This window comes from Nicotiana tomentosiformis, chromosome 7 (assembly GCF_000390325.3).
Source record: "Nicotiana tomentosiformis chromosome 7, ASM39032v3, whole genome shotgun sequence".
Classification (NCBI taxonomy): domain Eukaryota; kingdom Viridiplantae; phylum Streptophyta; class Magnoliopsida; order Solanales; family Solanaceae; genus Nicotiana; species Nicotiana tomentosiformis.
Window position 1 is genome coordinate 1,229,151 of NC_090818.1, and position 72,089 is coordinate 1,301,239.

A 72,089-nucleotide genomic window follows, 5' to 3' on the forward strand; every position below is an offset into this window, starting at 1 on the left:
TTTGCGTTTGCGAAGAAGGATTCTCAGCCTCACCGGATTACTCTTCACGTTCGCGAGAGTACCTTCGCGAACGCGAAGAGGGACATGCCAGAACATAGATTCTGCAGAAAAACCAGATTTCCAAAGTCCAAAACATCCCGTGGCCTATCCGAAACTCACCCGAGCCTTCGGAGCTCTAAACCAAACATGCACACAAGTCTAAAAACATCATACAAATTTGCTCGCGCGATCAAATCGCCAAAATAACACCTAGAACTCTAAATTTAGCACCAATTCAAATGAAATTCTCAAGAACACTTTAAAATCCATAACTTCTCAACTGGACGTCCGAATAACGTCAAATCAACTCCGTTTCTCACCAAATTTCACAGAAATATCTTAAATATCGTACTGAACCTGTACCGGGCTCCGGGACTAAAATACGGACCCGATACTAACAATGCCAAATATCAACCAATTCTTAAAAACAAATAATTTCCAAACTTTTAATTTTCATAAAAAATTCATAACTCAAGCTAGGGACCTCCAAATTCGATTTCGGGCATACGCCCAGGTCCCATAATTCGATACGGACCCACTGGGACTATCAAAGTATGGATCCGGGCCCGTTTACCAAAAATATTGACCGAAGTCAACTAAAATTAACTTTTAAGGCAAAAATTCTTAGTTTCATTAGTTTTCAACATAAAAGCTTTTCGGAAACCTGCCTGGACTGCGCACACAAATCGAGGAGGGTAAAAATGAGATTTTTAAGGCTTAAGAGCACCGATTCGAGTTCTAAAACATAAGATGATTTTTTGGATCATCACATTATTTGGTCACTTAGCCTAATCCACATAATTTAAGTTCGGCTGGGACCCACAGTTGTGGACCTCGAAGAGTGCCTAACACCTTCTCTTTGAGGTAATTTGAGCCCTTACCTGATCTTTGGTGGCGTTGACTAGTCAAACAGAGTTATCTGCACAATAGGTGCCCTAACGCACCTTAAAAATAGTTAGGTAGCGACTCTTCTTTTAGCACTCTATCTCCCACTCTAAAAAAGAGTTGTCACGACGTCGAAATCCGCTTTCGCGAGAAAACGGGGCGCGACAAGGGTGGTGGAACATTGAGTGCTAAGATCATCAACAACCCTAGTGTTCAAAGTAAGAAAAAAAAAGGTACATCTTAAGTTGCCCGCTAGATTTGAGGAAATACTCAATATCTATAAGGAAGATGAATCCACCGGGATATACCAATATTAATGGTGTTGAATACAACAATGTTACCAACTTCTGGATGAAACAGGAAGGAATGTCGAGCAGCGGGAACTCTCTTCTCAATCAGAAGAGGAGTTCAAACAACAGAAACACTAGTATGAGCTTCATATCTTGGAACTGTCATGCGGGCAGGAAATACTGATTTTAGAAGAACTTTTAGATCAATGCTTGACTACCATAAACCCAACGTGGTCGCACTATTGGAAACCAGGTTAGCAGATCATCACAACATAATGGAAGACTTTGAATTTTCAGGAATAACTCAAGTGCCAACACAAGGCAACTCGGGAGGAATGACACTCGTGTGGAACATCGATGAGGTTAATGTGGATCAAATAGGAGGGGCAAACCAAGAGATCCACGCAATGGTTAAGGTAAACAATTTTCCAAAAGTTTGGCTTTGTTCAGTTATCTATGCAAGCAGCTTACTAGAAGAAAGATTAATTATATGGAATAACTTAAAAACTGTTGCTAACAATTTGAAAAGGCCTTGGCTAGTACTAGGAGACTTTAATGAAGTTACTAGGGCTAGCGAGAAGTTTGAGGGCTTACATGTTAGTATTAATAGAATATCTAGGTTTATCGATTACCTCGACCATTGCAAGCTAGTAGACTTAGGTTTTAAAGGTCCCAAGTATACCTAGACTAATAAAAGGAAAAAAAGCAACACCTTGATCATGGAAAGATTGGATAGATTTATAGCCAACGGAGATTGGATCAATATTTTTCAAGAAGCTTGTGTAAAATACCTAACAAGAACCCACTCGGATCATTGTACTCATTGCCCCAACCAATTAGAATTCTTGAAAAGACCCAGTAGAAACAACAACATTTTCATATTAGAAACTATGTGGCTATCACACCCAACCTTTAAGGGACTAGTGCATGAATCCTGGATCAACAAACTAGATATAACAACTGCTATTGACAACTTCACTAATAAGCCCATCACATGGAATAAGGATACATTTAGAAATATCTTTAAAAAAATAACAAAATCCTTGCTAGGTTAGATGGTATTCAAAAATCCTCTAATTACACTACAAATACATTCCTCTCTAACCTTGAATGTGAGCTTATTGATGAATACCAAAAAATCCTCAAACTTGAGGAAGAATTTTGAATATATATATATATATATATATATATATATATATATATATATATATATATATATATATATATATATATATATGCGCCTGCGCATGCTACTCTTAGCCTTCATGATCATGAACTCCTCATCAGAGAGCCCTCAGAAAGTGAAACTAAGGAAGCCCTTTCTTTTAAGCCTCTAAAAGCACTAGGCCAGGATGAGCTTCACCCATTTTTCTACCGAAAGTTTTGGGGGAGAAACAAATAACCTCTTAATTAGCTTCTTCAAGGATTCCTTTAAGAACAAAAAAATGACTGAAAATATGAATAATATCTTCATATGTTTAATTCCTAAAAATCAAAATGCAGAATCCTTGAAGCAATTTAGGCCCATTAGCCTTTGTAACACTGCCTATAAAGTTGTTACAAAAATTATTGTTAATAGAATCAAGCCCCTTATTAATAAAATATCCATCAGACCCAAACCAGTTTCATAAAAGGAAGAAGGGCTTCAGATAATGCCACAATAGTTCATGAAGTTCTGAATTTGTTTAACAATACTAAGGGGAAAAAGGGAAAAATCATGGTAAAAGTTGATTTAGAAAAAGCTTTTGACAAGCTAGAATGGTCCTTTGTTAGATTCTTCCTAATATTTCTAAACTTTCCTAAGGACTTGATTGAACTCATAATATCCTATATATCTTCCACCTCTACCTCTATTCTCATTAACGAATCAAAAACTAATTTTTTCAATCCAACTAGGGGTATTAGGTAAGGAAACCCCTTGTCTCCCTATATATTTATAATTTGTATGGAAATGTTATCTAGACTTATTAACCATGAGGTAGACTGCTGCAGATGGGACCCAATAGTCTTATAAATAATGGCCCCCAACTGTCTCATTTATTCTTTGCTGACGACCTCATTCCTTTGATGGAGGCCAATCGGAAAAGCTGTGATTCCCTCATGGATACTCTCAACAAGTTCTGCACCTTTTCTGGCCAATCCATCAACTTCAACAAATCCAGGGTAATTTTCTCAAAAAGTACACCGCCTGATAAACGAGCTTTGTTTATCAATTGTCTTAACATCAAAATTTCGACTACCTTAGGAAAATACCTAGGGTTCCCTATGACAAATTCAAGATTCTACAAAAAAGATTTTTAATATATTATAGACAGGCTAAACAACACGCTTAAGGGTTGAAAAACTCATTTCCTAAACCTAGCGGGAAGAACCACTCTTATTAAATCCTCCCTTGTAGCCATCCCCAACCACACTATGCAAATCTTTAGCCTTCCTAAAGCCTCCCTAAATAAGATCGACTCTATCCAACGGAACATCTTATGGGGTAGTACGGAGGAGAAAAGGAATGCCATCTCCTAAAATGGAATAAAGTCACCAAGCCAAAAAGCAAGGGGCACTTAGGCCTATATAAAGCCCACTGGAAGAATGATGCCCTCAGCGTTAGCATGACATGGAGATACTATAGCAATAAGGAGGACGTATGGGTCCAAGTGTTGCGCAATAAGTATGGTAGCAGAGTCACTACGAACAACAGGATTAATCCTAGTTCATCTACATCTCATATAGGGAAAAATATTTGTAAAGGGCTTAAGGTATGCGAGAAAGGTACCAAATGGCTCATAGGAAATGGCGCAAATATTAACCTTTGGGATAGACAATGGATTAGTCACGGGGACACCCTCAGACAATTTATCCGGGGACCCCTCAATAAAGAAGAATTAGACATGAACGTAATTTCCATTATAGAGAATGGCCACTTCAACCTATCAAAATTATATTTCGAACTGAAAATATCAGTCTAAAAATTCATAGTACTTATATCAAGCAATTTCAACCAAGTACATCCAAAATCACCTAAAATTCTCCTGGCCATAACTCCTTCTCCATCAAGGCTGCCTATGCTGTTACCTCAAAACAAGACAACACTGATATGGATAATAATCTAGACTACACTTGCATTTGAAAATGTAATGCCCTTAACAAATTGAAATATTTTATATGGCTTCTTGTCCTAAACAGACTCCCAATTGCCGCACTTTTGTCAAAACTCAAAACGCAATATCTGCCCTATTGACACGTGCAGTATTTGTGGATTGAAAAAATAGGACACCAAGCATATCATATTTGGATGTACTTATTCAAAGGTAATATGGGAGCAATTCCACATATAGCATAACTATCCACAATGCTTGGACAATGAGCTCACCATCTTCAACTGGCTGAAATATCAACTGAAATAAAAAAAAGTTCTTCAACCAATACATCAGTTGGCCAGTTTTTCTACCTTTCCTTCTTTGGTATATCTGGACCACTAGAAATGGAAGGATTTTTCAAAGGAAACAACTCATATCCTAACATTAGCCATGTAATAAATAGTGCCTATGAATTCTTTTTTATAGGCAAATTAATTACTCATTTCAGGATTTTTAAAATCATAATTTCCTTCAATTAAATAGTAAGAGATAGACTTTATAAAGTAAATGATAGTATTTTGACAACTATAATACTGAACAACCCATAATCACCCCCAAAACCCGGTGTCACAAGTACATGAACATCGACTAGGAAATATTTTAAAAATACAACATCTGTTTGGAGATACAATTAGACATGAGAGGGTAGATAATTTCGATGGAGACTCTGTGCGTGCTGTAGACTTATAACGTGGAATGCAGCTCATCTAAATCCCCGCAATAACCGCGCCTCTACGCCCACAAGGCTACTAGACATATATGCACCTGCACAAAAATATGCAGCAAGTGTAGTATAAGTACGTAAATCAACGCATACCCAGTAAGTATCCAGCCTAACCTAGAAGAAGTAGTGATAAGGGGTCGACTCCGACACTTACTATGGGCTAACAAATAAAAAAAAGTGCCGATATTATATTTAAGCATGGGGTACATAACATAGCTGAAAATTCAATAAATTGAAATAATCAACAATTCTTTTTTTTACTAATAGAAATTCCCAAATTCCTTTTTCATCATTTAACAATTCATACCTCAAGCCAATAGAGTAAATGTAAATTATTTATTAGTTCTAAAGAGTTATCATGCGCAAGTCACGTTGAGGTCGTACGGACCGATCCAACATATAAATATAAAAGGTGCACTGCCGAGGATCGAACGACATGAACCATAGATGCATCTATCTGCTACCGAGGCATTCGACCCGCTCCACAAAAGAGAAAATACATTTAAAATAATCAATTCAAGATCTATAAAGGGGCAATTATTCAAGGAAATACCAATTCTTATTAACGATAAAAAAAATGAAGTTTAACCTTTTACAATTCCTTTATCAAGTTTCAATATATTTTAAGCAGTTAAATTAACAAGTAGGGTACAAACATCGCAAGTATAACATGATTTGGGTCCTAGACTACCCGGACATAAGCATAATAGTAGTTACGCACGGACTTTCATCACCTCGTGCGTACATAGCCCCCACAAATAGAAGCACATAATAATGTGATTCACCTATGGGGTTAATTCCCTCTTACAAGTTTAGAAAGGATACTTACCTCGCTCCGAAATTTCATAACCGGCTCACAAGCTTTTCAAATAACTCAACCGATGCCCAACACTCCAAAACTAGTCAATAAATATGCAAATCCATAAATATATACTCTAATACTCATTATAATCATATTTACAACAATTTCCAACTCCGTTCGAAAAGTCGATAAAATCACCCTCGGGCCCACGTGCCCGGATTCCGAAATTTTTCAAAGATAAACATTACCCATGGCATCACGAACTCAAATATATAATTTACTCTCAATTCCATGCCCAAATTCGTGGTCAAAATCCAAAAATATAAATTTCTAGGGTTTTCTTCAAAATCTCAAATTTCTATAAATTTTCATGTCTAAATCCATGTATAAACCTTGTATGTAACTCACAACTAGTAGAAATCATACTTACATCGTGCTTGATGATGAAATTCCCTCTTCAAAAGCTCCAAAAATCTCCCAGGCCGTGGGAAAAATGGGTGAAATGAACCCAAACCCCACTTTAAAAACATTTTGCCCAACCCAGGTTCGCCCTTCTTCGCGTTCGCGGCATGACCATCGCCCTCCTCTTGACAAGGATCATTACCCCATTATGAACCAAATAACGATATTTACTTTTTTTTTAATTATGCCTCATATAATCCGATCGCACTTATCCCAGGTCCAATAATCTCGTCTCACCCAGTATAAGTTGTTCAGGCAATAATCTATCTTAGACACTGCCAAAAGTCTCATATGATGCCACAATGTGCCAACAAGTTACAAACTCGCATGTGATACATAAGGAAAAATAACTCTGGAAAGAACTGCTCAACCCACGTGACTAATTAAACAACCGAAAAGATGTTATGAACCTTCCTTAGAAATGAGACACAAAACACACAAGAATAGCTATGGGAAACTGTACTCAACGTCACACTATTGCGGCGTATAACCCGATCCATACATGATACCGTTGCGGCGTGCAACCTGATCCAACCATGATAACCATGGCGGCATGCCACCCGATCCAAACAACATACCCGTGGCGGCGTACCACCCGATCCACACATAATAATCTAAAGAAAACACACATCGAGCCGTAACGCTTATACTCACGAAATGCCCGAATATCAACCATAAGCACGCCTAGTGCATAATACAAACCCTAGGGAGACGGGTAGCATCATACGCTATAAAACTCAAGCACAACTAAGGTGCGATATATGATCTGTATCTCAAGAGCCATCCTGCTCACATAACACCACCTCTATGCGGGACCTCAACACATTGTACAAATAATCAATCTGTCTCACAACCCACACGGCACAATAGAGTATTACATGAAATAGCTGACGACAGAAATAACATCCAAGGCCCGAAGATTCCTTCGTAAAAAATGCTAAGCTAAAATGAACACATCCGGCCTGATATAGAGTGCACATTCACATCTAGACCCATCCACGGACCTCAAGCCGATTCTGATCGTACTGCAATGGGCTAATAACCTTCCAAGGATCCACACCAACCCTATTCATGACACATAAGAACAGTTGTCCAATCCGGAACAAACTTCAACAGTTCACAACCAGATGAATAGAGCACCTCCCAGGCCTAAGCTCTCACATTAGCGATAAGACCATAATCTCCATACTTGGTTTCAATCTTTAATCAATCAAGTGACTATATGTCACTCATATAATCTTCCTGTGGGATATTCTCCAATGACCTTCCGCACCATATAACAAGTCTGTACATCCATTCCACCGACCACACTAATGTTATAAAGCAAATCAAGAATCCACAATCAGTACACAAAGCCTCTTACATAGGACACTGATCTCAGGTGACGCTAAAGACAATACCATCTTACTCTAACCATCTGAATCATTTCTTGCTCATCCGATCTCGTGAAATTCTTGTCAACACCAAACTGCAAACTTGATTCTCAACTTCCAATTCCCACGTCGCTCACTACACCTAACATACCAATACACGAGAGTATAAAAAAGAATTCATCATAACTCCTGAACCACTAGTAGAATAAACCTTTTATCATAAAGAAACCTCTTACTTAGCTCATTTCAGAAGAACCAATACAATGCAACTAAATTCTCAAACCGCGGGAACACAAACCTCATGTTGCGATCTAAATCGCCATGACTCTTCCGGAATCCATTTACTCAACCTAGTCCTTAGAACCAAATACCTCCCAAATCAATCGAATTACGATGACTGTCAAGCCTCGCACGTACCTCCACAAACCACATATATAACTTAACATGCTGAGGGAACTGATCACGACCATAATCATGTCGATTCAACCATTATTAGCCGACCCATCTTCTTCCAATTTATTCTCAACTTGTCCTAGAAATAATAATAGCTCAATTCATTAATGTAATGAAACCCAACAACACTTATTTCGAGTGACCCAATCCACGAGACCACATCATCTCAACACCCATGAACCATCTCATATTCTCCTTACGCGCACCATAGCATCACCAACTGGTACACCCGTTCTGCAAGACCTTCCGTGAATCCGAAGCTATTTATTCCCTTCCTCCAATACTGCACCGCATACCCAATGATAACATAGAACATTCCAAGACCCTTTTCATAGTCCACAACAAAAGCTCGATACTTAACCCTACTACGGACTCGAAATCCTTAGACACCGCACTTTGAATTTTTGAACCTACTAGAACCGTTGTTGAGGGTCACCCACTCTGACTTGTCCCCAAATATGATCAAACTCCAAGGCCCTGCTATCACATGAACACCTTCTCAAAGAAGCACCCGGCTGACTCACTTTCCTTGTATATCAAATCTACAAGAAGCATAAATTCTGAGTCTTCCCAAAGCCTAAACATGAATCGATAAGGCCAAATATAGCACATATTCCTCAAATCCTTTGCTCAAATTACCACTGATGTTTTCTTTCCTTAGTCATAATAACTCACCAATATGCCGATAACCAAAAATCTCACAAGTAGACAACAATGCAACCCAATCGTAGATGGTGGGGCTCTCCCACTTAGCTTGAAGCTATAATTTCATAACCCTGGAACCTACCAAGATTCCTTCTTCTTCATTGACATGACCTCTCACAATCGACCCGCCAAATTCCTCGAAATCTTCATGTTAACCATTTGATGAACACTCTGAATCACTAGATGCATTTACATATTCGACCTCTTACCGGATAGCCAGTAAAATTCTTTCCTAGAAGCTTCATCAACACTACGCAACCACTAACCTGCTCATAGAAGATATCCCACCTGTGGAAATTCCATGCCGACCTCTTTCAACAACGCTGTAGCGAGTACAATTATTACAAAACCAATAAACTATTCTGAGCCCGTGCCCCTCCACCAGCTGTGCAAGTCCGTTCACTCCCCATTGACATCAACTACATGTGCGACGATACACTCTGATCCGAAGTCATGTTGCATCTCTCTTCATATCAAGCAACTCCTTCCTGTCGTATCCAATCTTCCTCAGTATAGTAGCCAATATTCCAAATTAGTCCGTAGACCTAGTCATGTCCACCATAAGTCCCAAATCACTCTAAACTTTCCTCAAGGCGTGTAGCTATCCTACTACAAAACCCATATGATATTCTGCCACTCTCACACTTTGGTCAAACCCTCTCCTTTAAGCAACTTCTCGACTTTTGCTTTTCATACTTGACCTTCTTGCATTTCAACCATCGCAAAACACCTCCCACATGTCCTTTCTCGTCCTTCGTTGCCCAATTGTTGCCTCATATCCGAATTCATCCATGTAGCTTTTGAACTAATAAATTACCACCAACTCTAAGCCTCCTAGAAGATCATCCATCTCGAGCCATCAACATTAGAAATACCCATTCGATTCCAAAATTGCTACACTCCGCTATCTCTGACAACCGTTTCTCAGGCACCATTCCACAATACCCTGCCCCAAAGGCAATTCGATAGACCATAACACCGACGATCCTTAATGCATTCAACAGGGACAACGATGATACATCATAGATGAGAATTCCACCATGCTCGAAAATACCATGTCTCGTTATTCCATCAACCCAAACCTGAACATTCTTAGTCCGATTGCCTTTCTTCCGCTGGAAATAAAACACTGAACCTCTGAATCATACACGGGGAAAACCTCCCTTCAAATCCTTCACTGCCCCCAGCACATAGACAAGCATCCTACCATCACATCAATATTTCGCGATGAAGACTCATGAACCTCATAGAAACCCATGCATAACCTCGAAACCATAAAAAATACGGCTGCTGAGCTAAAATGGCAGAACATCCTTCCGCAAGGCGACGACAATAGCCCAATCAAATACGCAGGGAGAAAACATCTTGCACCCCATCCGCAGTACCATTACAATTCCTCGATTCCCAATTGATAACAAGCGCTTCACATTGCATAAGATTGAATGGGAGAGAAACAAATGCGTAAGCGTCGAAGAAATCCATCGCACGATGAGGAATTAAGAAGGAAAGTGCTCCTAACAGCCCTGTAGCCTCTCGAAGATAAGTACAGACGTCTCCGTACCAATCCGCAAGACTCTACTAGACTTGCTCATGACTCGTGAGACCTAAGTGAACTTAGTGCTCTGATACCATATTATCACGACCCAAATTCCATTAGAGGTCGTGATGACTCCTAACACCGCTGTCAGGCCAGCCAACAATAATTGCTTAACTTAATTACTCATTTCAGGATTTTTGAAATCATAATTTCCCTCAATTAAATAGTAAGAGATAGACTTTACAAAGTAAATGATAGTATTTTCACAACTACAATACTGAACAGCCCATAATCACCCCCAAAATCCGGTGTCACAAGTACATGAGCATCGACTAGGAAATATATTAAAAATACAACATCTGTTTGGAGATACAATTAGACATGAGAGGGTAGATAACTAGGATGAAGACTCTGTGCGTGCTGCGGACTCGTAACGTGGAATGCAGTTCACCTAAATCCCCGCAATAACCGCGTCTCTGCGCCCACAAGGCCACTAGATATATATGCATCTGCACAAAAATGTGCAGCAAGTGTAGTATGAGTACGTAAATCAACGCGTACCCAGTAAGTATCCAACCTAACCTCGAAAAAATAGTGACGAGGGGTCGACTCCGATACTTATTATGGGCTAACAAATAAAAAAAAATACCGATATTATATTTAAGCATGGATACATAACATAGCTGAAAATTCAATAACGGAAAATAATCAACAATCATTTTTTATACTAATAGAAATTCCCAAATTCCTTTTTCATCATTTAACAATTCACATCTCAAGCCAATAGAGCAAATATCAATTATTATTAGTTCCAAAGAGTTATCATGCGCAAGTTATGCTAAGGTCGTACGGTCCGATCCAACATATAAATATTAACTGTGCACTACCGAGGGTCAAACGACACAAACCATAGATGCATCTATCTGCTACCGAGGTGTTCGACCCGCTCCACAAAAAAAAAAATACATTTAAAATAACCAATTCAAGATTTATTAAGGGGCAATTATTCAAGAAAATACCAATTCCCATTAACGATAAAAAAAATGAAGTTTAACCTTTTACAATTCCTTTATCAAGTTTCAATATGTTTTAAGCAGTTAAATTAACAAGTAGGGTGCAAACATCGCAATTATAACATAATTTGGGTCCTAGACTACCCGGACATAAGCATAATAGTAGTTACGCGCGGACTCTCGTCACCTCGTGCGTACGTAGCCCCCACAAATAGAAGCACATAATAATGTGATTCACCTATAGGGTTAATTCCCTCTTACAAGGTTAGAAAGGATACTTACCTCGCTCTGAAATTCCATAACCGGCTCACAAGCTTTTCAAACAACTCAACCGATGCCCAACACCCACAAAACTAGTCAATAAATGTGCAAATCCATAAATATATACTCTAATACTCATTATAATCATATTTACAATAATTTCCAACTCCGTTCGAAAATTCGATAAAATCACCCTCGGGCCCACGTGCCCGGATTCCAAAATTTTTCAAAGATAAACATTACCCATGGCATCACGAACTCAAATATATAATTTACTCTCAATTCCATGCCCAAATTCGTGGTCAAAATTCAAAAATATAAATTTTTAGGTTTTCCTTCAAAATCCAAAATTTCTACAAATTTTCATGCCTAAATCCATGTATAAACCTTGTATGTAACTCACAACTAGTAGAAATCACTTACCTCGTGCTTGATGATGAAATTCCCTCTTCAAAAGCTCCAAACATCTCCCAGGCCGTGGGAAAAATAGGTGAAATGAACCCAAACCTCGCTTTAAAACATTCTGCCCAACCCAGGTCCGCCCTTCTTCGCGTTCGCGGCACGACCATCGCGAACGCGAAGGCTAGAATGCATACGTCCAATCTACTCATCGCGTTCGCGTCACCTTGGCCTCGTTCGCGAAGGACAAACTACTTCAGGCCCCCGCTCCCTCTCTATTCTTCGCGTTCGCATAGCCTTGGCCGCGTTCGCAAAGTCCTTCCCAGCTACTGCCTCGCGTTCGCGTCCACTGCCTCACGTTCGCAAAGGCCAAATCCCACCAGCCTCAAAGTTCCTCTTCGCGAACGCGGGACTCCCTTTGCGTTCGCGAAGAAGGAAACTAGAAACCAGCAACAGCAGTTCCAAAACAACTCAAAACCACCCCGAAACACACCCGAGGTCCCCGGGACCCAGTCCAATCACACCAACCAGTCCCATAACATAATACGGACCTGCTCGAGGCCTCAAATCACATCAAACATCACCAAAATCATGAATCGCACCCCAATTCAAGCTTAATGAACTTTAGAACTTCAAACTTCTACATTCGATGCCGAAACCTATCAAATCACGTCCGATTGACCTCAAATTTTGCACACAAGTCGCATTTGACATTGCAGACCTACTCCAACTTCCAGAATCGGAATCCGACCCCGATATCAAAAGGTCCACTCCCAGTCAAACTTCTCAAAAACCTTCAAATTTCTAAGTTTCGCCAAATGACTCCAAAATGACCTACAGACCTCCAAATCCACATCCGGACGCGCTCCCAACACCAAAATCACCTTACGGAGCTATTCCCAGACTCGGAATCCCAAACGGACATCGATAACATTGAAATGCACTTCAACCCAAATTTATGAAATTCTTCAAAAAAAAAAATGCCAGCTTTCCACAATAGGCGCTGGAACGCTCCCGAGTCATCCAAAATCCGATCCGAACATACGCCCAAGTCCAAAATCATCATACGAACCTGTTGGAACTTTCAAATCCCGATTCCGAGGTTATTTACTCAAAAATCACACCTTAGTCAATTCCTCCAACTTAAAGCTTCCGAAATTAGAATTTTCTTTCCAAATTAACTCCGAACTTTCCCGAAACTCAATTCCGACCACACGTACAAGTCATAATACCTGAAATGAAGCTGCTCATGGCCTAAAACCGCCGAACGACGAGCTAGAGCTCAAAACGACCGGTCGGATCGTTACATGTTATGTTTTCTTGTTGTTTCGACTTTATGTTCGAACTTGCCTTAAGATGTAATTCATCAACTATCAAATTGTTTGAACCCAAATTTATATTGTAAAACAAGCTATATAACGTTAATAGAAAATTTTCCTATAAAGGATTGTTGTTTCACAACCAAACTATGCAAAACCACACGGATATTATCAGTTAAACTATTTCGTGGACAATTAGTTTTGCTCACTACAAACATACACTGCAGATGAAGAAACAAAGAAAAACCTGAATGTCTTGACTTCGCTTACAAACACACTCCTCATAGTATATATACATGTGAAAGTGACTATTGTAATCGGTTTCTAAACTTTAATCTGGCACTTAAAATAGTCGTGCTGGGACGGGAATAGCATCGAACACCATGTTTGTCTTCAACTTGTACTATGGCACCAGTCAGACATAATCCATCATGTTGTAGGAGAACTTTGACAGCAGTTGTGGAACTCCGGCAATTATTGGTCCATAGGTCTGCAGAAAAGGGCATTGAATGCATTAGCCTCTGAAGTATAACATAAAATATGGTCATTTAAGGTACAAAAGGCATTAGACAACACTTGACTCGTTAGTAAGAGTCCATTGTGGATCACCATACTAAATTTGAATGTGCCTGAGGTACAGTACCTTGAAATTTTCATGAACTTGGCAGAGTGGAACAGCTAGAAGCTTAAGGTTCTTCGGTACAATGAATTTGCGACTTTCGGGCAACCTCACAAGAAACAGTTTTGTGCACTCCTATAAAGATAGAAAGTCAACCTTACTAAAAGGAGTGTTGTGCACTCCTACAAAGAGAAGGACTATGGCTTCAAGAACTGACAGCAAATGAGATAAATTTCGGAATGTAATGAACAAGTACCTTAGACCTTTTTGTATCAGGTGGCATAAACGGGTAAAACAATGTTTCAAAGTCAGGTCTCCACCACATCCCAAGGCATTCACCTACCTACACATCAAATGAAAGACATATAAGATGCTTAGCAAAAAACTTATAAACATTATGTCAAACGTTGACATACCTCCCAGCTGTCATCTTCGCTCATGGATAGCTTACTTGAGAGCTTACGTCTTAGACATTCAATTTCTGTGATAAGCAAACAAGGATAACTCTTCAGTCCCAGCTTCAAATTGGACAAAATGAGAAAAAGATATCATACTACCTGATTCACCAGGCCTAACACGACCACCTGGAAGCTTGAACATGGAATTTCGTACTTGCAATAATAGTACATGTGGATGTTTGAACAACTCGACCTGCAATACAATGTATGGTATAACATTTAATGACCACAAAGAATAGTCCCTTCGGTGTGCAGTATGTAATTAGATGGGTAATTGTCATTTTAGATGCCAGAAGAATACCTAAAGCCTTTTGGCAGCTTAAGTTGTTTTGGATTAAAATCACACCACTTATTAAGACCATCCATGAGGAGTCAACAAGTATCGAGATCAGTCACTTAACAATCATGCACCAATTATGGAACTTGAACTATTGGGACGGATATTGGGAACTCCAATCTGTGGTACTGTTTGATTTTAACTACTGATACGGGAAATTTGTTAAGATCGCAGATTTAGAACCTGGAAAGCTGCACAACTGACTGCTGAACTGTGTGGATGACCCTACTTATTCAGCAGTTTATGAATCAACCAGGTTTTAGCTGCAGCACGCTGATGGCTCTACTTAGTCAGCACTTTGTGTACCAACCAGGCTTAGTTGCAGTATCAAGTTATTTCATAAAGGAAAGGGAACAGAACTTACATCTTTAGGTCACTATGTTCCCCTGAAAGAACTTTAGCATGGAGGCTTTTGATCGTGGATATTAAAACAAACTTGTAGGGTTGGTATCCTATGATCACATAATGAAATAGCAAGAGAACTGATAAGTAGAGATTTTAACCTATTATTTGCTCTCTTCTACTTGTGTTTAGGGACAAAAATGCGCGAAGGTATTCCCGGAAACTAATGTAATATGCTTGCTTGCAGGGATTATTCAAAATGAGCCAAAAGAGTCATAATCAACTCATAAAGGAGTAAAAACTTGAACAAAAAACAAGACTGGGCCAAAAAATGTGAAACGCGGACCGCACAAATATTGTGCGGCCGCGAAAGCTACAACGCGGTCGCGAGCACTATTTCGAGGTCCGCGAAAGGAAGATTCAGAGAGATGGATTTTTGGGCCAAAACATGAACGCGGACCGCGTCAGAAAGGTGCGCCCGCGATTGGAATTACGCGGACCGCGGTTGCTGAGGTTGAGAGAGCTTACATTTTAAGCAAAAATAAGAAGTGCGGTCCGCGTCAAGATTATGCGGCCGCGGAAGTCTCATACGCGACCGCGATGGAAATTACGCGATCCGCGAAACCATGCTCAACCCATATTCAGAAGTAAAGAACGCAGACCGCGATCAGAATTACGCGGCCGCTAAAGCAAGAGTGCGGCCGCGGTCAGAATTACGCGGCCGCGTAACCTCCGCAGGGGTATTTTTGTCCGGAAATTTCAGCTTAGTATAAATAGAACTTTTTGTCATTTTTAAGGTATGGTGTATTTTGCTGAGCACGTGAGACGGCTGGAACTTCCCTTTTGGGTAATTTTATATTAGATTCACCTTATAACATTAGATTTTCATCTTTTAATCTAGTATTATGAATTTTATCTTCTTTTCATCTTTGATTTCTACTATTTCTATGAGTAGTTAGACCCATAGCTAGGGTTGTGACCCAATCCTAGTGTGAGTATTTAATGGGTACTGAATTTTAGGGCTTTAATGTTTATGGGTTAGTGATATTTAGCCTAGTTCTTGCTAGAATTGTAGAATTAGTGATTGCAAACACTGATTCATGTCTCTTTATGACTTCGTCTCTTCTTGAGAAAGAGGGACTAAGTCTAGGAAAACTAGGCTAACAAGGAATTGGGGTGAACTCAAGAAATTGATAGCCCCAATTAAAATGTTAAACCTAGAGATAGTAATATCCGACTTGAGCTAATATCACGTGACTTGCATGAATACCCATTTGGACTTGAGAAAGCCAAATTAGGCAAAATCACTCAAACTATCGAGAGGTATAAAGTGAGTACTTGGGTGTGATAGCTATATTACGACCCCAAATTAATCAAGCTTGCCCTAGATTCTTGCTACCCGTTAGATATCCACCTAGGCGGAAGTCACTACCCTACTCCTTTTAAACACTTGAAAAACATTATCAAAAAGATATTGTACTTAGCTTTAATCATTGCATACAATAGAATAGAATTAGAAGTAGAATCAAAACCAAAATGTGTGGAAGCGTAATTAGGAACAAAACACGCATCTAGAATTAGACATAAACCTAATTCCAAATCAATTACCTCCCTGTGGAGTAAAATTGCATCGACTATCCTCGCTACTCAATAGTAGCGCAGGCTTGGACCCGATCAATTTTTGGCGCCGTTGCCGGGGAGTTAGACAGTCTTAGCTATATATCTAACTATTTGTGTGTTTTGTTCTTCTTTCCTTCCGTTTTTCTAATTTTTGTATGTCAATTGCTTTTAGGTACCAAATGGCTCTTAACGAGGCCCTCAGACATATTTCTCAATGGGAGGAGGTAGATGAAAATGAAGTGGATGACGTTCATCTTGAACCTCAAGTACAAAGAAGAGGCCGCCCGCCTCATGACAACGTTCCAAACCCTCCCCCACCTCCTCCAAGGGCAGCACACCGGGTGTTGCCCAATGAAGGCTACGCAAGTGCAATTGTCCCGCCCCGGATTCGGGCGGGCAATTTTCAAATAACCAATGTCATGCTTACTCTATTGGAACAAAGGGGTTTCTTCACCGGAGCTCCACATCAGAACGCATATAAGCATCTCAAAGGTTTTGTAGACACATGCTGGGGGAGCAAGCAGACGAATGTATCTGATGACGCTTTGAGGTTAAGGCTTTTCCATTTCTCACTTAGAGGGAAGGCTTTGGATTGGCTTGAGAGGCTACCCAACCATTCCATCACCACTTAGGATGAGTTGGTCGAGAAGTTCATAGCAAAGTTCTTTTCTCCGTGACATATGGCAACATTGAGAGATGAAATCCTTGCTTTTAAACAAGAGCCAAATGAACCGTTACAAAATATTTGGGAACGGTACCGGGCAATGGTCAAAGAATGCCCCAACAACGATATGACTGAAGCAATGATCCATCAAACCTTTTATAGGGGTATCAACACAACTAACCAGTGTGTGGTGAATCAGCTCGCAGGGGGTAACTTCATGAACACGCCATATTCAGAAGCATGTGAAATATTAGATGAGATGGTGGACACCTCTTCAGCTTGGCAAAGTCGGGCCAATGTTCCTCAGGGTGACCTTAATGTTATCCACCTTCACAAGGAACTTCATGATCACGGACAAGCCATAACAGAGTTGACAACTACCATGAATCAGTTAGCCAAGGCACAACTTCAGCAGGTTCAGGGGCCAAAGCAAGTAAATGCCATGGAAGGAGTGAATGTAATGGTTAACAAGAGGAGACAAAGAGGTCAACAAGTTCAACACAATCAGGATCAATTTGAGCAAAGTGGTAGTGGGTACAACCAAGATGACTCTTATGACGATCAAAGTGAAGAGGTTCAATATGTGAACAATTACCAAGGTCAACGGAGCAATGCACCAAATCAACAACAGTGGAGATCACAGGGAAACAATCAAAATTGGGGCAATCAAGGCCAAGGGAATTGGAATAGTGGCAACAACAACAATCCGAACAATTGGGGGAACAACAATCAAAATTGGGGGAATCAAGGAAATAACCAAGGCAATTGGGGTGGGAACAATAATAGTAATTGGGGAGGCAATGGAAACCAAGGGGGTTGGAACAACAATAATCAAGGGAACCGGGGGTCGGGCTTTCAAAGACCCCTGATGTATCAACAACCCAACAACCCGCCTCCATATCCGTCACAAGGGCAAAGTTCTTCCAACAATGAGATGGGACGGATAGAAAATATGTTCAAGCAAATGATGGAAAGAAATACCGACTCCGATGCCCAAATAGCCTCCCACAACACTTCTATCTGCAACTTGGAAGTCCAAATGGGTCAAATTTCTCAAGCCTTGATACTCGCCCTAAGGAGGCACTACCAAGTGATACGGTAGTAATCCCAAAGGGTGAAAACAATACGGGCCATGCTATGGCAGTAACTACAAGAAGTCGTAGAGGTGGAGTTGCTAGTACCTCCAATCCAAGAAAGATCGTGAATGATGATGTGGTTGTGCAAGAAGAGGATGAGCCAAGAAATGATGAGAATGTGAAAGATGAAGTGAGGATAGACATTGATGAAAACGTGGAGGAGACACAAGATGATGTGAACCCGTCTAGGGAACACGTGATAGACATACCGGATCCGGTAGTGCCCAAAGCCAAGGCTCCTTTGCCAAGGCCTCCTCCACCATATCCTCAAAGGCTCGCAAAGCAAAACGAGAACCAATTCAAGAAATTCATTGATATGATGAAAAGTTTGTCCATAAATGTGCCTTTGGTTAAAGCTCTACAACAAATCCCGGGATATGTCAAGTTCACGAAGGACTTGGTAACAAAGAAGAGGTCAATGAACTGTGAGACGATCAAAATGACACATCAAGTGAGTGCAATTGTGCATTCCATGGCTCCAAAGCTAGAAGATCCCGGTGCCTTTACAATTCCATGCACTATTGGTAGTGCCGATTTCGCCAAAGCCTTGTGTGATTTGGGAGCGAGCATTAATTGGATGCCATATTCTGTGTTCAAGACATTGGGGATTGGGCAACCAAGACCTACTTCCATGAGGTTGCAAATGGCGGCCCGGACAATGAAGAGGCCATTGGGGATAATTGATGATGTGCTAGTTCGGGTCGACAAGTTCATACTTCCCGCAGATTTTGTGATACTCGACTGTGAGGTTGACTATGAGGTGCCAATCATATTGGGGAGACCTTTCCTAGCTACAGGGAAGGCCTTAGTTGATGTGGAAGCTGGGGAGCTCACCTTCCGGGTGGGCGATGAAAAAGTTGTGTTCCACGTGTGCAAGTCAATGAGGCAGCCTAATAGCAACGAAGTATGTCCGTTTGTGGATCTTGTGACTGAGGTGATTGTTGATGACACAAGTGCTATGATTAATGTGGAAGACCCTTTGGAAGCTATGTTGTTGAATCATGATGAGGATGAGAAGGAAGGCTTGGTAGAATGTGTAAATGCTTTGCAAGGAATGGGATCCTACACATATGGACCCCGAAAACTTTCCTTGGACCTTGAGAACCGGAAGACTTCACCAACAAAGCCCTCAATCGAGGAGCCACCCACATTGGAGTTGAAGACCTTGCCTTCACACCTCAGTTATGAGTTCTTAGGCCCTTGTTCCACATTACCTGTTATTCTCTCTTCGTGCTTAACTAACGTGCAGGTAGATTCCACCCTTGCGGTGCTTCAAAGAAGGAAGAAGGCAATAGGTTGGACATTGGCGGATATTAGGGGTATAAGCCCCGCCTTTTGCATGCACAGAATCATATTGGAGGAAGATGCCAAACCCTCCGTGGAACATCAAAGGAGGTTGAACGAGGCCATGCAACAGATAGTCAAGAAAGAGATCATCAAGTGGCTAGATGCAGGGGTTGTGTACCCCATTTCTGATAGTTCATGGACTTCGCCGGTACAATGTGTCCCAAAGAAGGGGGGCATGACTGTGATCACAAATGATAGAAATGAATTGATCCCCACAAGAACTGTCACCGGTTGGAGGGTATGCATGGATTATAGGAAGCTGAACAAAGTGACCCGTAAAGACCATTTTCCATTGCCATTTCTTGACCAAATGTTGGATAGACTTGCCGGACGTGCTTATTATTGCTTTTTGGATGGGTATTCCGGATATAACCAGATTCTCATTGCACCTGAAGACCAAGAGAAAATCACCTTCACTTGTCCGTATGGCACATTTGCGTTCTCAAGGATGCTGTTTGGTTTGTGTAATACACCGGCTACTTTTCAGCGGTGTATGATGGGAAATATTCACGGATATGGTGGAGGACTTCCTCGAGGTGTTCATTGATGATTTCAGTGTTGTGGGGGATTCCTTTGAAGAATGCTTGGATAATCTTGATAAAGTGTTGGCCCGATGTGAAGAGACCAACTTAGTGCTTAATTGGGAGAAGTGCCACTTTATGGTCAAGGAGGGCATTGTCCTTGGCCATAAGATCTCCAAGAACGGTATTGAAGTGGACAAAGCAAAAATTGAAGTAATATCAAAACTCCCTCCTTCGACTTCCGTCAAGGGAGTGAGGAGCTTTCTTGGTCACGCAGGGTTTTACCGTAGGTTCATCAAGGATTTCTCAAAAGTGGTGAACCCCTTGTGCAAGTTGTTGGAAAAAGATGCCAAGTTTGTGTTCAATGATGATTGCATGAAAGCTTTTGAGCTACTCAAATATAGGTTGACTACCACTCCCATCATTACCGCACCCAATTAGAGCTTACCATTTGAGCTCATGTGCGATGCTAGCGATGTTGCGGTAGGAGCGGTATTGGGGCAAAGAATCAACAAGATATTTCATCCGGTCTATTATGCAAGCAAGACAATGAACGCCGCCCAAGTCAACTATACGGTGACCGAGAAAGAGCTATTAGCCATTGTCTTCGCCATGGAAAAGTTCCGCCCGTACCTAATGGGTACCAAAGTGATTGTGCACACCGATCACGCGGCACTTCTTTTTTGATGAGTAAAAAAGACTCTAAGGCTAGGTTGATGAGATGGGTTCTTCTTCTACAAGAGTTTGACCTTGAAATCATAGACCGAAAAGGGAGTGAGAATCAAGTGGCGGACCACTTATCTCGCTTGGAAGAGGAGGGTAGTCCCCATGATGGCCTCAAGATTAATGATTCGTTTCCGGATGAACAACTCCTCTCCGTGTCTTTGACTGGGATACCTTGGTTCGCCGATGTGGCTAACTTTCTTGTGACCGGCATTGTCCCGAATGAGCTCTCTTCTAACCAAAGGAAGAAGCTCAAACGGGACTGCTTGGATTATTATTGGGACGAGCCATATCTTTTCAAAATTTGCAATGATGGTGTTATCCGTAGATGTGTTTCGGAAGAAGAGCAATTGAGTATTCTTGAAGCTTGCCATTCCTCGCCCTATGATGGTCACCATGGTGGGGCGAGAACTGCTACAAAGGTATTAAGCTGTGGATTCTATTGGCCTACCTTGTACAAAGACGCTAGCGAGCTCGTTAGGCGTTGTGATGATTGCCAAAGAGCCGGTGGAATTTCAAGAAGAATGAAATGTCTCTCACCACCATACTTGAGATTGATATTTTTGACGTGTGGGGCATCGACTTTATGGGACCATTTGTGAGTTCATGTGGGAACAGTTATATTCTTGTTGTTGTGGATTATGTTTCCAAATAGGTTGAAGCTGTGGCTTTGCCCAACAATGAGGCACGGAGTGTGGTGGCTTTCTTAAAGAAAAATATCTTCACAAGGTTCGGCACCCCAAGGGCTATCATTAGTGATGTGGGTTCTCATTTTTGCAACAAAGCCTTTGACACTTTACTTTCCAAGTATGGTGTCAATCATAAGGTGTCAACCCCCTATCATCCCCAGGCAAGTGGACAGGTTGAAGTCTCCAACACGGAGATCAAGAGCATTCTATCCAAGACTGTCAATACAAACATGACTGATTGGTCAAGGAAACTTGACTATACTTTATGGGCCTATAGAACAACTTACAAGACTCCAATTGGTATGTCTCCGTACCGGTTGGTATTTGGGAAAGCATGTCATCTTCTGGTTGAATTAGAGCACAAGGCCATGTGGGCGCTGGAGAAATTGAACCTTGAATGGGATGTAGCTGCCAATCTCCGGGTAGAGCAACTAAATGAACTTGATGAGTTCCGGTTCCATATCCAGCTCGTCCTTGTACAAGATGAAGTACCTACATGATAAGTATATCCGTAACAAAGAATTCAAGGAAGGTGACTTGGTTCTTCTATTCAACTCTCGATTACGGATGTTTCCGAGAAAGCTCAAGTCGAAATAGAGTGGTCCTTTCGAAGTGGTACATGTGACTCCTTTCGGTGCTCTAGATTTGAAAAACAAGAATGGTGAGATCTTTAGAGTCAATGGGCACCGAGTGAAGCACTACCTTGGCAAGATTGATGATAGCCACGTTGTGGCATTGATCCATTTCAAATGATGATGGTAACATGCGTCGTGCCGCGACGTTAAATCAGGCGCTTCTTGGGAGGCAACCCATGTGTTTTTCTTTCTTTTGATTTTCTTCGTAGATTAGAGATTGTTTTGGACTAACTGGTTGTGAAGTGTATGTAGGAATTAGTTGTGCAGTGCGGGAAATTGACAAGGAAAAAAATTTGGCGAAGTGGTGAACTTTCGCGGACCGCACAAAATTTCGCGGACCGCATGAGCACTTCGCGGCCGCACCATTGTGCGCGCGATCGCGTAGCTGAAATGGGCAAAATGCCTCTATGAAATTGGCCTGTCAAAATTCCTTCAGAGTTCGCGGCCGCGCTACAGAAAGGTAAAGAGTGCGGACCGCGACAAAATTTCACGGCCGCACTCAGGTAAGGCGATGGGGTCACTGGGCTCTGAGTATAAATAAGAGTTCTTGAAACTTTTCACACTTTATGAACCCTAACCTCTCAAACTCACCTAAAGCACTGTGCATCCTTACTTGGTTTCAAACTCATCCTATTCTCATCAATTGTCGATTTCCTATCACATTTTACAACTGGTAAGTTCATTTCAATAATTTGATTTTATCTTTTTCTTTTCTTTTCTCTTTGTTTTAATTTTTCTTTTTAGATAAGGTTATAATCATGCCAAAATGTCAAATTAATGCTTAATTTTTTATTAAGCACATATGGGTAGTGTTTGTATGCATAATGGGGGTTGGGGTTAGTAACTTTGCATGTTTAATTGCTACAATTCTTGGGTAATTAGTGAAAACCTTAGTTTTAAGTGTTCATCAGAGCCGATTTATTTTGAATTTTGCGGCAGCGGTCATTTTTCCGCGGTCCGCGATAGGGTATGCGGCCACGTCCAAAATTACGCGGTCCGCGATACCCTAGCTTCTAGGCACTGATGGTTGTGTAGAATTCGCGGCCGCGGTTACTTTTGTGCGGTCCGCGAATGGTCTTTCGCAGCCGCACCCAATTTTTCGCGGTCCGCGCGTTTGAACTTCAGAGACTTTATCATTTGCCTTCGCGGCCGCGTTCATTTTTATGCGGTCCGCGATTGGTCTTTCGCGGCCGCACTCATTTTTGTGCGGTCCGCGGTTGATCAAGTTCAGAGAGCCAGTAGTCTGAGCCTGGCCTCTTCGCGGCTGCGTTCACTTTTACGCGGTCCGCGATGGGCAGTTCGCGGCCGCACTCATTTTTGTGCGGTCTGCGATGCCCTGTTCTGAGAAGCATTGTTTTTCATTTCATCTGTACTGCTTTAACACATGATTGAACCCCAATTCTAACTGTCTTTCACTACTTATGTGTTGCAGAAAATGGTGCGTTCTCGTGGGGGAGAAGACACTTCAAAGGGGAGGGCAGAATCCTCCCAAGGCCGGGGTAAAGGAAAGAAAACCTTACCCTTAGCGGCCAAAAGGATAGTAGGTAAAAAGGCTACCCTCGTTAGACCTCCTGCCGACTCCTCTGACACAAGTGAATACCTCCCATCCCGGGAGACGTCCGAGGGGGATTCTATACAACCACAACCGGGGGCACAATCACAACAATTCCCCAACAGATTCCATTTAGTCGATGAACCTACCTCCCCCTCTAGTTCTTCTGATGGCTTAGAGGGAGGTAGTCAGGCATCCGAACCATCTTCCTCACCTGCTACAACAACTGCCCCAACAGCTACCCCAATCATTTTAGATGAGGATGATGAGGTCCCTGATGACGGGAGAGGGGGTGACACAATTATGGGAGGCCTGGCTAGATCAAAGAGGCCGAAGGTGTGGGCTGATAGATTTGTAAGTGAGAAGGCGTATGGAAAATTTCGGGAATGGTGGCCCCAAAGGTCGCTCACTCTTGAGCGACAATTCATAACCAAAGACCTAAGCCAGCACAATCTGAATGTCCTACGGCAATTTACGGAGAGAAAAAGATGGAAATGGTTCACCTGCCGGATGCATGATGCAAATGAATACCTTGTCAAGGAATTTTATGCCAATGTTGCCCACATCAAAAATGGTACAAAGGTGACAAAGGTCCGAAACTTGAAAATCTTGTTTGATGGCCACGCACTGAACACTTATGTAGGGTTTGAGGATGTCGAGGCAGTGCAATACCTGGAGAAGCTAGCATTGGGTGATGGAGTTCGCCCATGGCTAGCTGAGATACTTGCTATTCCAGGGACAACACCTGCATGGCTCACAACAGGAGTTCAAATTGTCAGAGCCACCCTTAACTTTGAAGCAAAAGGGTGGGCAACATTCGTGTGCTGCCGTCTTGACCCGTGACAACAAGAGAATGTCCTTCCACTCCCCCGGGCAGTATTGGTAGCTTCCATCATGGCCGGCTATCCTATTAATGTGAGAAACTTGATGTCCTACAACATCTCCAATGCAGTCCAGAAAGAAGAGAGATCGTATCCCTACCCCAACTTCCTCACAGAGTATTTCCAAGACCAAGGGGTAGAGCCGAGACATTTTGATGTGGAGGTGAAGGCTAAAAAGCCTTTCTCATGGTATAGCCTCCAAGAAGCGGATAACCCTAAAGCCAAGGGTAAAGTCACTACCTCCACTGGCCAGTCTGAAAAGCCAAGGGTAGTGGCCACCGGGTCAGAGCCTTCCACAACAGAAGGTTCTTCAGCTGCCATGCCTGCTCCTTCCTCCGGGCCATCCATCATAGTGCCATTATCTGTGCCTTCATCTTCCATCTACCCTCAGACTGCACTGCGGGTTTCACAGACACTATCCAGTCTCAACAACTGGATGCAGGCAGCTACCACAAAGCTGACTGCCATATCCAGTGCAGTGGCAGCACAGTCTTCAGCCCCATCAGAGCTTCAGGTACCTCCATCAGTGGAGGACGCTTTGAAGAAGATTCTGGACAACCAAAACAAGATTCTGGACGACCAGAAAAAGATCCGGGAGACTCTTGATACACATGGGAAGATTATCAAGGATTTGGGGAGGCAGGTGAAGAAGATGCGTAAGACTCAGGCATCTAAGGAGTCGGTGGAGAAGTTGAGCAAAGAGGTTGAGAAGATTGCTTCTGCTGGTGATATTCCACTAGACCTGCTCATGGAGGAGACAGCCCCATCAGCACAGGCAGCATAGCATGAGGCATCAGATGCAGTAGCTGGCCAGTCTGAGGAGCCGGTTGCCACTACACATATTGCTGAGGAGATGATCCAGATGCTCAGCAACCCCGTTGTCCCCCAGTCAGAGGATGTGGAGATCCAGTTAGAGGACACGGAGGGAGCTGCTGATCCTATGTAGTCTGAGGATCCCACTCATGTTCCTGACCCGATGCAGACAGTGACCACAAAGGGAGTTCTCTTTACTCTCTAACCTTTCCCTGATCTTATTTTTATATTAGCATTGAGGACAATGCTATTTTTTATTTGGGGGGAGGGGGTTGTCCATTTTGATTTGATTTGTGATGACATTTGGTATGTAATAACTATGATACTATTTTTCTTTATCTTTATTTACCGTTATTTTCACTTTTGGTATGTATATAATTTTACCATTCGATGTATATATTCATTTCCATTATGTATATATTCGTTTACTCCATTTTGTACATATTCAGTTTACACTTTTGGTATGTATATAATTTTACCATTCGATGTATATATTCATTTTCATTATGTATATATTCGTTTACTCCATTTTGTACATATTCAGTTTACTTTCCGTAGTTTACTTCATAACTTCTTTTGTTATTTTTCCTTAATAGCTTAGCTTCTTATTTCCTCTAGTAGCTTCTTTTTAAGTTTTTAGCTTCTTTTTACATTTTGTGTGAACAATAAGCCCTTGATTTTCTTAATGCCACGGTTCTTTCCAAAGGTGGATGTTGTGTGAATCGGGTGGCTCTTCCCAACGATGGATGGCGTGACAACCTTCTTAAGGGATTGAGTCCGTTTTCTTTTTGTTTTGGTGTATATAGTAGTAGTAATGAATAAAAGTGTCTCAAACAGGCTTCACTTGGTACTAACACATTTACCTTAGACCTCATGGTTAGAGACAAGTTGATTGGCAAAGATTAGCTCTAGTTGTGACCTTTAGACTCCTGAGTTGACTAAAACAATCATCGAGTGGTTTCCTTGAGCCATTTGTGATTTTCAATCTTAGCTAGGGTTGTTGTGGGTCCTTGACTCTGTTCTCTTTAACAATCCAGCAGCTTGAGAGGTGAGGTATTGAATTGCAAGTCCAAGTCCCGTGCCAATAAGTCTAGAACTTGTTGTCTAGGCAAAATTCTAAGTGTAGCTCGACTTGAGAAATGATTGTAGGCTCTCCTTGGTCCAATTTGAACTTTGAAAGCTTTTATAGCCTACCAATATGATATCCCTAGTCAACCCCTTTGAGCCTAAGCCTTTTTCATTCAATAGCCACATTACAAGCCTTTATCCGTTCTATAATGACCATCTCTTGGCACTCAATCTTTCCTTAGCATTCATGATGAACAATTGGCAAAAGCATAAGTTTGGGGGAGAGATGAGGAATTTGGAAGTGATAAAAGGTTCAAAGAAGAAAAAGAATTGATGAAAAGGAAAGGCAAAGAAAAGGAAGAAAAGCCAAAAAGAAATACGTCAAAAAGAAAGTGAAGGTGGAAGGGATTCAAAGAACGCAATGATGAAAGGCATGGAATGATGAGAAAAGGAGAAAAATGATTGTCATGAGTAAGAAAGAGTGACGGTGTGTCTTGATGAGTGGTGATTTTACCACTCATTCTAGTCTCTTTTCTTTAGTTTTTGCGTCCTTTAATTATAATATGAGGTTGTTTATGGTGTGTATTGCTAGATTTTCAGGTAAATGATGCCACGAAGAGACTTGAATTCAAGTGAAGTGGAATTGAGCAAAAAAGAGTACAAAAGTGCAAAATCCTTCAGTGATTTCGCATCTGCGGAACACTGTCCGCATATGCGACCTCGTATCTGCGAGCTGGAAGGCCGCATCTGCGGAGTTAAGCTTCACTGGGACCGCATCTGCGGAATAAACTCTGCACCTGCGGAGTCGCTGGTGCGACTATTTTGTCCGCATCTGCGGAGGAAGGGAATTCTACATGGGCTCGCACCTGCGATGGATTATCCGCATCTGCGGAGTCGCACTTGCGCCACAATGTCCGCATCTGCGGAGTAGGCAAAATCCCCTGAGTTCACGCATCTGCGATTGAAGGCCCGCATTTGCGGAGCCGCACCTGCGAGGATCTTTCCGCAGGTGCGGTCAACGGGTTTCTGACCTGGGCAGTATTGACATTTCACATTTTCTCAACTCCAAACCCACAAATACACGAGCATATCATATCTTAGAGGATCTTTGGCTTATTTTCAGTCCATATACTAGAGAGAACAAGTCTTGGAAGCTAGGGTTCTTGCACACACACTTGGGTCTTGAAGATTTGAAGCTTTTGGTTGAGAATTTGTTACTCCTTTACGCTCATTTCTTCATTTCCTTGCTTTGTATTGTATATCTAAGTGTGTAGTATTTATTTCCAACACTTGAATCTTGTTTATGGAAATATTCATATTTAAAGTGTGGATTAAATACCTTGTTGTGCTTATGTATTGAACAATTTTTATTTATTATGAAGCGAGTTGTTGTTTCTTTAATTATTCTTGTTCTTAAATGTTTCCAAAGGGATTAGCTAACCCTGAGACTCGCCCTTTCACTTCGGATTAATTTTGGAAAAAGTATTTCAGGGTTGAGAAAGATTAATTAACAAGAACTTGAGGCTTTAACCCTCACTTTATAGATTCTACCTAGGGATAGGAATGAACTACTTGTAGCCATATTCGGGTGTGCTTAATCTCTTCATTGTTTTAGGGATAATTCAATTAGGAAGTCTTGTTAGTCTTCGAGAGAAGCTAATATAGAATTATTATCCGAGACTAATAAATAATAAACTCGTTCATATTTATAAAATTGCGAAATATATTGGATCGTTACTTGAGTGTAAATCCTGATGCACCCATACTTATAGCCATTGATCATTTTACTTGCTTTCTAGGTTAGTTTACGTTATCGCATTTAGCTATAGTATTTTCTCAACTACCATTCTAAGTGTTTGGCATTGCATAATAAGTGATAATTCTCTTACATTCCTAATCGCCTACATATTGTTCTCTATGGGATTCGACCCCGACTCATAGTTGGGTAAATTATATTGCATGCGACCGTGTCCATTTACTTTTTAGTAGTGGATTTGGACGTCATCATGTCTCTCTAGTTCCCCTAAGGAAGAAAAAAATGACTCAAAGAGTCAAGAAAGTATGAGCCGAAATGAGAAAATGGAGTGCTTAAGGAAAGATGAAACCATCATAGTTCGATAAGTCCTACCTTGATCCAAAAGCCTTCATTACATCCCATTAAAGCCCTATATGATTTCAAGTTGAGTGAGCTTACATTAGTGGTGATTTACATAAGGGGCAAGCTTATGGTACTTAGAGCCGGACTTGTGGCATTCTTTTGAGAGTGATGAGCGCACTTCTTCACAATCCTTGTTTTGCGTGGTACATTCTAAAAAGTGAGATTTGCTCATGGAGAGTAGAGGGGGAGTTTGGAATCCACAATGACCTACGTGATAGAGCGAGCTTCCTTGATGAATTGAGTCAACTCTTAATGCTCTAGTGTCACATTAGAACTATAGTACTCAAAAGGTCATAACATGATGTTGTTGATAATTCATTTGTGTTGAGGGTAATTGTTAGTCTCAATTGATGCTTGATGGAGTCACCTTAGGCCAGCTGAAATATCCTTTTCTTTTTCTTGTGGAGGTGGGAATTACCTTATTTGCTCGAAAACAAGCAAAAGCTTAAGTTTGGGGGAGTTGATAAGTAGGGATTTTAACATATTATTTGCTCTCTTCTACTTGTGTTTAGGGCCAAAAATGCGTGAAGGTATTCCTGGAAACTAATATAATATGCTTGCTTGCAGGGATTATTCAAAATGGGCCAAATGAGTCATAATCAACTCATAAAGGAGTCAAAACTTGAACAAAAACCAAGACTGGGTCAAAAGATGTGAAACGAATATTGTGCGGCCGCGAAAGCTACAACGCGGTCGCGAGCACTATTTCGAGGTCCGCGAAAAGAAGATTCAAAGAGATGGATTTTTGGGCCAAAACATGAACGCGGACCGCGTCAGAAAGGTGCGGCCGCGAAAGTACCTGCGCGGCCGCGATTGGAATTACGCGGACCGCGGTTGCTGAGGTTCCGAGAGCTTACATTTTAAGCAAAAACAAGAAGTGCGGTCCGCGTCAAGATTATGCGGCCGCGGAAGTCTCATACGCGCCCGCGATGGAAATTACATGGTCCGCGAAACCATGCTCAACCCAGATCCAGAAGTGAATTACGCGGCCGCTAAAGCAAGAGTGTGGCCGCGGTCAGAATTACGCGGCCGCGTGACCTCCGCAGGTGTATTTTTGTCCGAAAATTTCAGTTTAGTATAAATAGAACTTTTTGTCATTTTTAAGGTATGGTGTATTTTGCTGAGCACGTGAGACAGCTGGAACTTCCCTTTTGGGCAATTTTATATTAGATTCACCTTATAACATTAGATTTTCATCTTTTAATCTAGTATTATGAATTTTATCTTCTTTTCATCTTTGATTTCTGTTATTTCTATGAGTAGCTAGACCCATAGCTAGGGTTGTCACCCAACCCTAGTGTGGGTATTTAATGGGTACTAAATTTAGGGCTTGAATGTTTATAAGTTAGTGATATTTAGCCTAGTTCTTGCTGGAATTGTAGAATTAGTGGTTGCAAACACTGATTCATGCCTCTTTATGACTTCGTCTCTTAACGCCTCAGTGCTTGCACTAAAGCACCGCTTAGGCGACCAGCCTCGTTGCACTGAGCTTCAAGGCTTAAGCATGCCTGAAGCAGGCTTTTAAGAACACATGCTTATCATCCCTGTGTTATGAGATTAGAAAGGCATCAATGTCTAATTTCGTGGCTCTGCAACAACTGAAACCTTCAATTATTTCTAAAATGAATTTTTAACACTTTTTGCGTATATAGGTAAAATATTACTATATAAAATATATTGAACACCCTTTGTCGGATTTTCTTTACATCTTTCAAGTTTGAACACACTTAAGAAAATTTCTGGCTTCGCGACTGTACTAACCCATACGGCCAAAAATAACTACTCCGATATACTGCTAATCATGAATAGTACAGCTTGTGCGGTCTTCCATTAAATAGTTGAGCCCCTACCTATCTAATATCTATCATCCCAAAAAAGTAACAGAGAAAAAACTAGGTGATTTTTTTTCCACTTGGACAGAGTTACCTAATACCCGCTCGTGCCATGAGCAGGCGACGAACACCACGGTTATGTTTAAAAGAAAGGAAAAGAGAAAAGAAAGGAATTAGAGACTAACCAAAAGCACAGCTTGTACACAGGTCCTGAGTCCATAAGTATCGTAGCTGAAACCAAACGATAGGGAAATCAAATGCAAGAGACTAAAAGAGCTAGAAAACAAAAAATAAGAAGAAGATAAATTAAACATACTTCAATTTCATGCGTAGAACGCGATCAGCTAAAGTCTCTTCCTTAAACTGAACAGCCTCTTTTGAACCAAAATAGTAATGATTCAGTGGGTAAATGTTCAATACGTTACTACTATTAACAGCACCACCACTTGAATAAACACCGCCGTTTTCCTCAGCCGTTAAGAAACTATGATCGCCCATTGATTTGAACTGAGACGAAGCACAAGCGAGAGATCAAAAAACAAGTGTAAGTTGAATGAAAAGGAAGATACGGGAAAGAACAGAGGTGGTAATTTTCAGACTTACTTATAGAAGAAAAGTGTTACGTGGCTGTTCCAGAGAGGGCTGGAGGTTGAAAGCTGAAATGGCAAAGACTTTTGAGATGACGAAAAGTGATGAGGTGGCAGTGTTGCCTTCTAGAAAGACAAGAGATTGGGATTTCCACGGGGTAAGTGCAAAGATAGCCCATTTTGGGTCTACTATTTAAGTCATAGTAGTTAAAGTTTATAACTTTTTGCAAGTCATTTTGAAAACAACTTCCGATATACGCAACATAGAGTTTGGCATATTACTTGTGCAAACAAATTTCCAACAATCACGCATGAAATTTGGGCTCTAATAATCGAGCCTCAAATTTGGTTAAAATAGCACGAAATAGCCAATTTTCAGACTGGTCATTCAAAAATAGCCAGCATTTATCAAATCATTGAAAAATAACTATTATTTTGCTGCAACAGAGACCGGTCCAGCATAATATACTGGAGTTCGGTGCACCTGTATATGAACTTCCAGCATATTATACTGGATCGGTATACTTTGCTGGCTCCAGTATAATATACTGGAATTCCAGTATATTATGCTGGAGTATTTTCCGGATTTTGAGCAGTGTTTTCGTTCAGATTTATCTTTACATGAAAAGTGGCTAAATTTCGATACTTTTTGAAACTGTGACTATTTTTGAATGACCATTTGTAAATCTGACTATTTTTGAATTTCTCCTGAAATTTGGCTTGCCAAGGCCAAACTTCCAACATATGCACGTAAAGTTTGGGATAATTGCATAAAAATACACATCACATAGGTGCTTTTCATCCGCATAGCCATCATTTTATATTTTCATCTGTATAGCCAATGAAACTCTCATAATATGACATCATCGCCTGGATATAATTTTTGAACAATTACACTCTATATTACCCGACCCAGTTCTATAATTATAAAGAGTCTATATTTTGGAATTTTACCTGCTGAGACCCATATTATATATATCTTGAAATAAAAGTTTCAATGTTTAACCCAAACAATCTTCACTCATCTCTTCTATATTTTTTCCTCTTCTTCTCTCCACTCCTGTGGCTGTTATTCCCGGTCAATATTGCTGTATTTGTAAATATTAATTCTGCAAAATATAAGTTAACGTAATGAAACAATAATAATAAATTCGAGCCCACTGAATTCACAGTGTTTCCTTAAGGAATTTAATCCCCTCCTAGTACCCAAGGTAATGGATTATTTCCTCCCAGGATAGAACGAATAACACACTGGTGTAGCGGTACTTCAAACCCCAGTATTTCGGCGAACACAAAGTTCGGTAGCAAATCACACTTACAGTTGCTTTGTTTGAAGTTAAAAAACAATGCAGAACGAAGGAGTATATACTCAGAAAAACGTATGGAAGTTCTGAGAGGAAGGAATGCAATGTATAGCCAATTTGTTGAGCGAATTGTATGTTGAGTTGAGTTGAGTATTTCTTCAACATTTGCTGCTCATATATATAGCAGCCAAGAAGGAGTGCAAGACCAAACGTCCACCCTTCATGGTGGATCAAGCATTACATATTTGTGGAGCAAGCACTTCATATTTGTGGAGCAAGCACTTCATGGTGGGAAGACCATTATCCGGCTGCCAAATTATCAATACACGGATTGGAAAATATCCGTTTATAAATACGGATAATCTTACGTTAATATTTACTATTAACAAATAAATTTGGTCCAAAAAATTAATCAATCAATCGATCATTTGACCAAATCCAAATCCAAATCCGAAGCCGAAGCCGAAGCCGAAGCCGAAGCCGAAGCCGTAGCCGTAGCCGAAGCCGAGCCGAGCGAGCGACGACGACGACGGCGCGAGGCTTGCTTTCTTCTTAACTCTTTAAGAGCTACAAGAAGAGCAATTATATATATACCCACCAAAAATGTCTTCCACTTCCAATATGGGACAATGTCTCATTGTTAAGAGGGAAAAACTTAAAATTTTACTCAAAATTTCATTTTCCCTCCATTTCCCATTCACCCTCATTTTAAGAATATTACATCTTAAAAAAATAAAACCTCAACAATCCCCCATATGAATGGGGAATGGCTATATCAAGGAAGTATGCATGAAAAACTGTGTGATTTACAAGCAAGGATTAATTGCATCTGGATAAGTAGGTTTCCCTTTGAACTTTCCGTAGTAAACTTATGTCGGATATACTCGGTCAATCGGTAGATTTGATATCTTTGAACCGTCGATCTTTGGTGTATACCTAGACAACCATAAGTCACACAATCAACCCTTAACCGTCTTTGGTTCTCATTGTTGTGTTCGTTTCAGCCATGAACACCGCCTGGTTTCATAAGTGCGTAGAGAACTGGCCTTACAAAGTTCTCCTTGAAGCGGCTCACACTTCACACTTAAATAGGTGATTCCTAAACGTGTCATCCTGTAGATACACTATTTGATATACCCCGTATCAAATTTAGAAATCATTAAAAAGCCTTAATGCTTTATCCTTGGTACTGAACATTGTCTCATCACGAGAATGGACTAAAATTTTATTTGACAATGTTGAACCGTCATTAATGACTTTGTTTGATCTCTTTGAACCTAGATCTTGGGATCTCCAGTCTTCTAGGTAGAGTTACCGCCACAATGACTTGTTCTCGGCCATAGCCCCATTCCCCTTGATGATTTCTCAACTACCTCTCTAGTTAGGCCTTTTGTAAGTGGATCCGACACATTATCACTTGACTTTACATAGTCAATTGTGATAATTCCTCTAGAGAGTAATTGCCTAACGGTTTTATGTCTTCGTCGTATATGACGAGATTTACCGTTATACATGACGCTCCCAGCCCTTCCAATTGCCGCTTGACTATCACAATGTATGCATATTGGTGCCAACGGTTTGGGCCAAAATGGAATGTCTTCCAAGAAATTCCGGAGCCATTCAGCTTCTTCACCGGCTTTATCTAAGGCTATGAATTCAGCCTCCATTGTAGAGCGGGCAATACATGTTTGTTTGGACGACTTCCAAGATACCGCTCCTCCACCAATAGTGAATACATATCCACTCGTGGACTTAGAATCAGTTGAACCGGTGATCCAATTTGCATCACAGTATCCCTCAATCACCGCAGGGAAATTACTGTAGTGCAATTCAAAGTTCTGGGTATGTTCTAAATATCCCAAAACTCGTTTCATTTCCATCCAATGAGATTGGCCTGGATTGCTCGTATATCGACTCAGTTTACTTATAGCACAAGCTATGTCTGGTCGTGTATAATTCATGATATACATTAAGCATCCCAATACACGAGCATAATCCAATTGTGATATGCTTTGGCCTTTGTTCTTTGCTAATGCAAGATTCACGTCAATTGGAGTCTTTGCAACTTTAAAGCCCAAGTGCTTGAATTTTTCAAGTACTGTCTTAATATAATGAGATTGTGACAATGCCAGACCTTGAGGAGTCTTATTGATCTTAATTCCCAGAATTAAATCAGCAACTCCCAAGTCTTTCATATCAAACTTGCTATTGAGCATACGCTTAGTAGCATTTATGTTGGCAATGTCATTACTCATTATCAACATATCATCCACATATAGGCAAACAATGACTATGTGATTTGGAATATTTTTAATGTACACGCATTTATCACATTCATTTATCTTAAAACTATTTGACAACATTGTTTGGTCAAATTTCGCATGCCATTGTTTGGGTGCTTGTTTTAGTCCGTAAAGAGACTTAACAAGTCTACATACCTTCTTTTCTTTACCTGGAACCACAAACCCTTCAGGTTATTCCATGTAAATTTCTTCCTCCAACTCTCCATTTAAGAAGGCCGTCTTAACATCCATTTGATGAATTTCAAGACCATACACTGCAGCTAATGCTACTAACATTCGTATGGACGTAATTCTTGTAACTGGAGAGTATGTATCAAAGTAGTCTAGACCTTCTCGTTGTCTATACCCTTTGACTACGAGCCTTGCCTTGAATTTATCAATAGTGCCATCATCTTTGATTTTTCTCTTAAAAATCCATTTAGAACCCAAAGGTTTATTTCCAGGAGGAAGATCAACCAATTCCCATGTATGGTTGTTCAATATGGATTCTATTTCACTATTGACTGCCTCTTTCCAAAACAATGATTCCGAAGAAGTCATAGCTTCTTTAAATGTTTGAGGCTCATTCTCCAATAAGAAAGTCACAAAATCTGGTCCAAATGAAGTAGACGTTCTTTGACGTTTACTACGTCTTGGATTCTCCTGATTACATGTACTTTCTTTTGTTTCTTCCCGAGGTCGTTTAGATCCTTCACCAAACGACTCACATTCCTTTTTATACGGATATATATTTTCAAAAAACTCAGCATTATCTGATTCTATAACCGTATTATTATGAATGTCGGAATTTTCTGATTTATGAACCAGAAATCGATATGCTTTACTATTTGTCGCATATCCTATGAAAACACAATCAACGGTTTTCGGTCCTATCTTTACCCTTTTGGGTTTAGGAACTTGCACTTTTGCCAAACACCCCCACACTTTAAAATAATTCAAGTTGGGCTTCCTTCCTTTCCATTGTTCATAAGGAATGGATTGTGTTTTGCTATGGGGCACTCGATTTAATATTCGATTAGCCGTAAGAATGGCTTCCCCCACAAGTTCTGTGGCAAACCAGAACTTATCAACAACGCATTCATCATCTCCTTTAATGTGCGATTCTTTCTTTCCGCAATCCCATTAGATTGGGGCATGTAAGGGGCTGTTGTTTGATGAATAATTCCATATTCTAAACATATTTCTTCAAAAGGAGATTCATATTCACCACCCCTATCACTTCTTATCATTTTTACTTTCTTGTTAAGTTGCGTTTCAACTTCATTTTTGTATTGCCTGAATGCGTCTATTGCTTCATCTTTACTATTCAGTAAGTAAACATAGCAATATCGAGTACCATCGTCAATAAAAGTTATGAAATACTTCTTTCCACCGCGAGATGGTATTGACTTCATGTCACAAATATCTGTGTGAATTAAGTCTAAAGGATTTGAATTCCTTTCAACTGACTTATAAGGATGTTTAACATACTTAGATTCCACACATGTTTGACATTTTGATTTTTCGCATTCAAACTTGGGCAGTACTTCCAAGTTAATCATTTTCCGCAAGGTTTTATAATTGACATGACCCAAACGTACATGCCATAAATCATTTGACTCAAGTAAGTAAGAAGAAGCTGAAATATTATTATTATTTTCAACAACCATTACATTTAGGTTGAAAAGGCCCTCGGTGAGGTAACCTTTTCCCACAAATATTTCATTCTTACTAATTACAACCTTGTTGGATACAAAAACGCACTTAAAACCGTGCTTAACAAGAAGTCCAGTAGAGACTAAATTCTTTCTCATTTCGGGAACATGAAGGACATTGTTCAAAGTCATGACCTTGCCAGAAGTCATTTTTAGAAATACCTTCCCATATCCTTCAACTTTTGCTGTTGAAGCATTTTCCATATAAACTGTCTCTCCGGGTTCAGCAAGAGCATAGGTAGCAAAAGCCTCTCTAACTGCACAAACATGGCGAGTGGCTCCTGAATCAAACCACCACAGTTTAGGATTTCCCACCAAGTTACATTCAGAGAGCATGGCACACAAGTTATCAACATCATCATGGTTTACTACCATGTTTGCTTGACCCCTTTTCTTGTCTTTCTTCGGAGCACGACACTCCGTAGATTTGTGTCCGGTTTTCCCACAGTTGTAGCAGTTTCCACTGAACCGCTTCTTGCTTGGGTTGTATTTCGGACCAGAAGCCTTCTTCCTCTTTTTGTTAGCTTCAACAATATTTGCTCCCATTATTGTTGAATTTCCACGGCCTCTCCTTTCAGCAGCTTTATTGTCCTCTTCGATTCTCAACCGAACAATGAGATCTTCAAGGGACATTTCCTTTCGTTTGTGTTTCAAATAATTTTTGAAGTCCTTCCACAACGGAGGCAACTTCTCAATCATTGCTGCTACTTGGAATGCTTCGTTGATTACAAGACCTTCAGCAAGTAGATCATGAATAATCACTTGCAATTCCTGGACTTGAGTAATAACAGACTTGCTATCTATCATTTTGTAGTCCAGAAATTTTGCGGCAACGAATTTCTTCATCCCGGCATCTTCAGTCTTATATTTCTTTTCAAGCGCATTCCACAATTCTTTGGATGTCTCCATGCTACTGTATACATTATACAGATTATCATCCAGTCCGCTAAGAATATAATTCTTGCATAAAAAATCAGAATGCTTCCACGCTTCAACCACGAGAAAGCGTTCATTATCTGGAGTTTTATCCGGCAGATCAGGAACATCTTCCTTGATGAACTTCTGTAGACATAACGTAGTTAAGTAGAAGAACATCTTCTGCTGCCAGCGTTTGAAATCAATCCCGGAAAATTTTCCGGGTTTTTCTGCCGGTGCCAACGCCGGTGTTCGGCTTGTCGTTGCGTTGGCAGTCGCCATCGGAACAGCTTGGTTTTCGTTTTCAGTCATCATCTTTTCTGTAAAAGAATGACACAAACAAACGTTTAATACACGTTTTCAAACTGGAGTAAAAATCACGTAGATTTTAATATCCAACAAAACGCCACGAAGGCTTAACTCTCCAAAACGGGAGTACACAAACCACAAAGGTTTTAGTTTGCAGAATAATAAGAATAACACAAGTACAGAAATAAATATTAAATTCCTTAAGATTGTTATTCCCGGTCAATATTGCTGTATTTGTAAATATTAATTCTGCAAAATATAAGTTAACGTAATGAAACAATAATAATAAATTCGAGCCCACTGAATTCACAGTGTTTCCTTAAGGAATTTAATCCCCTCCTAGTACCCAAGGTAATGGATTATTTCCTCCCAGGATAGAACGAATAACACACTGGTGTAGCGGTACTTCAAACCCCAGTGTTTCGGCGAACACAAAGTTCGGTAGCAAATCACACTTACAGTTGCTTTGTTTGAAGTTAAAAAACAATGCAGAACGAAGGAGTATATACTCAGAAAAACGTATGGAAGTTCTGAGAGGAAGGAATGCAATGTATAGCCAATTTGTTGAGCGAATTGTATGTTGAGTTGAGTTGAGTATTTCTTCAACATTTGCTGCTCATATATATAGCAGCCAAGAAGGAGTGCAAGACCAAACGTCCACCCTTCATGGTGGATCAAGCATTACATATTTGTGGTGGAGCAAGCACTTCATGGTGGGAAGACCATTATCCGACTGCCAAATTATCAATACACGGATTGGAAAATATCCGTTTATAAATACAGATAATCTTACGTTAATATTTACTATTAACAAATAAATTTGGTCCAAAAAATTAATCAATCAATCGATCATTTGACCAAATCCAAATCCAAATCCGAATCATTTGACCAAATCCGTAGCCGTAGCCGTAGCCGTAGCCGTAGCCGTAGCCGTAGCCGTAGCCGTAGCCGTAGCCGTAGCCGTAGCCGAGCGAGCGACGACGACGACGGCGCGAGGCTTGCTTTCTTCTTAACTCTTTAAGAGCTACAAGAAGAGCAATTATATATATACCCACCAAAAATGTCTTCCACTTCCAATATGGGACAATGTCTCATTGTTAAGAGGGAAAACTTAAAATTTTACTCAAAATTTCATTTTTCCTCCATTTCCCATTCACCATCATTTTAAGAATATTACATCTTAAAAAATAAAACCTCAACAGTGGCCACCTCTCCTAAGTTTGTTATGAAGTCAAGATTTTGATATTCAAACCAAAAGAATAATGCAACTACAACAATGAAACTTCATTGAAAGGTGGCCACAACTACAACAATCAAAATCTCGATTTCATAACAAACTTAGGAGAGGTGGCCACCGGAGTGGAGAGAAGAAGAGGAGAAAATATAAAAGAGATGAGTGAAGATTGTTTGGGTTAAACATTAAAACTTTTATTTCAAGATATATACAATATGGGCCTCAGCGGGTAAAATTCCAAAATATGGGCTCTTTATGGTTATAGAACTGGGTCGGATGATATACAGTGTAATTGTTCCGTAAAGTTTTGATTATCAATGCCAAATGTTCAACAATCGCGCTTAAGTTTGAACTTGCTGAATAAATTTTTGTGAAGTTTGAACATACATGCCAATGTTTTCAAGCTTTTCCAACAACACTTGATTAAAATTCATTTTTCTTCCTTCGAAATGTAAGACTCACTTTTTCAAGCTTGCAACGACGATGCATTTGCCGATATTTCCGAGAATTTTCAATAATAATTTTTATTTTTTGAAATTCAAGACTCACTTCTTAAAACTTGCAACAATGCTGATTTGCCACTTTATGATTAATAGTCATTTTTCTGATTGCCAATTACGATTTAGCTACAATTTTAAAAGTAAATAAAATTCAACCATTTTATAACAAATTGGACAAAATGCCTCTAAACTAAAAGCAGAAAACTTATTTTCTTCTTCTTTCCAGTTTCCGCAACTCTAATCTCGTTTTTAACCAAAACCCAACAGCACAGTGATTGACTCAATCTGCCACGGTATTTGATCCCTCACGGCCGAAAACAATGACGGACCTAGGATTTTGTGCGAGCGAGTTCAATCTTAGAAGTACATAACTTTAGTCGTAAAATAGTAGTTGTCAAGTGAGTTCAAATAAAATATTTATACAAAATTTATGCAGCTTTAATCCTAATTTATACATATACACGGTATTAGTTTTTGATGAACAAGGGTTCAGTTGAACTCGCTTACCACCACGTGCGTCCACCAATGGCTGAAAGGCAGGGGTGGAGCTAGCATAGGATTTGCGGGTTCGACTGAACCCAGTAACTTTGGTCTAAACCATGTATTTTTCTTTAAAAGTTTATTAAAAATATATAAATTATTAATTTAGAATTATGTAAAATAAACAAACTAGAATGAAGAATCTTGAACCCACATGCTTCAAACCCCGGCTCCGACTCTTAAAGGCATCAATCAAGCTCCGCAAAAAAATCCGTACTTTTGAAGAACTTGTAAATCACTTTTAAAAAGGTTGTGTTTTGTTTAAACTTCTCAAAATTTAAATGGCGAAGTCTTTAGCTTATTTGTTTCTTGTTGCACTAAGAAAGTCGCATTAATTTAAATTTCTAGGAATTCTGTTAGTATAGAATGATTTTGATGGCTTTCGTTTAATTTATGTTGCTCCTTTACTTGCTGCTTAACAGCTTGTTTGGATGGTTGTTATATATTGTTTCATAATCTATCGTATTGTATTTTATTATACTATATTGTTTTGATATATATAATATTTGGATAAATTGTGTTGTTTGTCGTCGTTTTATGATGTTATGCACCAACAATATGAAGAATAAACTTGTAATATTACGAAGAAAAAATAAGGTACGAGATAGAATTATTATATAAAAAGATAGGATAAATGATAAAATAAGATTATTTAATAATAAGGGAAAGATGAGAAAAAATAAAGTAACAACGTGACTACACCAAATTGATCGTTACACAAAGTGACACTTTTCGTCGTTAGATAACGACAGGCTTAACTATACGATACAATAAAATTTAGGTAACAATCAAAACAAACATCGTATTTAAAGTAATAATATGAAACAATATAATAGGTAACAACCATCCAAACAAGCTGTAAATTTATATGATTTAATGTGGGATGACCTGCTTATCAACAAGTCAGTCAATATCAATAGGGATCCTCTAAAAAAATTGCAGAAATATAACACTTTTGTTTTTAACTTTTGACTCCAGCTTGCCCCACGAGCAGTACTTCAAGGTTAAAAGTTAAAAATATTACATATGGGGCAAGCGAAGGGCAACACTTATTAAACTTGAAGTTCTGCTCATGGAGCAAACGGAGAGAAAAATTCAAAACCATCCACTTTAAGGACTATTTATATACGTCACCCGAATCCTGTTGCCTAAACAAAGTCAGCCCAACATGGACAATGATATGCAGACCAAAGATTTATGCGGTCGTTGTGTGCTTATTGCGCACCAGCATAGCAAAATTCGAATCCGTTGGCTCAGATGAGTGGTTCTTGGCTTCCTGAACATGTCTATATTGTTGCTTTTTCACTACCAATTAGTAGGCATGTTACAGGCATGTGAACATGCTCATACAAGCATACATGACTCCATGGAGGAGGAGGCCAACTTTGAAGGTTCAGTGAAACAAATTGTTCTGGATTGTTCACAGAATCAAACTCCATGAAAAAATGCTGGAGACTATGGCTGTTCAAAACGCCATGAAAATTCGAACTCCAGCACACACTGCCACTTTTCGAACTCCATCAAAAAATCTTGTAATTTAATCTATAGCAGCCCAAAACTACATGAAAAAATCCTATTCGAACTCCAGCACACACAGCCACAATTCACCACAACTACACTACTCAAACTAATAAAAAAAGACAACACTTTTAACCAATTAAAAATTCTAAGATTATCAAAAAAGACATCATTTTCGACCACAACAAAACTCGGGATTATCAAAAAGACATGAGTAAAGTGAAGTTAAAATCAAATTGGAATCTTCAGCACTTTATCTAGACTGATTATATTGTAATAATCCTTCTCAGGCCATAATCAATATCTGCCTCTCGGATCATCTCATCCACCTCTTCATCAGTCAGGTTTCTCTCCAAGGTTTGTCAATACATGATGAAACTGAAATGAAAATGTAGATATAAGATGCTAAGAATTGGCTGTCCACAATATGAAATAACGACTAGCATGTCAAATTGCATTTTCCTCATAATTACTTGCAGAAAACAGCCACGATTTGGATCATAAAAGCAAAGTCGGCATCCACACTAGTCAAATAAGTCCAAATTGTCTATAAGATCAATTTTCAACGAGGAGGCATCTGAAAAAGAACTTGAGAAAACCTGACAACATCACAACTATCTCAACAGCACCAAATAAGAAAGATTGTAACATAATATTAAAATAGCTAGAATTCCTATACCTTCATCTTCCGCGCCATCGGATTCAAGAACTCTGAAAAATCAATGTTGATCAGCATCAACTTTGCTGATCATATCCTGTAGTTCAGCTTCAGTGGGATTTTGACCAAGTGCTCTCATCACTGTTCCCAACTCCTTGGTAGTAATAGAGCCTATAGAAGTAAACTTCAGATCACATCTAGAGCTTTCGATTTTGCTCATGGCACATAGGTCAAGTAGTGTCCATTTATTGAGCAAAATAATTACCAGAACTTCAGAAAAACGTTCATTACTAACAGAATAGTTAATTTTACATCAAGATGAAACAATAATCCCCACATAAAGGAAATTTGTTTTCTTGGACTGCAATGATAATACAGACAATCAACTGCAGAAAGGCAATGTGTACACCAAAATATATACTTTAAACAGAGAGATCAAGATTCGAGATCAACTCAACAAGTGGCCTCTATTAATCCATTCCCATATACAAAGAGTCGTGCATCTATGTGCATTAAGTTTGAAAACAAGCAGCCTGTCACAGAACAGAGCAAAATAGAACTCATTATTCAACCACCAAAAGTTAAATATCTAACAGGCCTTCACAATTATCTAACTAGAACAATTAGCTATTTTCCTCAACAATCTGGTAATATCATCATCTAGAATTATTTAAAAAGTATAAATAAAAAGGAACCACCATCTTTGGTCATCGTCTAACTGCTCATGGATCTCAGTTCCTCCAACTGCGCTTTTATTTGATCTTGAACAAGCTCTAATCTCCTCGAATAAACTTCCAATTCTAGCATCTGTTGCTTCCTCCATTTCTCATCTGCCATCATATCAGAGTTCATCGCACCGCTGCTACCAAATCCTAAAGGGATTGGACTCAATGCCGTTCCAAACGCAAAACTTCTCGATCCACTCAAATTAGTCACATTGTTTAACAACTCCTTGAAAATGGGTGATAGACAGCTCTTCACTGTTTCCTCGATCAAACTAGGTATTGAAGCTGTTGCTGCTGCTACTGCAGCTGTGGTTGTGGGAGGGGCCGTGGCCTGAGGGGCTGTCATCGGAAAGGGGGTGAACCCTGGTGCAGGTGCGGGTGCGGGTGCGTGTGCAGGTGCGGGTGCAGGTGCAGGTGCAGGAGAGGACATATTTGTCCCTCCACCAGATGGAGATGGCAGATAGTAGTGTTGAATAAAGCCATGTTTTTCTTCAACTTTAACTGCTCCTCCTCGAGACCTCTTCCTCGACCTAGGAGTTTTAGTACCGTTATGGCTGTGGTCAACGAAATTAGCATTAAGGTTAAGGTGAGAATCCTCATCGTCAAATCCGCCATCTTCTGGTGGTGGTGGTGGTGGTGCTGCTGCTGCTGCAGCAGAACCACCGCCGCGGATGACAACGGGGACCGCATTGCTCCAGATTTTGCGAGAGATTTCGAAAGTAGCTTGATCATGTGAGCTCTTAAAGACAAAGTCTTTACCAGATGCCATTTTGCTCATTACATTCCGATATTTCTTCTTCAACCTCCTCAGCTTCTCTACTAACTGATTTTTGTTGAAATCCAGCTGTAACTTGCTCTTGATCTGGTCATAAAACGCCGTCGTATCATGATGATGCGATGACGAATTAATTCCACCTCGCTGTGTCGTGTATTCCAGAAACCCTTGTAACAATTCAATCTCATCTTCATCCGTCCACAGCCGTTGAAAAAGCTTACGAGAATCATCGATAGCAGAAGGCTTTTTCTCTTGCACAATCGTAGCGGCCGGAGGCGGAGTAACGGCGGCGAATTCGTTGATCCGCTGTGCAGGGACACCGACAACGGCTATAGTAACCGTTTGTTGATCAATAGGAGCAGGCGCCGGAACAGGAGGAGAGGAAGTAGAATCCTCATCGTCATCATCATCGACGTCTACGTCATCATCTTCTTCATCAACAACGTCATCGTCGAGATCGTCATCGTTGTAGACTGGGTTGTTGTGTTGGTCTTCTACGGAAGCCATTAGAGAAGCTTGAAAGGGGTGGGGTGGGGTAGGGTAGGGAAAGTGGGGTGGGTAGGGGGTTAAAGAGGCGATTAGGGTTCGGGTGAGGGCTAAGGTTAAAATGTAAAGTGGTTAGGCCGAAGGTAAAGGGAGTCACGAGCGGGGGAGAGGTTTCGTGTAAGACTGGGTTGGGTTGAACGGTTCACCAGCTCGGGGATGTGGTGCGCACGTGGTCTGTTACCTCGTTTTTCTCACGTTTTCCCCACGTGACTCGCGTTTTAGCTTTCAATCCACTATTTTAATTAAGGTAAAAAAAAAAAAAAAAAGTTGTTATAAATATATTATATTATGGATGTTCATTTAGTACTCCATTGTAAATAAATTTCGTAAATAAGCTTATCTATATGAGACCCCGCCGTAAATATGTTTATCTATTTAGTACTCTATAGGAAATAAGTCTCCTAAAAAAGATTATCCTTTCAGTACCCAGTTATTGATAAATATCACACCTGGTAGAAGATTATCTGTCACGACCCAAAATCTAACCATGGTCGTGATGGCGCCTATCGTGTTACAAGGCAAGCCTACTTCCTAAAATATTACTACTAAACCGATTATAAGAATTTAATAAAACATTTCAAACATTTAAATTTTTCATAAACTAAATTAACTCTAAATATAATATAGAAAAATACAGAAACGAGCCCCAAACATCGGGATATCACTAAATCATGAGCGTCTAAAACTATAAGCTAATATATATATAAACTGTCTAACTGTCCAAAAGAAGAAATGACAAGATGAGTAACAAGGTCATGCGGACGCTAACAGCTACCTTGCAGTCTCCAAAGATAGCCGGCCTGAACTCAACGATCGCCGCCTTCTAACTCACCTGGATCTGCACATAAAGTGCAGGGTGTAGTATGAGTACAACTGACTCAGTAGTAACAGAAATAACTAAGGAACTGAGCAGTAGTGACGAGCTAAGTAAAACAGTCCAATTATTTATTTTCACAATTTAAAAATAAACAGAAATAAACAGGTAAATTCCATAACTCAGTAAATGCCACAAAGAAGTTAAACAGATAAATGCAGCAATAACACAAATAAATACAACCTCACAGCAGTGCCACTCCATCACTCATCACTCGCACTCAGCACTCAACACTCAAAACACTCAACACTCTGCGCTCACTATGGGTGTGTACAGACTCCGGAGGGGCTCCCAAGGCCCAAGCGCTAAGCACGGACAACTCACGTGCCATCATATCAATACCTGAATCCGCACGGTCAACTCACATGCTACGCGGACAACTCACACGCTATGGTATCAATACCTGGACCCGCACGGTTAACTCACGTGCTACGCGGACAACTCACGTGCTATGGTATTAATATCCTCACAACCAGGCCCTCGGCCTCACTAAGTCAAGTACCTCTCCAGCCTCACAATGCACCACCAATAAGGGGACACAGCCCACATCAAGTATCATAACATATCAGCAAAATAATATAGACTGAGGTAAACATGTACAATAATTTTTATAACTGAGTACAAATAATGTGAGCATGAATAAAGTCTAAGCATGATCTATAACATGAAGGTAGACAAGTTCAATAACAAGTAACTACATAAACATATATGATGGCCATGAGGCCTCACGGGACGGACCAAGTCTTAATCCCTCACGGTGTAAATTCACACGCCCGTCACCTAGCATGGGTATCACCTCCAAACAATCACGTGATATCAAATCTCTGAGTTTATACCCTCAAAGCCAGAGTTAAAACTGTTACTTACCTTAACAGCATAAAATCCTACTCCGGGATGCCCTCGTCTCTGGACTCGGTCTCCAAAAGCTCCAAATCTAACCATAATCAGATTAATACCATCAACATAGGCTAACGAATCGAATTCCACAATAAAAACTATAAAATATGCCAAAATTTCGAAATCGGCCAAAACCCGGCCCCCGAGCCCACGCCTCGGACTCCGTTTGGTCCCTCAAATCCTCACTTAAACTCTCCAAAACTCAAACCCTAACTCCCTCAATTTTACTTTGAAATCAATAATCAAATCCCAAAAACGAAGATGGATTCATGAAATATAACTAAAACTGAGTAGAGAACACTTACACCAATCCCTATGGTGAAAATCACCTCCAAAATCGCTTCAATCCGAGCTCCCTAACTCAAAATATGATCGAATAAATAAACTATTATTTTATATATTTTTTTGGCCAGCTATTCTGCCTCGTTTCTTGTGCCAAAAGATATATAAACTGTCTAACTGTCCAAAAGAAGAAATGACAAGAGGAGTAACAAGGTCCTGCGGACGCTAACAACTACCTTGCAGTTTCCAAAGATAGCCGGCCTGAACTCAACGATCGCCGCCTTCTAACTCACCTGGATCTGCATATAAAGTGCAGGGTGTAGTATAAGTATAATTGACTCAGTAGTAACAGAAATAACTAAGGAACTGAGCAGTAGTGACGAGCTAAGTAAAACAGTCCAATTATTTATTTTCACAATTTAAAAATAAACAGAAATAAACAGGTAAATTCCATAACTCAGTAAATGCCACAAAGAAGTTTAACAGATAAATGCAGCAACAACACAAATAAATACAAACTCACAATAGTCACTCCATGTCACGACTCGAAATTTCCTACCGACGGGACCGTGATTGCGCCTAACATTTCACTTGCTAGGCAAGCCAACGTTAGAAAATCGTTAAACCAATTTCTTATTTCCATTCAGTAAATAACAATAATTAACTAAGATGAAATATAATAAGTACGGAATATTATAAAACTGTATTAATTACTACCACCCGGATCTGGAGTCACAATTCACTAGCATTCTAGAATTTACTACAAGTAATAGTCTGAAAGAAATACAGCCGTCTGAATGAAAGAAACAATATAACAGAAAGGATAGACGGAGACTTCAAGGTCTGTGAATGCCGACAGATCTACCTTGAGTCTCCGGACAGCGGACCAATAGCAAAATCTCGATCAACCCGAGCCGGTATCAAAATCTGCACAGAAAGTGCAGAGTGCAGTATCAGTAAAACCGACCCCATGTACTGGTAAGTGTCGAGCCTAACCTCGACGAAGTAGTGACGAGGCTAAGCAAGGCACCTACAAATCAACTTGCACAATTTAACAGTGTATATACAAATAACAGAAATGAAGAACTAAACAGGAAACATCGGGAGGGGAACATGCTGAGGGGAATATGAGATAAAGAAATACAACAGAATGATAACCGGAGTAGTCAACATACCATGAATCAACAAGAATAGTATATACAGTAAAGGAAAAATGCACGGCATCACCCTTCGTGCTTTTACTCTCAATCTCACCATAAAATTAATAGAAACGGCACAGCATCACCTTTCGTACATTAAATCTCATATCATGGAATGACATCACCCTTCGTGTATTAATACTCACAAAATGGCACGACATCACCCTTCGTGCATTAACACTTACAATATGGCACGACATCACCCTTCGTGCATTAACACTCACAATATGGCACGGCATCACCCTTCGTGCATTAACACTCACAATATGGCACGACATCACCCTTCGTGCATTAACACTCTCCCTTACCATAATGCAATGCATAAATAACAACAGGGAGATAGAATAACAAGTACAAACCTTACTTCAACATTTGGTTCCATAATATCAATTTTAACTTGAAATAAAAACTCAATTATCACCAGAAAGTCCGTAAACATAATAAGAACGATAAATTAAACAACACTAGTATAACACGTAGCAATTAGGCATAGGAATGAGACAATATAAGAAAAATATAAACATGGAAAACAGGTAAATTGGCGGCGCATAAGTACTCGTCACCTCACATATACGCCGCTCACATGAATTTCACTTAGCAAGTAATCTAAAATTCCTATTTCCCTCAAGTCAGGGTTAGACACAATACTTACCTCGCTCTGAAGGCCACTTAAATCTCAATCACAGCTTTTTCTTTAGGATTCACCTCCAAACCACTTGTATCTATTCAAAAATGACTAAATAATATCAAATACTGCTAAAGGAATCAATTATATTACATAAATTAAATTTCCCAAATTTTCCTCCAAAAAGTCAAAAAATTGACCCCGAGCCCGCTTGGTCAAAACTCGAGATTCGGACCAAAATCCATTTACCCATTCATCCCCGAGCCCGAATATATAATTAGTTTTGGAATCCGACCTCAAATTGAGGTCTAAATCCCCAAATTCCCGAAATCCTTAGTTTCTACCCTAACCCCTAATTCTACCATGAAAACTCTAGATTTTAGGTTAAATATTCAAGAAATATAATGGGTAATTGAAAGAAAATGGTTTATAATCACTTACCAATACTTTGGGGAAGAAATGACTCTTGAAAAATCGCCTCACACCGTTTGGTTTTTGAGAAAAATGAATTTTTGGCTAAATCCCGTGTTTGGATTCTGTTAAGTGCTGGGCGACAGTGTTCATCGCGTTCGCGAGAGCACTGTCGCGTTCACGAAGAGTATAGGCTGCCAAGCCTTCACGTTTGCGAGAGAGTGCTCGCGTTCGCATAGGCTACCCTTCCCTGGTCTTCACGTTCGCGAGACAGTGTTCGCGTTCGCGATGAAGAAAAGGTTGACTCCCCGTCCCCTGTGCCTAATACTACGCGTTCGCGATGGGCTTGTAGCGTTCGCGAAGGGTAACGCCCCCATCGCTTCGCGTTCGCGACCAAGCCTTCACGTTCGAGAAGAAGAAATCCCTGCCTCATCAGTTTACTCTTCGCGTTCGCGAGAGGACCTTCGCTAACGCGAAGAAAGACATGCTAGAACCCAGACTCTGCAGAAAAAAAACCAGATTTCCAAAGTCCAAAACATCCCGTGGCCTATCCGAAACTCACCCGAGCCCTCGGGGCTCCAAACCAAATATGCACACAAGTCTAAAAATATCATACGGACCTGCTCGCGTGATCAAATAGCCAGAATAACACCTAGAACTCTAAATTTAGCACCAAATCAAATAAAATTCTGAAGAACACTTTAAAGTTACTATTTTCTCAACTGGACGTCCGAATCACGTCAAATCAACTCCGTTTCTCACCAAATTTCACGAACAAGTCTAAAATATCATAATGAACCTGTATTGAGCTCCGGAACCAAAATACGGACCCGGTACTAACAATGCCAAATATCAATCAATTCTTAAAAACAAATAATTTTTAGACTTTTAATTTTCATCAAAAATTCATAACTTGAGCTAGGGACCTCCGAATACGATTCCGGGCATACGCCCAGGTCCAATAATTCGATACGGACCTACCGGGACCGTCAAAGCATGGATCTGGGCCCGTTTATCAAAAATATTGACCGAAGTCAACTAAAATCAACTTTTAAGGCAAAAATTCTTATTTTCATTAGTTTTCAACATAAAAGCTTTCTGGAAACCTGCCTTGACTGCGCACGCAAATCGAGGAGGGTAAAAGTGAGATTTTTAAGGATTAAGAGTGCAGATTCGAGTTCTAAAACATAAGATGACCTTTTGGGCCATCACATTCTCCACCTCTAAAACAATCATTCGTCCTCGAACGGACATAGAAAAGTACATGGGCTGGTGAAAAGGTGGGGATATATACTCCGCATATCGGACTTGGACTTCCAAGTGGCTGCCTCAATAGGCTGACCGTTCCACCGCACTCGAACTGAAGGGTAACTCTTTGATCTCAATCGGCGAACTTGCCGGGCTAGAATTGCCACTAGCTCCTCCTCGTAAGTCAAATCCTTGTCCAACTGGACAGAGCTGAAATCTAACACATGGGACGGATCGCCGTGATGCTTTCGAAGCATGGACACATGGAATACCGGATGAACAACTGCTAAACTAGGTGGCAACGCAAGCCTATAAGCCACCTCTCCCACTCTTTCCAGAATCTCAAAAGGTCTGATATACCTAGGGCTCAACTTGCCCTTCTTTCCGAACCTCATTACACCCTTCATGGGTGATACCCGAAGTAACACTCTCTCTCTGACCATGAATGCAACATCACGGACTCTACGATTAGCATAACTCTTCTGCCTGGTCTGAGCTGTGCGAAGTCGATCCTGAATAATCTTGACCTTATCCAAGGCATCCTGTACTAAGTCTGTGCCCAACAACCGAGCCTCTCCCTACTCGAACCACCCAACTGGAGATCGATATCGCCTATCATATAATGCCTCATAGGGAGCCATCTGAATGCTCGACTGGTAGCTGTTGTTGTAGGCAAACTCTGCAAGGGGCAAGAACTGATCCCACGATCCTCCGAAATCTATAACACAAGCGCGGAGCATATCCTCCAAGATATGAATAGTACACTCGGACTGCCCATCCGTCTGAGGATGAAATGCTATACTCAACTCAAACTGCGTACCCAACTCACGCTGAACTGCCCTCCAAAAGTGCGAGGTAAACTGTGTACCTCGATTAGAATGATAGACACGGGCACACCGTGAAGACGGACAATCTCACAAATGTAAATCTATGCCAACTGCTCCGAGGAATAGGTAACTGCCACAGGAATGAAATGCGCTGACTTAGTCAGCCTGTCCACAATAACCCAAACTGCATCGAACTTTCTCTGAGTCCGTGGGAGTCCAAAAACAAAATTCATAGTGATACACTCCCACTTTCACTCAGGAATATCTAACCTCTGAAGTAAACCACCAGGTCTCTGATGCTCACACTTTACCTGCTGGTAATTTAGGCACCGAGATACATAGGCAACTATGTCCTTCTTCATTCGACTCCACTAATAATGCTTCCTCAAGTCCTGATACATCTTGGCGGCGCCCAGATGAATAGAATACTGAGAACTGTGGGACTCTACGAGGATCAACTCACGAAGTCCATCCACATTAGGCACACAAATACAACCCTGCATCCTCAAAACTCTGTCATCTCCAACAGTAACCTACTTGGCACCACCGTGCCACACTGTGTCTCTAAGGATAAATATATGAGGATCGTCATCCTGCCGATCTCTGATGCACTCAAACAAAGAAGACCGAGCAACAGTACAAGCTTGAACACAACTGGGCTCAGAAACATCTAACCTTACGAACTGGTTGGCCAAGGCCTGAACATCCAATACAAGCGGTCTCTCACCAATTGGAATATATGCAAGGCTACCCATACTGACTGACTTTCTACTCAAAGCATCGGCCACCACATTGGCCTTCCTGGGATGATACAATATGGTGATATCATAGTCTTTCAATAGCTCCAGCCACCTCCTCTGTCTCAAATTGAGTTCCTTCTACTTGAAAAAATACTGCAAGCTCCGATGATCAGTGAATACCTCACATGGCACACCGTAAAGATAGTGCCTCCAAATCTTCAGCGCATGAACAATGGCTGCCAGTTCTAGATCATGAACATGGTAATTCTTCTCGTGAACCTTCAGCTGCCGTGAAGCATATGAAATAACCTTGTCACCCTGCATCAATACCGCACCTAGACCAATACGAGATGCGTCATAATATACTGTAAAAGATCCTTAACCTGTGGGTAACACCACTATCGATGCCGTAGTCAAAGCTGTCTTGAGCTTCTGAAAGCTCGCTTCACACTCGTCTGACCACCTGAACTAGGCACCCTTCTGGGTCACTCTGGTCAACGGGGTTGTTATGGATGAAAACCCCTCCACAAATCGATGGTAATAGCCTGCCAAACCCAGGAAACTATGGATCTCTGTAGCTGATGTGGGTCTAGGCCAGTTCTGGACTACCTCAATCTTCTTAGGATCCACTTGAATACCCTCTGCTGATACAACGTGACCCAATAAAGCAACTGAACTCAACCAAAACTAGCATTTTGAGAACTTAGCATATAACTGGCTATCTTTCAGAGTCTGAAGAACGATCCGAAGGTGCTACTCATGCTCCTCTCGACTGTGGAAGTAGTTCAAGAGATCATCAATAAACACAACCACAAAGGAATCCAAGTAGGGTTTGAACACCCGGTTCATTAAATCCATGAATGCTGCTGGGGCATTTGTTAGCTCAAATGACATCACTAGAAATACATAATGCCCATACCGAGTCCGAAAAGCTATCTTAGGAACATCGGATGCCCTAATCCTCAACTGATGGTAGCCATATCTCAAATCAATCTTTGAAAACACCTTGGCACCCTGAAGCTGATCAAATAAATCATCAATCCTCGGAAATGGATATTTGTTCTTGATGGTGACTTTGTTCAACTGTCGATAATTTATATACATCCTCATCGATCCATCTTTCTTCTTCACAAATAACACAGGTGCACCCCAGGGCGAGACATTAGGTCTAATGAAACCTTTATCAAGAAAATCTTACAACTGCTCCTTCAATTCTTTCAACTCTGGAGGGGCCATGTGATATGGCGGAATGGAAATAGGCTGAGTGCCCGAAGCCAAATCAATGCAGAAATCAATATCCCTGTCGGGTGGCATCCCCGGCAGGTCTGCAAGAAATACCTCTGGAAACTCATGAACAACCGGCACCGAATCTATGGAAGGAACCTCTGCACTAGAATCGCGGACATAAGCCAAATAAGCTAGACACCCCTTCTTGACCATATGCCGAGCCTTCACATAAGAGATAACCCTGCTGGCAGAATGGCCAAGGTTCCCTCTCCACTCTAATCGAGGCAACCCCTGCAAGGCTAAGGTCACTATCTTGGCGTGACAATACAATATAGCATGATAAGGTGACAGCCAATCCATACCTAGTATGACATCAAAATCAACCATGTCGAGAAGTAGAAGATCTACACAAGTCTCAAGACTCCCAATGGTGACCACACACGAATGATAAACACGATCTACAATAATAGCATCTCCCACTGGTATGGACACATACACGGGAGCACTCAAAGAATCACGGGGCACAACCAAATAGGAAGCAAAATAGGATGACACATAGGAGTAAGTAGATCCCCAATCAAATAGAACTGAAGCATCTCTACTGCAAACTGAAACAGTACCTGTGATAACAGCGTCAGATGACTCAGCCTCAGGCCTGGCTGGGAAAGCATAACACTGGGGCTGGGCCCCACCACCCTGAACTACGTCCCTGGGATGACCTCTAACTGGCTGGTCTCCACATCTAACGGGCCTGACCTCCACCTCTAATAGTCTGGCCTCTACCTCTGGCTACCTGACCCCTGCCTCTAGCTGGCTGAGCAGGTGGTGCAGCAACTGGTGCCGAAACTATGGCACGAGAACTATGATGTTGTGAGCTACCCGTTGCCCAAGGGCAAAATCTAGCAATGTACCTCGGATCACCATAAATATAACATAACCTCGGCTGCTGTGACTGCTGACCCTGAAACTGACCCCGTCGACCTGAATAACCACCCTGATAACTCTAGAGTGGAGGTGCACTAATAGTAGCTGGTGGTGCACTGTAGGCTAGCTTGTCATAATAATGCATCTGAGGGCCACGACCACTTGAGGAACCGGGGAATCCCTGGAGCGCTGAATGAAACGGCCTGGGAGGATGGCCTCTACCAAAAGTACTCCTGCCTCTAGATGAGGCACCGCTAAACTCATCGAAATGACGAGGTCTCTTGTCAGACCCCTGACCTCCCTGAGTAAGAACCATTTCGACTTATCTGGCGACATTAGCAGCCGCCTGAAAAGAAATCTCACTCCCAGTCTCCTTAGTTATCTGCAATCTGATAGGCTGAGCAATTCCATCAATAAACCTCCTCATCCTCTCTCTCTCTCGGTGGGAAGTAGAAGAATGGCATGACGGGCCAAATCTACAAAACGGGTCTCATACTGAGTAACAACCATACTGCCCTACTGAAGACGCTCAAACTGACGACGATGCTCCTCTCTCAATGTGATAGGCAGAAACTTCTCTATGAAGAGCTGAGAGAACTGGTCCCAAGTAAGAGCAGGCGACCCAGCCGGTCTGGTAAACAAGTAATATCTCCACCATTTCCTTGCGGAACCAGTCATCTGAAATGCAGCAAAATCGACCCCATTGGTCTCCACTATACCCATGTTTCGTAGAACCTTGTGACATCTGTCAAGATACTCCTGGGGATCCTCTGAAGATGCACTACTGAAGTGAACAGGAAAGAGTTTGGTAAACCTGTCCAATCTTCATAAAGCCTCAGAAGACATAGCTGGCCCATCTCCGACCTGTGCCACAATAACCGGCTGAACTAATCCGACTGGATGAGCTGTTGGGGCCTGATACTGGGGAGCTATCTGCTCCAGAGCGGGAGTGTGGGAGTCTGGGCTCCTCCCCCAGTCTGAGAGACTGCTGGTGCCATGGGAAATGCACCAGTCTGGGCCACACTCTCCATAAGGCCCACCAAACAGACCAAAGCGTCCTGAAGTACTGGGGTGGCAATGAACCCCTCCGCAACCTGAGCTGGTCCGGTAGGAAGAGTCTGGGCTGGAACCTCCTCGTCAAGCTCTATCTGAGGCTCCACTGCTGGGGCTGCTGCTCGGGCTCTAGGCTGAGCCCTGCCCCTGCCTCGGCCTCAGCCTCTGGCTCGGCCTCGGCCTTTGGCACGGCCTCGGCCTCGGCCTCGACATCTGCCCCACGTAGGAGCTGTCACTGGAGGCTCTGGCTACTTCTCAGCTGAGGAAGTGGTACATGTTCTCGCCATTTGTGAGAGAATAAGAGTTGAAGAGTTCAATCAGTATTGAGAAAGCAAAATCGTACGATAGAGAAGAATATAAGTGAATCTTGTTCCTAAACTTCATAGCCTCTGGAAGATAAGCACAAATGTCTCCATACCGATCCTCCAGACTCTATAAGTTTGCTCGTGAATTGTGAGACCTAGGCAACTTAGTGCTCTGATACCAACTTGTCACGACCCGAAATTTCCCATCGACGGGACCGTGATGGCGCCTAACATTTTACTTGCTAGGCAAGCCAACGTTAGAAAATCGTTAAACCAATTCCTTATTTCCATTCAGTAAATAACAATAATTAACTAAGATGAAATATAATAAGTACGGAATATTATAAAACTGTATTAATTACTACCACCCGGATCTGGAATTGTCTGAATGAAAGAAACAGTATAACAGAAAGAATAGATGGGGACTTCAAGGTCTGTGAACGCCGACAGATCTACCTTGAGTCTCCGGACAGCGGACCAATAGCAAAAGCTCGATCAACCCGAGCCGGTATCAAAATCTACATAGAAACTGCAGAGTGCAGTATCAGTACAACCGACCCCATGTACTGGTAAGTGTCGAGCCTAACCTCGACAAAGTAGTGACGAGGCTAAGGCAAGGCACCTACAAATCAACCTGCACAATTTAACAGTGTATATACAAATAATAGAAATGAAGAACTAAACAGGAAACATCGGGAGGGGAACATGCTGAGGGGAATATGAGGTAAAGAAATACAACAGAATGATAATCGGAGCAGTCAATATACCATGAATGAACAAGAATAGTGTATACAGTAAAGGAAAAATGCACGACATCACCCTTCGTGCTTTTACTCTCAATCTCACCATAAAATTAATAGAAACGGCACGGCATCACCCTTCGTGCATTAACTCTCATATCATGGCACGGCATCATATTTCGTGCATTAATACTCACAAAATGGCATGGCATCACCCTTCGTGTATTAACACTCACTCACAATATGGCACGTCATCACCATTCGTGCATTAACACTCACAATATGGCACGACATCACCCTTCGTGCATTAACACTTACAATATGGCATGGCATCACCCTTCATTCATTAACACTGTCCCTTACCATAATGCAATGCATAAATAACAACAGGGAGATAGAATAACAAGTACAAACCTTACTTCAATATTTGGTTCCATAATATCAATTTCAACTTGAAATAAAAGCTCAATTATCACCAGAAAGTCCGTAAACATAATAAGAACGATAAATTGAACAACACTAGTATAACACGTAGCAATTAGGCATAGGAATGAGACAATATAAGAAAAGTAGAGAAACATGGAAAACAGGTAAATTGGCGGCGCATAAGTACTCGTCACCTCACATATACGCCGCTCACATGAATTTTACTTAGCAAGTAATCTAAGGTTCCTATTTCCCTCAAGTCAGGGTTAGACACAACACTTACCTCACTACGAAGGCCACTTAATTCTCAATCCCAGCTTTTCCTTTGGGATTCACCTCCAAGACACTCGTATCTATTAAAAAATGACTAAATAATATCAAATACTACTAAAGGAATCAATTATATTGCATAAATTAAATTTCCCAAATTTTCCTCCAAAAAGTCAAAAAATTGACCCCGGTCCCGCTTGGTCAAAACCCGAGGTTCGGACCAAAATCCATTTACCCATTCATCCCCGAGCCCGAATATATAATTGGTTTTGGAATCTGACCTCAAATTGAGGTCTAAATACCCAAATTTCCGAAATCCTTAGTTTCTACCCTAAACCCTAATTCTACCATGAAAACTCTAGAGTTTAGGTTGAAAATTCAAGAAATGTAATGGGTAATTGAAAGAAAATGGTTTAGAATCACTTACCAACACTTTGGGGAAGAAATGACTCTTGAAAAATCGCCTCACACCGTTTGGTTTTTGAGAAAAATGAATTTTTGGCTAAATCCCGTGTTTGGATTCTGTTAAGTGCTGGGCGACAGTGTTCATCGCGTTCGCGAAGAGTATAGGCTGCCAAGCCTTCACGTTCACGAGATAGTGCTCGCGTTTGCGTAGGCTACCCTTCCCTGGTCTTCGCGTTCGCGAGACAGTGTTCGCGTTCGCGATAAAGAAAAGGCTGACTCCCTATCCCCAGTGCCTAACACTATACGTTCGCGATGGGCTTGTCGCGTTCGCGAAGGGCAATACCTCCATCGCTTCGCATTCGCGACCAAGCCTTCGCGTTCACGAAGAAGAAATCCCTGCCTCATCAGTTTACTCTTTGCGTTCGCGGGAGGACCTTCGCGAACGCGAAGAAGGACGTGCCAGAACCCAGACTCTACAGAAAAAAAACCAGATTTCCAAAGTCCAAAACATCCCGTGGCCTATCCGAAACTCACCCGAGCCCTCGGAGCTCCAAACCAAACATGCACACAAGTCTAAAAACATCATACGGACCTGCTCGCATGATCAAATCGCCAAAATAACACCTAGAACTCTAAATTTAGCACTAAATCGAATAAAATTCTCAAGAACACTTTAAAGTTACTATTTTCTCAACTGGACGTCCGAATCACATCAAATCAACTCCGTTTCTCACCAAATTTCACAGACAAGTCTAAAATATCATAATGAACCTGTACCGGGCTCCGGAACCAAAATACGAACCCAGTACTAACAATGCCAAACATCTATCAATTCTTAAAAACAAATAATTTCCAGACTTTTAATTTTTATCAAAAATTCATAACTTGAGCTAGGGACCTCCGAATACGATTCTGGGCATACGCCCAGGTCCCATAATTCGATACAGACCTACCGGGACTATCAAAGCATGGATCCGGGCCCGTTTACCAAAAATGTTGACCGAAGTCAACTAAAATCAACTTTTAAGGCAAAAATTCTTATTTTTATTTGTTTTCAACATAAAAGCTTTTCGGAAACCTGCCTTGACTGCGCACGTAAATTGAGGAGGGTAAAAATGATATTTTTAAGGCTTAAGAGCGCTGGTTCGAGTTCTAAAACATAAGATGACCGTTTGGGTCATCACACTCCATCACTCATCACTCACACTCAGCACTCAGCACTCAAAATACTTAACACTTTGTTCTCACTGGGGTGTGTACAGACTCCGGAGGGGCTCCCAAAGCCCAAGCGCTAAGCACGGACAACTCACGTGCCATCATATCAATACCTGGATCCGCACGGTCAACTCACGTGCTACGCGGACAACTCATGCGCTATGGTATCAATACTTGGACCCGCACGGTCAACTCACGTGCTACGCGGCCAACTCACACGCTATGGTATTAATATTCTCAAAACCAGGCCCTCGACCTCACTCACTCATGTACCTCTCCAGCCTCACAATGCACCACCAATAAGAGGACACAACCCACATCAAGTATCACAACATATCAGCAAAATAATAGAGGCTGAGGTAAACATTTACAATAATTTCTATGACTGAGTACAAATAATGTGAGCATGAATAAAGCCTAAGCATGATCTCTAACATGAAGGCAGACAAGTTCAACAACAAATAACTACATAAACACAGTTGATAGCCATGAGGCCTCACGGGACGGACCAAGTCTCAATCACTCACGGTGCAAACCCACACGCCCGTCACCTAGCGTGGGTATCACCTCCAAATAATCACGTGATATCAAATATCCGGGTTTATACCCTCAAAGCCAGAGTTAAAACTGTTACTTACCTTAACAATGTAAAATCCTACTCCGGGATGCCCTCGTCTCTGGACTCGGTCTCCAAAAGCTCTAAATGCAACCATAATCAGATTAATACCATCAATATAGGCTAACGAATCGAATTTCACAATAAAAATTACTCCCTCCGTTCCTATTTATGTGAACTTGTTTGATTGGGCACGAAGTTTAAGAAAAAATGAAGACTTTTGTCAAAAGGGCCCCAGAGTATTTGTATGGTTATAAAAGCTTCTCATTAAGGGTAGAATTGTAAGTTTAAGCTAAATTATTTCCAAATTTAGAACGGGGTCATTCTTTTTGGAACGGACCAAAAAGGAAATAGGTTCACATAAATTGGAATGGAGGGAGTACAAAATATGCCAAAAATTCGAAACCAGCAAAAACCCGGGCCCCTGGCCCACATCTTGAAATCAGTCAAAAATGGCAGAATAATAAACCTCTCCCTCTCCCAAGTCTAACCATATAAAATTCATTAAAGCCGGACTCCGTTTGGTCTCTCAAATCCTTACTTAAACTCTCCAAAACTCAAACCCTAACTCCCTCAATTTTACTTTGAAATCAATAATCAAATCCCACAAATGAAGAAGGATTCATGAAATATAACCAGAACTGAGTAGAGAACACTTACCCAATCCCTATGGTAAAAATCACCTCCAAAATTGTCCCAATCCGAGCTCCCCAACTCAAAATATGACCGAATGAACAAACCATTATTTTATATATTTTTCTGGCCAGCTATTCTGCCTCGTTTCTTGTGCCAACGACCCCAAAACTCGCTTTTTATGCCTTCAATGGATTTTTTGTGAAATTCTAGTCAAGTTAGGCTTTCGAATCACTCAATTTGACCTTATAATGAAGGAGATATATTGGTTTCAATATTTACAAATAGTGCAGATTTTTAAATACGCCGTCAGTGACAATTTCGTAATTAATCTGAAATATTTAGCAACCTAATTCTTAGTAAAATGACCATAAATTCTTCATACGATGTCCAAATTCGACGATTCATTTTGCTACGGGTCTGTAATTACAATACGGATTTAATGCTTCAATCAAAAAAGAAATCGGAGCTCATTTGTTCAATATGATATCATTTATGCTTGAAGAAACAGCGTCGAAACATAAGAAAAACGAGCGCAACACAACCCAAACCTATCCTAAACTCACCTGAGGCCCTCGAGACCTCAACCAATAATTCCAACAAGTCATATATCACTACCCGAACTTAGTCGAACCTTCGGAACACCCAAAACACCAAATCAACCTCGGATTCAAGCCTAAGAACTTCTAAACTTCCAACTTTCGCCAATTCAAGCCTAATTCTACCACGGACCTCCAAATTACATTCCGGGCACACTCCTAAGTCTAAAATCACCCAATGAGTTCGTTTATTCATAAGTCAACTTCTGGTTGACTTTTCTAACTTAGCTTTCTAACTAAGGGACTAAGTGTTTTATTTCACTCCAAAACTATTTCGGACCCAAACCTACCAATCCGGTACAACTCAACACCGCTGAATAACACATAAAGAAGGAGGAATATGGGAAACAAGGCTATTACTCTCGGAACGACTGGCCGGGTCATTACATTATCTATATCTGGTACAATGAGCTTACCCTTTCAGTATCCCGTTATGGATAAACATCACACCCGGTAGAAGATTATCTATATCTGGTACAATGAACTTATCCTTTAGGTACCCCGTTATGGATAAACATTACCTCCGGTAGAAGATTATCTATATATGGTATAATGAGCTTATCCTTTCGCTACTCCGTTATGGATAAATATTACCCCCGGTAGAAGATTATCTATATTTGGTACAGTAGCAGCTTACACAACAGCTTACTTTCTTCTATAAATAGAGGAGATTTCTGTTCATTATATATAGAAGTTTGAAATTTGAATAATATATCAATTTCTCTCTATACTTGTCTTTACTTTACATTCTTTATTGACAAAATGGTCTCCTCGCCACTTAAACTTGCACCCAATTCCCAACCCGGTAAATAAACTTACAATTTTCCCATTTAAACACCTTAAATTGACGGAATAAATATTAATAAACCACTTTGACCGTTGACTATACTTATGTGCCAGCGACATAGGTAATGTGGACAAAATGCGTGCCAATCACGCAAAAAAGGCGAGTGAGTACAATATTTGATTTAAAAAAAACTAAAATCAAAAGGAAAAATTAAAAAATAAAAAAGGAAAGGGAAAGAGCACCTCAAATGCCCATCACTTCTCGGCTCTCATCTCTTCTTCTTTTCACCAGTAATCCCTCCTAGTTATCTCCCGTCAGTCCACTCCATTTTTTATCCAGTTTCTTCTCATTATCTTTCAAATCTTTCTCATCTCGTTTTCTTATTCTTTCTCAAATATGGTGAGTAGTTTGAGTAAAGAAATGCTATGACTTTTGAACTTAAGCGAGGACAAAGAGCAATTGGGAGTTTTCCGGCCAGATTCGATCTGAAGGTGTGTGGTTTTACTTATCTCTTATGATTTGGGACTTTTTAGAAAAGAGATATGGTTGGTCGTTGGCGAACTGGAAATGGAAGCCATTGGGATTTTTTGGTGGTCAAAAATTCTATTCCTAATTGAATTTAACAGAAATAAGAAGAGAAGTAGAATATCAATGAAGGAAGCTGGCTAATTTCTTGGATTTGGGGTTTGGTCGGAGATTTTTCCGGCAGTATCTTCTTTTACTAATTTTTTTAAGGTGGGGTGGGGGGTGGGGGTGGGGGTGGGGGGTAAAGGAGGAGGTGTTTGAGTGGAGAAGAAAATAAAAAATAAAATGAAATTTTGATAAATTAATTTTAAAAGTGGGACCCACAAATAACACATGTCAAGCAATAAATGGTCTAGCATATGACGTGTTTTGCCATGTCTACGCAATTGATATACACGCTCGGTTGGATGTGTTATTAGTATTCATTCCGTCAAGTTAAGGTGTTCAAATGGGAAAATTGTAAGTTTGTTTACCGGGTTGACAATTGGGTGCAAGTTTAAGTGGCCATGAGGCCATTTTGCCTTCTTTATTGTATAACACGTTATCAGCACGAGACTCTGCCATCTCGAGCAAATACTTTGAAAGTATCAGAGGTACGAACTTTTTTTTTCTAAATAATATCAAATCTTTCTAAACTTGAATTTGTAGCCCTGGATATATCAGGCAAAAGCTACATGTCTTGGGTGCTTGATGCTGAAATCCATCTTGATGCGATGGGTCTGGCAGACACCATCAAGGACAAAAATCAAGCATCAAACCAAGACCGTGCCAAAGCAATGATATTCCTACGCCATCACCTTGATGAAGTCTTGAAAATGGAATATCTCACTATTAAAGATCCAGTCATGTTGTGGAATAATTTGAAAGATAGATACGACCACTTGAAGATGGTCGTTCTTCCATAGGCACGTTATGATTGGACTCATCTAAGGCTACAAGATTTTAAATCTATCAGTGAGTATAATTCTGCTATGTTCAGAATTATTTTTCAATTGCAATTATGTGGTGATAATATTACTGATCATGATATGTTGGAGAAACTTTCACCACTTTTTATGCCTCGAATATGCTCCTGCAGCAGCAATATCGAGAGATGGTATTCAAAAAAATTCTAAACTTATCTCACATCTTCTTGTAGCCGAGCAACATAATGGGCTATTAATAAAAAACCATGAAAGCCGACCTAGTGGTTCTTGTCCATTCCCTGAAGTGAATGAGACGAACTTCCACCAAGCTAAGCGTGGAAGAGGACGTGGCCCCAGTCGTGGTCGGGGAAGAAACTCTAATAATGATAATAATAATGCACCAAAGAAGCCTCCTCACCACCAGCAGTGGAAAAGGAAGGAACAAAAGCATGAAGTGGTGCAAGCAGCAAAGACAGAAAATGCATGCTATAGATGTGGAGGAAAAGGGCACCGGTCACGTACATGTTGTACGCCAAAGCACCTGGTTGAGCTGTATTGTCATGACCCAAAATCCCACCACAGGCGTCGTGATGGAACCTAGTCTCTAAGACTAGGTAAGCCGATTTCAATTACCTTTTGAAGCCATTTTTTTAATTAAATAAATAATCAAAACTAACAGCATAACAAATATGAATATACAACCTCCCAAGACTGGTAGTACTGAGTTATGAACTCTAACTGAATACATAGAATAATCATGAAGACCGAATATACAATACGCTTTGATTACAAGTTAACAGTACAATGAAATGAAAAGACTCCAAGGGACTGCGACGACCAAGCAGCTCTACCTTGAATCCTTACGATCCCGCTTTAACTCTGCTCAAGTCCGTTATCTTCAATACCTGGCTCTGCACAAAAATGTGCAGAAGTGTAGTATGAGTACGCCACGGTCGGTACCCAGTAAGTATCAACACTAACCTCAATGGAGTAGAGATAAGGTACAATCAAGACACTCACTAGTCTAATAATCTGTGCAATATAATATATAAAATAATAGGAAACAAATAATAATAAGGGCATGATAAAGCAATCAGTTATATGCACAACAGACAACAAGAATACCATTAATATCACTCAACAATTAATAAACACAATTACACCCAATTAAATCAAGTCCTTCAAATAAATGTCTTTCTCATATAATTCTTCCAGATAACTCTCTTTTAAATATAATTTTCTCAAATAATTATTTTTCATATATAATTCTTTCAATAAATCTTTTCAAATATAATTTTCTCAAATAAATATCTTTCAAATACAATTCTTTCATATAATACTTTCTAAGTGAAAATCCTTCTAAATAGATATTTTGAATATAATTCTTTCAATTAAAAAGTCACCATGTGACACCTCATTTCATAATCATAAAAATACGGGTCTCAGCCCATTTTCATATTTTCACGGCACCTCATGCCCATAATTAAATTATCATATTTCTCTGGCACCTCGTGCCCTCATTTTATATCACAACTGCACGGATAATTCACGTGCCAATTATCATTATCATTTCATCACAGTACCTCGTGCCCATATTTCATATCACAACTGCACGGATAATTCACGTGCCAAATATCCTCATTATTTACTCACGGCACCTCGTGCCCACATTTTATTTTATAATCGCCTGGCAATAGCCACATGCTCTCAATTTCAACATAAATCAAATTGTTATCAATTTACCAACAATAAGACAAAATGCACAAGGTATAAAAATAAAGACAAGAAAATCACAACATCACATAAAAATTATCAACACCACAACCCCACATCATCACATATCATCCCTGATAATAGCCACCCTTATCGCTCCTATTGCCACACTTATCACTCCTATAGCCACCCTTATCGCTCCACCAAGACAATATCAGTAGCCACCATTATCGCTCCTATTGCCACCCTTATCGCTCCGCCCAAACAATATCAATAGCCACCCGTATAGCTCCTATTGCCACCCTTATCGCTCCTATAGCCACTCTTATCGCTCCGCCCTCCAACAAACACAATAACAGTGAAATGCCACCCTTTTACCTACATAATATCAATGGTCAAATGCCACCCTTATCTCTCCAAAATAACAACTCACACAACACAATAATTTACATGGGAAATTATCACAACAACATACTAAAAATCAATTCATATCACAATTTGCCCAATGGCCACAACCAAATTCCAAAGCTACAACCAAGTCAATTAATTTCATAACAAATAGCCAAAAACTCCACACAATGCGTACAACACCCCAAAACAATCAATAGAGATAGAAATTACTCAACATAAAGCAAAGTCTTCATAAAAATCAAATTTTTAATAATTATATAAACACCTCTTCTTAAGCTCATTTAATTAATTATTTGCAGGGGAAAAAATCCAAAATGAAATTAAATTCCAATAATTATCAAACCAGAAAATTCACGAAATTTCATAAATAATCAAATAACAATCACATCAAATTGTCATATAACAACAAAGTCAACAACAAGGATTTAGGCACGACAAGTAGATGATTAAATATATGCCAACAATTATCCAATTTGCTACACAATATGCTCAAGACTTTAACTCAATAAAATTTGCACATATAAACCAAGTACGTACTCGTCACCTCGCGTACATGGTTTTCAATTATACAAATTGTACATAAGACTCAATGCCTAAGGGGAAATTCCCCCACTCGATGTTAAGCAAGACACTTACCTCTTTGAAGTTATGCCGATATTCCAAAATTGCCTTCTTACTCGAATTGACCTCCGGGCCGTTCAAATCTATCCAAATTAATTGTATAACTTCATTAAAATTCACCGAAAACAATTCCGGATAATAATACGTCGGCCTAAAATTTTATTCCAAAAAGTCAACAAAAGTCAACGCGGGGCCGCTTCTCGTAACCTGACATAATTTTTATGAAATCCGAACACCCATTCTGATACGAGTTCAACCATATCAATTTTATCAAATTAAGATACCATTTCGTCCCTCAAATCGTGATTTTTCATTTTGAAAGTTTTCTTCAAAAAACACTTTCTTCAACTCAAAACACAATTTAAATGATAAATATAAAGATAGAATCATGGAAATAAATAGATTCTAGGTGAAGAACACTTACCCTATCGATTTTCTTGAAAAACCCACAAGGAATCGCTCAAAACTGAGCTCTACAAGTCAAAATGTGATAAGAATGGCCTAACCCTCGATTTGGAAAACTTATAATCTGCCCAGGTCTGAAAGCATCGTGAATGCGGAGAAAGGCTCGCGTTCGCAAAGAAGGAAGGTAAGGCTGTCCAGAGAAACCCTTCGCGAATGCGAGAGAAGGAATGCGAATGCGAAGAACAAGGGACGGAACCTACGCAAATGCGAGACGTTGAACGCGAACGCGAAGAAGAAATTTGAGGCTGCCATGAAGAGCTTCGCGAACGCGACTGGCTAATCGCGAACGCGATGGAGGAAAAAGGCAAACCTTCGTGAACGCGAGAGGTTGAACGCGAACGCAAACGCGAAGAAGAAATATGGGGTGGTAAGCAGTAACACTTCGCGAACGTGAGATACTCTTCGCGTTCACGAAGAAGAACACCAGAAGACAGAACAATAGTTCAAAATAGGAGGGAAATGACCCGTAGCCCATCCGAAACTCACCCGAGGCCCCCGGGACCCCCGTCCAAACATACCAACAAGTTCCATAACCTAACACGGACTCGCTCGAGGTCTCAAATCACATCAAACAACGTCGAAACTACGAACCGCACCATGAATCGAACTCATGAACTTCCAAAACTTCCAACTTCGAAAACTCATGTTGAAACCTATTAAACCAACCCGGAATGACGTCAAATTTTGCAGGCAAGTCCCAAATAACATAACGGAGTTGTTCCAACTCTCGAAATCACATTCCGACCCCGATATCAAAAAGTCCACTTCTAGTCCAAAACTCCAAAAATTCAACTTTCGCCATTTCAAGCTTAAATCTGCTACAGACCTCAAATTCATAGTCCGGACACGCTCCTAAGTCCAAAATCACCCAACGGAGCTAACAGAACCGACGAAACTCCATTCCGGAGTCGTTTTCATACAGTTTCGACTACGGTCAAAATCCTAAGACTTAAGCTTCTGTCTTAGGGACTAAGTGTCCCAAATCACTCCGAATCATTCATAAATCAAACTCGACCACACACGCGAGTCATAATACATATTGCGAGACTGCTCAAGACCTTAAGTCACTGAACGGGGCGTAAATTCTTAAAACGATAAGTCGGGTCGTTACATTCTCCACCTCTTAAACAAACATTCGTATTCGAACGTGACAAGAATTATTCTGCGGTCACCAAATTGATGATTTTACTTTTACACATATACTCACGGTTGATCAAACATTACTGCATTTGAGATAAGCCTGACAACACCATCTCATTTGAGATTATTTCTTTTCTCCGTTCTTGTAAGCTTTAAAGCAAAATCCCTAACTCTCCAATCATTTCCAAAATGCATGATTTTCACTTCGACGCACGGTATTAGTCTCAACCAGCTATAGAAACTCGTGCCTATGTACACATCAACTTTCTTGATAGTATTGAAGTACTTCAAAACTTTCTCTGGGTTGCTACATTCTTCCCCCGCTTAGGATCATTCGCCCTCAAACACATAACATATTTATCTCTTCCTTTGCAATTCTCAATACTTCAAATTTTACTAACTCCCAAATTTTTCAGAAATTTCGGCAGAGTTTCCCCTGTAATTGGGCCTATCTACCTGCCAGAGTAACACCAAAATAACTCCTAACAATTCATCCACAACCCAACAAAACACCACAAGGTATATATCAATAACACCAATCTTAGCATTACAAGCACTGCATTATCATAATGATATCAGGACATGAAGCACATCATATGTATGCTCATCACCACATCTCTGGTCTTAAAAGTTATTCATAATTAATTCCAGCATCATCAATTAATCTCATATTAACCACCATCTTATTTCGAATTTTCACAACAGTGACAACAGAATGTGAGGCATGAAGACCTCATGATTGCTTACTTGGATTAATGAGTCACATTTAACGCCACCTAGGCACTCATCTCATAGGTTAAAACTCAATGTTTAAACCACGGAAATGGCTGAATATGCACAGAAAAATATACAAGAATTATCAAATAAGCCTAACAGGCATGACTCCCTATTAATACTATTGTACAATTAAATTTCACAAAGGGAAATTTTTTTTAAACTTATAAATATTTCACCACAAGGACCTCATCCTTACATAACTTCCACCGTGGCTTGCAGCCCGGTATAAATATTTCACATCATGAAAAAAATGCGAGGATCTCATCCTCAACTCCGAATCACAAGTATGTTGCACATTGTGCCAACTGAAATTTTCAATTTCCTTTCTTTCTCCTTTTCAATATATTTCATAAATAATTTTCACAACATATAATGAACCCTCATACCAGTAGGACATATCATTCATAAAAAATGGAATCAATTATTCCGAAACATATTTAACCCGCTGTAATGAATAATAAAAATTACTTTTGGTCTTATAGCCCTCAATGGTGTACCAAAAATAAAATGACATATACGGGTTCACATCTTTAAATCTCCCCACAAGGACAAACATCTAATTGGGTCACAAATTTACGAAGCTCACCCATAAGTGGAGCATAATAGGAGGACTCACCTCAATATTCAAAACCGAATCAAATTAAGGAAAATATTCTTTTATAATAAAATCAGGATCGTACCTGTAATAACACCATCTCGTGTATTGGCCTCACCCAAAACATAGCGATTATATCAACGGGTCAGGCCTCCACCTCTTAGGCGCCCACTACCCGCCTGTCCTCCACCTCTAGCTGACTGTGCACGTGGAGTATCAGCTGGAATAAAGCTTGTAGGTGGAGTGTTCTGAAGAAATCCGCCCCTCCCAAGTCTGGGACAATCTCTCATGATATGCCTAGTATCACCACACTCATAACAACCCCTCTGAGGTCATGGCTGCTCGTACTGAGTCTGTGCCAAATAACTGGAATAACCACTGTAAGAATCTCGTGTCGGTGGTGCACTATAAACTGGAGCACCCCGAGTAATCTGATGTGCGGACTGATCTGACCGGCTGCTCGAGTCTCCGCTATAATGGGTTCTAGCTGAAGAGTAAAATCCATTGAACCCTCCAGATCTTCGAGACCTTTTGGCCTCCTTAGACTCCCTTTCCTCACCTAAAATACCCTCAATCTTCCTTGCAATCTCCACTACTTGTTGAAATGGAGCATCAGTTTGCAAATCTCGAGCCATACATATTTTAATATCATAATCGAGCCCCTCATTGAATCTGCGGACCCGTTCTCTGATTGTCGGAACTAAGATAGGTGCATGACGGGCTAACTCACTGAACCTGATAACATATTCTGACACTATCATAGTGCCCGAAGCAACCGTTCAAACTCTGTGCGCCACGCAGCTCTGAGAGTCTGGGGAACAAACTCTTTCAAGAACATTTCCGAAAATTGAGCACAAGTTGGTGGTATGGCATCGGCTTGTCTACCTTCTTCATAGATTTGCCTCTACCGATACGCCGCGCCTGAAAGTTGAAATATAGTAAAGGCAACTTCTCTCACTTCCACAATACCCATGGTACGGAGAATACGATGACAATTTTCTAGAAATCCTTGGGCATCCTCTGTAGCTGTGCCACTGAAAGTAAGTGGACTATACCTCTTAAACCTTTCAAATCTCTTTTGTTCTTCTTCTGATGCCTCTGGCTTGACCTCATGCCGAACCGGAATAACAGGTTGTACCGGTACTACACCTGGAACCTGACCAACGTGAATCTATTGCTCTGGAGTTGTGGTAGGAGTTTGAGCTACTCCCCCAATCTGCGAAATGTTTGGTGCAACAGAGATCAATCCCGCCTGAGTTAATGTACCAAACATACTCAGGAACTGTGCTAAAGTCTCCTGAAGTACGGGGGTAACAATAGGTGCTTCTGGTACCTGTCCCCCAACTGGAGCTACTGGTGGCTCCTCAAATGTTGTTCTAACAGGTGCTCTAGTCGTAGCACGTGCACTTTCTCAGCCTTTACCTCGGCCCCGGCCTCTTGTAGCCCTAGTAGTATGTACGGATGCCTGCTCAGCTAACCCGGGAGCACGTGTCCTCACAATCTGTGAGAGAATGGAGATACAAAGGTTCAAATTCCAAATTCAATAAATTTCGCACGAAAGGAATGAAAGAATTGGAAATTTCCTAACAGTTCTGTAGCCTCTCGAAGATAAGTAAAAACGTCTCCGTACTGATCCGCAAGACTCTACTAAACTCGTTCATGACTCGTAGAACCTATGAACCTAGAGCTCTGATACCAAGTTGTCACGACCCAAAATCCCACCACAAGCGTCGTGATGGCACCTAGTCTCTAAGACTAGGTAAGCCAATTTCAATTACCTTTTGAAGCCTTTTTGTTTTGAATTAAATAAATAATCAAAACTGACAGTGGAACAAATATGAATATACAACCTCCCAAGACTGGTAGTACTGAGTCACGAACTCTAACTAAATACATAGAATGATCACGAGGACCGAATATACAATACTGTTTGATTACAAGTTAACAGTACAATGAAATGAAAAGACTCCAAGGGATTGCGACGACCAAGTAGCTCTACCTTGAATCCTTACGATCCCGCTTTAACTCTTCTCAAGTCCGTTATCTTCAATACCTGGCTCTGCACAAAAATGTGCAGAAGTGTAGTGTGAGTACGCCACGATCGGTACCCAGTAAGTATAAAGACTAACCTCAATGGAGTAGAGACGAGGTACAATCAAGACACTCACTAGTCTAATAATCTGTACAATATAATATACAAAATAATAGGAAACAAATAATAATAAGGGTAGGATAAAGCAATTAGTTATATGCACAACAGACTACAAGAATACCATTAATATCACTCAACAATTAATAAATACAATTACACCCAATTAAATCAAGTCCTCCAAATAAATGTCTTTCTCATATAATTCTTCCAGATAACTCTCTTTTAAATATAATTTTCTCAAATAATTATTTTTCATATATAATTCTTTCAATAAATCTTTTCAAATATAATTTCCTCAAATAAATATCTTTCAAATACAATTCTTTCGTATAATACTTTCTAAGTGAAATTCCTTCCAAGTAGATATTTTGAATATAATTCTTTTAATTAAAAAGTCACCATGTGATACCTCATTTCATAATCATAAAAATACGGGTCTCAGCCCATTTTCATATTTTCACGGCACCTCGTGCCCATAATTAAATCATCATATTTCTCCGGCACCTCGTGCCCTTATTTCATATCACAACTGCACGGACAATTCACGTGTCAATTATCATTATCATTTCATCACAGCACCTCGTGCCCACATTTCATATCACAACTGTACGGACAATTCACGTGGCAAATATCCTCATTATTTACTCATGGTACCTCGTTCCCATATTTCATTTTATAATCGCCTGGCAATAGCCACATGCTATCAATTTCAGCATAAATCAAATTATTATCAATTTAGCAACAACAAGACAAATTGCACAAGGTATAAAAATAAAGACAAGAAAATCACAACATCACATGAAAATTATCAACACCACAACCCCACATCATCACATATCATCCCTGACAATAGCCACCCTTATCGCTCCTATTGCCACCCTTATCACTCCTATAGCCACCCTTATCGCTCCGCCCAGATAATATCAATAGCCACCATTATCGCTCCTATTGCCACCCTTATCGCTCCTATAGCCACCCTTATCGCTCCTATAGCCACCCTTATTGCTCCGCCCAGACAATATTCCAACAAACACAATAACAGTGAAATGCCACCCTTATACCCACATAATACCAACGGTGAAATGCCACCATTATCTCCCCAAAATAACAACTCACATAACATAATAATTTACACGGGAAACTATAACAACAACATAACAAAAATCAATTCATATCACAATATTCCCAATGACCACAACCAAATTCCGAAGCTACAACCAAGATAATTAATTTCACAACAAATAGCCAAAAGCTCCACACAATGCGTACAACACTCCAAAACAATCAATAGAGATAGAAATTACTCAACATAAAGCAAAGTCTTCATAAAAATCAAAATTTCAATAATTATATAAACACCTCTTCTTAAGCTCATTTAATTAATTGTTTGCAGGGGAAAAATCCAAAATGAAATTAAATTTCAATAATTATCAGACTAGCAAATTCACGAAATTTCACAAATAATCAAATAACAATCACATCAAATTGTCATATAACAACAGAGTCAACAACAAGGATTTAGGCACGACAAGTAGATGATTAAATATTTGCCAACAATTATCCAATTTGCTACACAATATGCTCAAGACTTTAACTCAATAAAATTTGCACATATAAACCAAGTACGTGCTCTTCACCTCGCGTACATGGTTTTCAATTACACAAATTGCACATAAGACTAAATGCCTAAGGGGAAATTCTCCCACTCGAGGTTAAGCAAGACACTTACCTCTTTGAAGTTATGCCGATATTCCAAAATCACCTTCCTGCTCGAATTGACCTCTGGGCCATTCAAATCTATCCAAATTAATTGTATAACTTCATTAAAATTCATCGGAAACAATTCCGGATAATAATACGTCGACTTAAAATTTTATTCTAAAAAGTCAATAAAAGTCAACGCGGGGCCCGCCTCTCGGAACCCGACATAAGTTTCATGAAATCCGAACACCCATTCCGATACGAGTTCAACCATATCAATTTTATCAAATTCCGATACCATTTCGTCCCTCAAATCGTGATTTTTTATTTTGAAACTTTTCTTCAAAAACCACCCTTTTCCTCAACTCAAAATACAATTTAA

The 72,089-nt window shown here is 40.4% G+C and overlaps 3 protein-coding genes across 5 annotated transcripts; 1 reads left to right on the forward strand and 2 right to left on the reverse strand.

Moving 5' to 3' along the window:
• The first annotated feature begins 1,378 nt into the window (after positions 1-1,378).
• Positions 1,379-1,900, forward strand: LOC138895070 (uncharacterized). The gene has a single exon (XM_070179801.1). It carries the CDS (start codon positions 1,379-1,381, stop codon positions 1,898-1,900), a length of 522 nt encoding a protein of 173 aa, XP_070035902.1.
• An 11,593-nt stretch (positions 1,901-13,493) lies between these two features.
• On the reverse strand, positions 13,494-31,544 carry LOC104112238 (pre-mRNA cleavage factor Im 25 kDa subunit 1). 3 transcript variants are annotated; one of them, XM_070181218.1, is made up of 8 exons: positions 31,395-31,544; positions 31,108-31,298; positions 30,977-31,022; positions 14,573-14,666; positions 14,432-14,496; positions 14,272-14,358; positions 14,040-14,150; positions 13,494-13,886 (listed from the first exon to the last, which is right to left on the reverse strand). In XM_070181218.1, exons 2-8 carry the CDS (start codon positions 31,287-31,289, stop codon positions 13,812-13,814), a joined length of 660 nt encoding a protein of 219 aa, XP_070037319.1. In that variant the 5' UTR covers positions 31,290-31,298; positions 31,395-31,544; the 3' UTR covers positions 13,494-13,811. The 3 variants fall into 3 exon arrangements, with proteins under 3 accessions (XP_070037319.1, XP_070037318.1, XP_070037320.1); XM_070181217.1 differs by lacking the exon at positions 31,395-31,544 and having other exon boundaries at positions 31,108-31,370; XM_070181219.1 differs by lacking the exons at positions 14,040-14,150; positions 31,395-31,544 and having other exon boundaries at positions 13,627-13,886; positions 31,108-31,370.
• Positions 31,545-42,794: 11,250 nt separating this feature from the next.
• LOC104084853 (probable transcription factor At3g04930) lies at positions 42,795-44,360 on the reverse strand. Its single transcript, XM_070181220.1, has 2 exons — positions 43,493-44,360; positions 42,795-43,462 (listed from the first exon to the last, which is right to left on the reverse strand). The coding sequence occupies exons 1-2, from the start codon at positions 44,358-44,360 to the stop codon at positions 43,068-43,070; spliced, it is 1,263 nt and encodes a 420-aa protein (XP_070037321.1). The 3' UTR covers positions 42,795-43,067.
• Between the last annotated feature and the right edge of the window lie 27,729 nt (positions 44,361-72,089).

What these genes read in the sequence shown, in the direction of transcription:
- LOC138895070 (XM_070179801.1), top strand. Translation starts at nt 1,379, where the DNA reads ATGCGGGCAGGAAATACTGATTTTAGAAGAACTTTTAGATCAATGCTT.
- LOC104112238 (XM_070181218.1), bottom strand. Translation starts at nt 31,289, where the DNA reads ATGGGCGATCATAGTTTCTTAACGGCTGAGGAAAACGGCGGTGTTTAT. An exon ending in GTGTACAAGCTGTGCTTTTG is followed by an intron (nt 14,667 to 30,976) that starts GTTAGTCTCTAA and finishes ATTGTATTGCAG; the next exon opens with GTCGAGTTGTTCAAACATCC. An exon ending in AAGTTCATGAAAATTTCAAG is followed by an intron (nt 13,887 to 14,039) that starts GTACTGTACCTC and finishes CCTTTTCTGCAG; the next exon opens with ACCTATGGACCAATAATTGC.
- LOC104084853 (XM_070181220.1), bottom strand. Translation starts at nt 44,360, where the DNA reads ATGGCTTCCGTAGAAGACCAACACAACAACCCAGTCTACAACGATGAC. An exon ending in AAATATGTCCTCTCCTGCAC is followed by an intron (nt 43,463 to 43,492) that starts CTGCACCTGCAC and finishes CTGCACACGCAC; the next exon opens with CCGCACCCGCACCTGCACCA.